Below are 72,089 nucleotides of genomic sequence, written 5' to 3' on the forward strand. Positions count from 1 at the left end.
ACGAGAACATTTGAGGGCACATGCAATGAATTGGGTTCAACGTAAATGGGTAGAATTTCACAACCGAAGAAAAGGAATAATAAATCAGCTTCAACAAGTGGGCATACGCAAACATGCAGAGAATTCACATAATTGTCACATTCTAACATATAAATATTACTTTAAAAAAGAATTGTATACAATCTCATTTTATAGTGCACTTCTGTGTCGGCTTGACACTTTTCAGTATTTACAAAATGTACAAAGTAATAAATAAGAAGCCTTACATATTCCAGATATAGCCAGGTAAAGGGGTCATGTCATATTGTAATCAAATACATCCACGACCAGTCATTTCTTCCAAGCAGAATGTAATATGCCGTGATTAGGGCCTTTGCTACTGCAAATATTACCCTAACAAATACGATTCAAATAGCCATAAACTCTTGGGACATACAATGCAGTCGAAGAAGTCGGTTTCCGTTCTTAAGTACTCGTATGGTTTTCTTTTTTTGAATTCCTTGTGCCTCATATGTGGTCAGATAGAGTCTGTGTCTTATTAGTGGTTGGTTAATAAAAGTAGACAATATTGCAGTCTTGCTCAGATTGTTCACGGCCTGCTTCCTTGCTCTATCTGTTGATGTTGACTCCTGACGGCAAACCTGTTGACGTGCACCGGGATCGGGACAACTATTTTGGGATTCCTTACTGGTTCTCCCGATCTGTTGTTGACGTTTCCGGCCTTAATCCGTTTCCATTTGGCCCTGCGATTCTGGAACCAGATCTTGACCTGGACCTCGCTCAGTTTCAGTGCGTGAGCTATCTGAGAGCGCTCCGTGAGAGAGAGGTACTTTTTGCAGTGGAACTCTTTCTCAAGTTCAAGAAGCTGTTCGCTGGTGAATGCAGTTCGTCTCCTCCTGCTCTTCCCCGCCGCACTCCCCGGTGGTAGAGGTTCCTGAGACCCGGGTTTGAGTTTCTTTTGGGATAATGAGCCACAGTTGTTGCCGTCCGAGAAACTCTCGTTCTCGCTGTCCGCGGAGCTGTCTTCCTCTCTGTCGCTGCACGCTGCCTCCGCTGATTTGAGGTCCAGTTTCTCCTCATCTGAGCTGTAAAGTTTGGTCTCCCCTGAACAAATAAAATGGGAAAACAATTAAGTTAATTGTCATTTTAAACGCATTGCTGTATTGTGTTATTTCGTTTTGTTCGGTCTGTATTTGTACTCTCAATGACATGACAAGTCTTTGAATCAAAATAATGCCACAAGTTACGCACTCTTTATGGTGATTGGCGTTCTGGCAAAAAACCTGAGGGATTTCACTGGACATAAACATAATCTTAAAAGACTATTAGGTGCTTCCGTCAACCCGGTTTGATGGTCAAAGAGGCAAAATTTAAATATTATATTAAAATCTAAGGCCTGTAGGCTTTGCGATTGAATTGCCTTGTCCCTTTTGTATAGAAACCTGTTACAACAGGCGCACTCGAGTAATTTTAAAACCATATGGAAACATCACACTGACGTCAGCGAACGTTGTATACAATTCGGTATGACAATGTATTCATCTCTCGTAGAAATTCAAGTCCTTGTAGAATTAATGTAATCATTAACCTAATACAATGTGTTAATGTTTTGAATTCAACGTAATGTTATTTTGATTAAAATGTTACATAAAATAGACTCAAAAAAGAATTTTTATTGTGTCTTGTTTCAACATATACAAACCGTCTTTATTATCTGATAACGTTCGAGAGAAACTTATTATTTCTCGTAGCAGTAGATCTATTGGTGTTTTGATTTTTCACCACACTGTTCCATTTTCCTCCACAACAGTGTTTGTAATTAATGCGTCTCTGTATTAAAGGAGTTGTGATCATTGTTTTTGGCTATTAAGGAGTGTGATATTGTGTGAAAACATTCAATTACTGAAACAAAAGTTGCCGAAACAAAGCGGATATTCTTGGAATTTCAAAACATCGTAACGCCACGTGCACGTGCCAAAACCGCTCCAGTGGCTTTACACAGGCCAAGCAATTTAAGTGATTAAAACAGAATCAAATAATTATCAATTGGCAAAACAAAGTCAAAACGGAAGCGCAACGTAGTTATACACATTGAAATATGATTCCAGTGTACAAAAGCGTACACATTTTACAATTAGAAAGAAGATGTCACTTGAATTTCAACATTTTATTTCAATGCAAGACAATTTTAGTCGTGCCGTAGATCAGAGATTTAACCTTTCTTTAATATTACGCGTGCCTGTATCTCCATAAAGGTGGGATGGCGAGTCAACAGGTTTCCGTATTCACTACGAAAACTGAAATACAGAGGGGAAAAAGAAAAGGCCTATCGGAAATAGTTACTGTTCCTGTAACAGAACTCACCTGTGATAGTTTGAAAAGTTTCCGAGAAGTTCAGCAGCTCCGTGCTCTTGTCCCTTACAGGCAAATCCTCAGAATGGGGGCTCTCTTGCCTCCTAATCCCAGGATCGGCGCTTAATCGGGGTCCCGGGATCTCTTGCGGCGGGTAGAAACTATCCGGCGGATCCGAGAAACTGGGCAGTGTTGTCGTGAGGGCCACCATGGAGGGCATGCCCTGGCCCAGGCTGGCACAGAACGTGTTGGTGAGACGGCCGGCGAAGGATGCCAAGGGGGCCAACGGAGGAATGCCAGACTGTAAAGGCGAATGAGACAAGGCTTGTGGGATGACCAAGGGTCGGTACGGCATAAACATGGGATAGCCGGTGTAAAGCAGGTGCCCGGGTCGGGGCTGCGGAGTCCCAATCAAGGAGTCAATTGAAAACGCCGTCCCTTGGCCGCTTGGTCGCTGCATGCTGGTGGTAAGCCAAATATTGTTTTGTTCTACGGAATGTAAGTACTCCTCGCTTAGAATGTGGAAATCCCTGTTTCCCTTTACAGCTAAGCTTTTTTTGTCCTTAGCTGTCTGTGCTATCCTCCAGTTAATCTTCGACGTTAATATTGAGCAGCTCCTCTCCGTCCCGTCCTCATAAGCCAATGCGCTGAGTGAGACCTGACGCCTTTTCGCTTCCCTCTCACTCTCTTTCCCTCTCTGTCACACACAGTCGCACACACATACGCACACGCACGCACGCACACACACACACATTCACCAAGCTCATCATCTGCAATAGAAAAGGGACGGGAGGGGGTGTTGCCCTCTGGACTCATCCATCTTCCTCAAATTACGCTTCATTTCCTTATTCAGCTCTTGACTTTTTGGCTGCCACAAGAGGCGGTTGTTTCCCAGTGGATACCAATAGATAGAGGGGCCGGCCAGCCCCCCCCCCCCCCCCCTTCTTAGCCCCGTCCACAGTCACTGGAAGCGGCGTGAGAGACGGCTTACAACCTTCCCTTGCCTAATCTTTGACCACACCAGCCCAATCAACTATTATTAATTTTGATTGATGATTAGTAATTACTCTGGATTCAGGGGGGCGACATGAAACAAGGGTGCCATTGTTGAAATTTAGGGACGGATGGCACCGCAGTCGGGAAAGAGGAGAGGCAGATGTTTTTCCCCCCACTTGTCTAAGAAAACCTTTCTTTTCATCGAGATGAAAACGATGTATTTGGCCTCGGAGAAGTGCAAAGATAATTATCCCCTGGAGAGAAATATTCCGTGCGAAATTAGATTCGAATAAAAGACAAGAAGGAGAGGGTCAACGAGAAATTTAAAGGGACTAAAACTACAGGTTTATTCTTTAAAACCTCAATCTGTGAACTTTGGCGTTTTACAAACAAGCATAAAAATGGTGTAATTGTGCGCAAAAAAGCTAATACGATTTTTATAAAACTCGTCCGGCTCATTGAATTACTTGTAAGACTTAACACTGGCTCTGTGAACTTACATGAATTCGGAAAGGGCAAATATGTTGTTACAGAGTAGTCTCATTTAATAAGTACAACCAAGCAGCTATAGCTTTTATATAACCAGTCCGTAGGTAGAAGAAATATATTTTCTAACTTAAATATACGCTACAGGGAACATTTTCCGTATTTAATCAGATTTAAAAAAAAAAAAAACGTAGGCCTATTTATTTTTCAAACCACCTATCTCTTTTCTGGGTCGTTTTTTTTCAGAGTGTTAATTTCATCTGAAATCATTTTACCGTTTAAATGCCAATTCGTACTGATGATGATTAGCCCCTATTGAGTCCTGGGGGGCGCGAGCACTCCAACTGCCCGTCTGATTGCACGAAGACATAAACATATCACCTCCGACTCTGATTAGCAATGGAGGACCGGGGATGCTAATTATTCTTATAATTGCAAATGACTCCATTCAGCATTACCTCTCTTTGATCTATTGAAACCAGACAGCTTCCTTCTCCCTCTTCCCCGCTCCCTTCAAGTGGACTTTAAGTATGGGCTACAATCAGAAGCCCCCCTACAGAACACGACGAATTTAAAAGAATTGATATCAAACTTTTCTTTGGTCCGAGGTCCGCCGTTTATGTTTTTTTTTTTCATTTTATTTCTGAACACTGCAGTTCGTGTAATTACATTGCCTGTACGACATAGCTTGCGTGTATCTATAAGATGAGAAAGGATGTTTCTTTAATAATAATAATAATAATAATAATAATAATAATAATACTTTCTATTAGACTATCAATTATTTTTGCTAGTATTTTTTAATTAATAAAGGCCTTTTGTAGCAAAGGAATAGCTGGTATGAAAAATGACAGTTTGCATTCGAATAGGAATTGTTATGAGGGTGTACCGCTGTCACATATAAATCGACGTTTAGAATTATTAAGCTTGAATACCTATCTATATTGCTCAAAAATGCAAGCTTTACCTTCATAATGCAGGGTCCCAGTATTTATTTATATATATATATATGTATGTATATGATGTATGTATATATGTATTGTGCGGATAATTACAATATCTTTGTCTCAAATTTTTTATTATTTAAAGCTCAGTATACGTTTGAGGAATGGCATACCCATGGACACCATTATTGATAATAGTTTTTATTATTGTTATTATTGTTTCTATGACTTACTTTCCAATGCCATATCAAATCTGACCCTGAAAAATTCAGTAATGGGATATGCTTACGAGAAAACTACGGATGTGCTTCGTTAGTGTCATTTCTTCCTTGGCTTTATTTTAGGGCTGCCTCTTCTACAAATTATAGTGGTGTTCATGTCACATCACCTTGCTCCGTATTTCAATCGCATGGCTAAACGGTGGCTTTCCCGTAGCTCTCCGCCCGGGCTTGCGCTGTAGTTTGAAGGGAAAGAGTTGTTGGCTAGCTCTGACAGGTTCATTACCCAAGCCAGCGCATTGTCCCGGTGTCACAGCACTCTGGTGACAGACCCACCAGCCTCTCCAGTCGTTTGGTCTGTCATGTTAATTATTCATAATCATGCGTCTTTCCGATTCAATGTGATCGTAATAAAAGACCGCCATGGTAGTGCCCCCCGACTCTCAACAAGAGACAGTATGCTGGTCAGCTGAGTTACACGGGAAAAGAAAAACGTATTTGCGAGAGAAAGCAAGTTGCAAATGGTTTAAAAGTGGCATATGTTCATTTTCAGTGTTGTTTTAGCGATAGCTGAAAAGTTATCAGCTGCTGCCAACTGATTCACAATATTTTCGTGAAGGTTGAAAGAGTATTATTGATCTTCTCTATGGTGACGATATTCTGTCAATAATGACGACAGATTCTAGGTCTGCTGTTGGTGTATTAATTTAAGGTATTGTGTCGCCTAATTTTTCATGTTTGTCGTGTCTTTTGTATACGACATTTTCAAGTTAGATGTTTATTTCTTTTTCGTTGTTATGGTACATCACGTTTACGTTTTACTTTAAATGTAATTTCTCGTTACTGTTGCTGGAGAATACGTGTACATATAAGTGAGAATTTTCTTATTTCTGTCGTCGATGTAGGTTAAAGTCAAAGAGAAAGCAATTCAATGCATTTCTCAGTAAAACAAAAATAATTATGAAACGTAATTAAAAGTACCTTATAATATGTTAAAATATCAGTTTCGTCAGTTACCCAAATCTCTCTTAAAATAAGTAGCAGTCATTTGTGTACTAATCACTGAACATGCACGAAAGCCTTTAATTACAATTATGTCTGGGCTTGTTTTTAACAAAATTGCAAAACAAAATCACTTCATAGTAGTAGTAGTACTAGTAGTAATAGTAGTAGTAGTAGTAGTAGTAGCAGTAATAATAATAATAATAATAATAACAACAAAAATAATAAAATGCTTTACTTTTGAGCTGATGTATTTAAAAGGTTATTCGTTTTAAGTAATTGACATTCAAAATATGTTTGGTCAAATCAGTAACTGCTAAATACAGTCACCTGTAGCAAATATTTATGACGATGCAGTTTCTTACTTTTTAAATAATATCGGTAAAAGGGAACTGTTGGACTTTGAGTCAACACCACGGTGCTAGAGCGTTCAAATGCAAATGTACAAATTATCTGGGAAGGATGTGTTAAGAAATTATAGCGTGATTGTCAAAAACACATATAAGATCAATTTTAGGGGAATAACTTATTTCCCTCAAGCTGTAAGCGACAATATATTTAACTAGAACTGTTAGGAAATATGTCATCAATGAATGTAAGTGAAATTTTATCATAATTTCTGCGAGAAAGCGCATATGTACGAAATATTCGACACATTGGGTTGGTTTGCAGTTAGCAGAGTGAACGTGTAACGTGACACTGACATCGTAACTGACGGAATATCAAGTAGGACGTTTTCAAAAATCTAGTAATATTACCTTGCGAATCACATGAATTTATGAGATATGTTATTTAGGATATACATCTATGAAGCATGGTCAACTTATGTGTACAGAAACACATATGTCTTACATTGCATAATTACACGAGTTAAACATTCCTGTTAATTAGCATAAATAGTTTTAGTAATCTTAACACATCCGTAAATAATAATTGCAGGTGTCTTGTCTTAATCAATGTCAAACTCTAAGTGATGGCAGTCTAAGGGAAGTTTACGTTGTATAAAATATTAAGTGATATATCAGTATAGTATAGATATACAGACAAGTATTTTTTTTTTTACTTTAATAATAAGTGACATGTAAAGTTTTCACTTCACCCATAAGGGTATATAAGTTCAGTGAAAGCGCAAGCCACTCATTTTAAGTTAAAGACTATGGCACCCCCTTGTGGTCAACATTGTCGCATGGCTTTGATAAACGCTTTTTAAGTAGCACACATTTGGGTATGAGAAGAAAAACATTAAAATTCACTCAACGCAAGTAATCTGGGCTTTATTATCGTTTTAGAATACATCTAATTTGCGGCACACATCAGTAAAAAAGTTTTTTTTTTTTTTTTTTAATTCTCTACATTTGTTTGGCCGTACACAGCAATGTCCACCTGTATGCTTTTTACAAAAATGTTAAAACATTCCAAACATGTACACAAGCATTTGGTACATAAATACCGTGAAAATCTGTTCAAATATCAGTTTTATTTACAGATTAAGTACTGACCACGCTAGGCATCCAGCCCAACACTTTTTGACACTAGTCATCAGTATTTGGATGAAATATGAAACAATTTGTTTCTACTAGGGTTTAGTCACCTGGTAATTGAAACTTTCTCCAGAAACTATGAGGAACACAGCCACATACAGTGTGAGCAGGGTATAATAGCCATGTTGCATGAGACTGAAAATGGTTTAAGTGCTAGAGATAGTTTTATAATGTTAACCTTGGACAGAACCATACACCAAGCATGTGTATATGCCCTTCACACAGTGCTACTCTCCTCCAATGGCCTTAGGGAAAACCACATGACCCATTTAGACCTATCATGGAGAAGTGCAGGTTGTGTTTCAGAGAGAAAAGCATCTGTCCACTGCCAGGATTGGGGCGTATTGAATGCAGCCAAATGCTTAGGGGGGTGGTGCAAAACCTGCAGACGCCATAGACTCCAGCACCAGGGAGAAGTGAACGGGACGTGAACTTGGGGTCTGAGCTACAGGTCTAGTGGCCCTTCTTGGACCAAATGGCTCCAGCATGGGTCTCCCAAAGAAAAGTTCTCCTCAGTGCACATAATCCCTGAACTCCAGCAACAGGTAGTTCTTCAGGAATGTCGGCAGTCCCAGTTTGGGGACCACCCTGTGCGTGTGTGCCCCGAGGTGAGCCCGGATCTTGCAGCGAGCCAGGTGCTGGAGCGAGCGAGGGGTCTGGGCCAGGGAGAACAGGGACTCATAGAATTCGCGGTGTTTCTGGGAACAGAACCACAGAGACCACAGAGACTCACATGAGGGATAGATAGCACTGTGTTCACACCTGACCCGGAGGTTCATTCAGTGAAGCCCTGCAAGGGTGCATGTGCTTACAATCCAAATCATATCGGAGAAATCATAAAAGCATTTGAGAACCAATGCTTTTGGGAAAAAATACCACTGTGATCTACTGTATTCCCAACGATTCACAAATATAAGCCCATATTGGTTTTATGCGAAAGGAAACCCAATGGGAAATGGGAAATGGGAAATGGGAAAAGCACTCATGAAGTGTATGCATGTATGCACACCTTTAACACGGTCAACATCAGACTCACCTGGAAGATCTCTGGTGGAACAGCTTCCACCCAGGCATCTGTGATTTTGAGGCGGTCATAGGCGTTCATGAGGACTTCAATAGAGCGCGGAGAGGTGCAGCAGTATTTCAGCACCTGAAAAGGACATTGTGTAGTATGTTTACTAATATTCAAAGGTTGCATGAGACCAGAACACTTCCGTTGCTGGTGGGATGGGTCATGGCATATACCCTTATACCTGTTCCTTAGCTATCCACACTACTCAAACATGGTGTAATTCTGACATGTGCCATTTTAATAAGTGACAGGGTCACAGAAAATGTATTTACCTATCAAGTGTGTCATGGGGTGGAAAGTTAGGGAACTCCAAACCAATGGATGTACTCCAAAGTAGGCTTCTTACTCTACCTTCTTTTATTAATTTTGGATACATTCTTATTTGCTCATATGCCCCCCTCTCTCAATGGCTTGTTATTCTTATTTGTATTGTAAAGCTTAAAGTACTGCACCAGACCACTCTTTAGAGCAGAGGTGACCAGTCCTGGTTCTGGAGTTCTGCGGTCCAGAAGCCTCTTTCTTCTCCAAGCGAGCACTTAAGCACTCGATTCAACTAATTACTGTCTAATTGAACCCATTTAAGCACTCCTCCCCAAGCAGAGTTCTGAAGTGAACTGGAAAACCTATTGGACTGGGCCATCCAGAACCGGGCTAGGGCACCTCACTCTGGAATCTGGGGGAGGGGGCGGGGTGTAGCTGCTACACACCAGCAACACGACTTGCCGCTTCGCCCTCCTCTTTATTTTGGAAGAGTAGCGGCGAAGGGAGGTGGGGGGTAGCCCTGGGAATGTGGGAAATAATTAAACACTTGGCAAGATGAGCAGATTGGGCCTCCCTCTGGGGGATTCATGGGAAAATCTGCAATTAGCACTAATTAATCTCTTATTAACACTGGCTAATTAGGAGTCAGGCAATTTGTTTGAAACAAGCGGGAGTGGAAACATGAGCGGTGCTGGGTTCTCAGATACAGCGTGTCACAGTGAGAGGCACAGAGCTCATACGGCAGAAGAAAATTATGAACGATCTCGGAGAGCAATAACTCATGGCCGACCTTGTCAGGAATTTCACTGGTTCTGCGCAGGGGGTATACCACTGTGATTGGCTGTTCGCCTTACACAGACCGCCCCTCCCACTTTAACTCTAAACTGATCCATAATTCTCTTATATCCCTTACTCCTACAAAAGGAAAAGTCACCAAGAATCTGTTTTTATTCTAACGACCATGGTTTTGTATTTGGCATGGGATGTTTGGCTGCTGTAAGAACATCTGTCTGTTCCTGAGTGTTTCTCAAAAATATATTGTGAGTTTAATTTAAATCTGACGTAGGAAAAAGGGAGAGTGTGTACATGCCTCGTCGCCACCTTGATCCACATCCATATCAAAACTGGATTATGTGGTACAGTACAGCTTTGTTAGTGTTACAAATTGACCACTAGATGGAGCGTGGTAACAAGTTCAGTCAATGGTACAAGAGCCATTAATCTTCAGCTGCACTCATTTACCCTTGTTATGTTTTGTCTTTGACCTACGAATCAAGTTCAAGGATCAAAAATGGAATCTGAAAAATACCAGTCAGGGTATCAGAAATACTCCTGATATCAGTAATCCAGTTAAACTTCCATTTTATAATATACAGGACGCAATATACATATTGCAATGGGAGGTTTCAGTTCTATGGCCAAAAGCAGTGTGCAGCTTTAAGGGGTATGAATCCACAGGGATGAAAAGATGGGTGTGTGGTTTATGCATTGAGGGCTTCAGTGTTGAAGTATCGGAACTTTCTCTTCTCTTCCTATATGGCCAATGAGTCCCCCCAGTGCTATCCTACCTTTGGCAGTGCCCCAGGCCAGACGCGGATGGAGCCGTAGTTGAGCAGCGCCTTGACGACGCGCTCGGGCTGGTGGGCGGCCTTGTAGCCCACCATCTTGAGGATGTTGTGCATGGGCGCGTCGCCGCTGTAGCACATGGTGTTGACACTGGCGCCGTGCTGCAGCAGCAGGTCCACCACGTCCGGGTTGACGTTCTTGCAGGCCATGTGCAGCGGCGTCTGGTTGTCCTGGTCGCCGGCGTGCACGCTGGCGCCCGCCGCCAGCAGGAGCCGGCACACGTGGTGGTAGCGGCCCAGCTCCTCGGCGGGCTGCGGGTGGGAGCAGGCGGTGTTCAGCGGCGTGTTGCCCTCGTCGTTCTGCCTCTCCAGGGCCGCCCCGTAGCGCAGGTACAGGTCGACGTGCTCCGGGAGCCCGTGGCGGGCCGCCACGTGCAAGGGGGTGTCGTCCTCGTCCAGGGTTCGCCCGTTCACCGTCGCCCCGAACTGCAGGAGGTGTTTGGCACAACTGGGCAAGAAACGGGAATATTTCAGGATTTTCTTTTGAATGCTTGGGTAACATTTTTCCATATTCTTTCTACAGAGATAAAATCCCTTAAGATCTCTTTGGAGCTACTGAAAGGGATAATGACAAAGACTCTTTGTGGCTGTTTTCACTGGTCCTCAGCTACTGGAGATGATTAAAATCTTTAAATTGCTGTGCAAACTGACATCAATCCCAACAAGACCCCAGAGAGTTCCATTTGGTTATAAATTTGCATCTTTTTGTCTCTGTAACTTTGGTTAATTTCATTGACTTGAGCTTCCATATAAGTTCCAATAAATTCTTAATATTTCAGTGGCAAATTTGGTGCCATTGTCCTGTGACACAATATGATAAAAATAGGATTTAAATGAAAACACTTAATATGCAATAGGACAGTATCACAACTAAAATGTACATAATTTCATCTTTTCCTAATGCATCTTTGACAGGTGGTTGTTGTCAGGTGAGTTAGGCTTAAGGTTGGGTTTAGACTTGGGGCTAGCACTATCTACAGCACTATGCTATCGACCCCATCTTAAGAAATCGAAATGACATCTTGTTGTGGCACGTTGCTCAGTTTTAATGATATCATTATTCAATGAATGGTTGGGAAAGCACAGCTAAAGCAATTTCACATTTAATTATCAGATGAAAAATCATCTGTTAAAGACGATCCATATGATATGGATTCTCTACCATTAATCAAACGAGGACTGATTTTCAGGCATATTCAGTGTTGTTGATACTAGACAAATTGGGTGAAATCAGGATGACGTTCTAGTCGAACAGTAAATCAGTTCCTCACAGCGCTAAACGCTAAACCCTAAACACTGCTAAAACAGATGGTAAATATATACAGAATAAGTAGCAGTGTGTGAGTATGATCCAGTGCATTACTTGATAACACACATTGACGATGGATAAGGGGAGTAATTTGATCACCGCTTCATAAAGACGCTATATATAAGCACGTTGTTACCATTGCTCAATCAGGCTGTAAGTGTGAATAAACACCTCCGTTTTGCCTTACATGTCCTTCTGGGCGGAATAACACCAGGTGTCCGGTGTAAGTCATTGTAATGGAAACGCTGCCTAGAGCCCCGTGGCCCTCCACCACCGGAGACACTCACTCGAGGGACTCCGGGCTGGTGCAGACGTGCAAGGGCATCAGCCCGTCCTCGCTCACGGCATTGGCGTTGGCCCCGTAGGAGAGCAGCAGCCTGGCGCACTCGCCCTGCCCACTTTCGCAGGCCTCGTGCAGGGCGGTGGTGCCCCCGGGGGACAGCTCCACGTCAGCGCCCCTCTGCAGCAGGTGCTTCAGGCACTCTGTGAAGCCCCGCCCCGCCGCGATGTGGAGGGGAGTGGTCAGCTCCTGCTCGTAGGTCAGTGACCATAGTCCTGGGGGAGGGGCATAGAAAGGGAGGTGATTATTATAATTATACCACATGCAGCAGATCCTGATTGGTTGTAAGGGTATGTGTTAACATCCAATAACAGCACAGCTGAAACACATAAATGAGTACAGTGTAGTTCCAGCATGAGATTGCCTAATTGCAGATTGAAACCAATACAGAAACTCTAATTCTAAACTCCATTCCTAACTGACATTCCTAACTTAATGAAACTTTAAAAGTTAGGTGTATGACCATGAGTAGTTGTACTGCAATTCATACAGTGTCAAATGTATTTTGCAATACACCCTCAACTTACAGAACATTATTGAAAGTAGCAATGTTAATAACAGCAGCAGTGGTAACAATCAAAATGCATGTGATTTTCATGTGGGTGTTTTTCATTTTATTCTTTGCTGTCCAAATGAACCAAGATTCAAAACCAGAGCGTTTCTTTTGCAGAGTGATCATATTTCAAACTCGTGAGCCAATGTCAGAAAATGATTTAACACTTGACAGTTGACTCAGCACGTACTAGCTATTACGCAGTGAGCAGACTGAAATCTAAAAAGAGAATGTCACTCCCCAAAGTACGCAATCCTACTTCAACACAACAACAAAACAAAAAATTCAATCATGAAGGCTTGTTCGTAAACCTCCTTATAAAATGTTTGATCATATGCTGTATCATATTTGTTGTACACAAGAAATTCTAATTCAAAAACTCAAAATGTCAATGTCAGTGCCACAGATTTTTTTCTCACACCCCTTTTGCGTAAGTTGTTATTTCTGATGCAAGCTACAGCTAATGCATGTTAAATGTTTTGGGAGCCACTTGGCCAAAGCCCCATTTTGGGTCTACAGCATGCAAATTGTTTTTACTGCAACCTATTTAAACACTTCAGAAGTAAAGCCAACTACTGTGACGGCGAAAACATTTCATAGCGGTCAAGGACTCAGTCACATACTCAGCGCCTTGTAGTTTAAACGGTGGTTCTTCCACTCCTCGATGTTGCTGGTGTCGTAGATGCCATTAACTATGTGGCAGTATTCAGGGTCATCGATAATACTGATGACGGTAAGGTGGTCCCCCACCATGAGGGCATTCCAGAAATAAAGGGTGTAGCCAGTGGCCTTTGCTGTAGCGATCACATCAGTTCTGATCTCCTTTTGCTTGCGCCACTTAATTTTCGAACCCATGGACTACAATGAACTGTGCACACTATGGTAAAAAAAAAAAAAAAACAGCTAATCCTTTGGGTGTATATTGCAAGGTCCAGCAGTGGCTCTCTCTCTGGAGAGTGTTTGTTCCCCATCTGAAGTCTGTTTATGCTGTGGGTGTCTATTTAAGGGAGGCTGCGCTATGTGATATTTTCCCTGGCTTGGTAGTGACCCAGAAATCCAAAGCAGTACGGCAGCAGGCCTAGATCGTTTTCAGTGCAAAAGGGTCAATGTAAATATTTTTTAAAGGTATTATTTACTATTGCCTTTTAAATATGTCTTAATTATTATTATTATTATTATTATTATTATTATTATGTCATTCAGCTCTTACCCAGGGCATGTTAAAGAGAATTACATAATTGCTATGTAATACCAAGCTGATAATGAAAACTTAAAATGAAAAATTTATTCAAACACATCACAGGCATACTATGTAGTCTGACAGAAATACAAATAAATATGCCACTGTTTAGTATCACTCAGGTTAGAAATATTGTTTCTCTTCGCTTTGGGAAAAAGAACGGTTTCTGAGCACAAACGTTGATGTGATAAATCGAAATCTCACAAAGCATGAGATGTGCGTAGTGGGTAGAGACAGGATGCATCATTAGATCTGGCTTTTAGTGCAGTCATGTAATTAAGCAGCATTAATATTTCAGCGTTGATGGATTATTTCAAACAGTGCCAGAGACAGCCAGTCGGCACGTTCAAAACTTTGCTTACATTTCTTTGATTCAGTTTGCTAACGTAGGACTGCTCTCTTCAGAAGCACGCCCACACGTGCCCTCTGTTAAACGCATCCGTCTCTGCAACTTCCTGCTTTGTGCGCTTTGCATTTATCATTTCCAGGTTTGCTAAAACATGGTATGATAGCACACACCAAAATCAGAAAGTGACTTCATTTGATGGTTGTCCATAATAGACACAGCAGCATGTTGAATGGTCCCTCGACAGAGGGAAATTTATTCAGCGAGTTCCTGTGTCTGCAGGCATGCTGTGATTAGGCTACAGGCTCAGCGAGTTACGCTGTTTTTCGCAGACGGTCTCTTGGGTAGGAAGCAACACAAGGGTGCTCAAAATGCATTTCTTCATTTTGACATTGTAAGGTACTTCTTTACGAGCAGTTTGGACCACTTGCAAATGGGCAAAGCTTTGTACAGGCTGCATGAGTTATGAGGATGCTGGGAAACACTACCATCACGACATCTGCAGTATATGAACAATCGTATGACGTTTGCAGTGCTAGAGTCAGACTGTTTTCCCCATCTATTCTTAACATCTGACTCCAGGACTGCTGAAACATTGATACAACCAGCAAAATGGTAGCAGCCTGAGCATGGTATTGCTAGAAACAGCATATCAACATAATCACACTGTCCTGACATATAATAAGGATATATTACTATGCTACTAAGATGATATAGAAGCTGAACGTTGTATATTATAATTTTTTTCTGGTCCATGGCTGACTTTTAAAAACTTTCAAGTACTTAAAAATATAAATAATGACTTTTGCAGTTACAGGCAAAGGGAAGACAAGGCAAGATATATACATATGTGTGTGTGTGTGTGTGCTTCCAATTTTATTTAAATATATTATTCCATATTTTCATATTGTGGATTCCATAAATTACCACATATTGTCCTTTTAAATGTATATGTCTTTTATCATCATCAAAAAGTAATTGACAAAAATATTCCTTGCTCATTCAACAGATGGAAATAGTCAATCAATACAATTGTAGGTATGTTAGTCGAAGCACTTTTTCCCCACACAGGAAGATAGAGATTGTGACTCTGTCTCGTATTGTTTGAAATGCACCGTAACTCCACGCAATAATGAAGTCTGCCGAGGCACAGAGCAACCGGCTGCCTGCAGTCCAAAAGACGGCGCCAAACTGAAAATAAAGTGGTCTATTTTTTGGTTCTCATCTGAGAATACTGCAACTGGGGACAGTGAATTGGCAAAATGTAACCAAAACAAGTACACAAACTGTCTTCAGCACTCAATGTGTTTACTTCTTAAAATACCGCCGAGCTTCGTTGCTCACTGTAGGCCTACTAATTGCTGAAACATCAGTAATGTGGCAACATACCAACAAGTTCGCAGCTGTAAGAAAGCAACTGCTCCTCATGTATTTACCAGACCCCAGAGTCACGGGGGCATCAGCGGCTTATGGAGAGATAATGAGGCACATGACTGGTGCGCTGGCAGGCCGCTCAAGCTTTTCCGGCATTTTGAATATGCTCTGCTATCTAAAAATAGTTATCTGACACCCCTTCACCCAATCGCTTCTACCTCAGGATTTAAAGTGATATCATAAAATAGCCATAAAAATGGTATGCTTACGGATTGTATACTACTGTTAAGGTCATTCAGACCTAATGGTGGCAGAGAACTCATGATGGCCATTTTGGTGGTGGGTGGGGGTGGGGGTGGGGGTGCCAAACATCATCTGCATTTATGTTCTCTAGTGTCACACTAGGTTGCCATGGCAACTTTGTACGAAATTACAAACTGAAGTCAGACACTCTTGCTTGCCTTGAATCCTTAAAAATAGCTTTTATATATTTATATATACATATATCTATATACACATATCTGCCACAGTTCAAAAATCTGCACACAACTCTATATAAGTACATGACCTTTTCAGTGATTCAAGAAGAAATAATCACCAGTAAAGGAACCCACTAACATTTTTATAAATTTGAACAGTAACTCTCAGGCTTTAGACTAGAAAATGTCCATTGTAAAACATGACATTGTTTTATTTCCTCTTATGCTATCCAAACAGCCAATTGCCCTTTTCAACCACCAAAGACAGTCAACTGGTAGGCACACGTCAACAGTACTGACTTATGTTGTCAACTAGTCTAAACAGATTCAGACTTGCTTTAAAAATTAGTAATGATTCTGATACCGAGAAAAGGCATATTATGTTAGGTTAGCTAACTGAGTAAGAAGCTCACTTGGGAATATTGACCATTATAAGTCATTTGCTGTCACTGGATAAGCCACGTATTGACACACTTCCCACAATACAACATATGCATGAAAGGTACACTGCTCATTCTGTTGATGGTGATCACCTACCATACGGTATGTAGACCATAAAGAAGCACAGAAATGTGAATAGGAAAATCTGTTCCTGCAAAGGCTCCTGGGATAAATGGATGACCCCCTTGGGCCCTGGGGTAGCATAACCCCCACTCACACTTATTCGGAGTGGTCACATGTTCATGTGACATCATCACAGAGTTCTAACATGAGGGTTCATTCATACAGAGAGTATTACCAATATAGTAGTCCAGGAGTTTTGGCAATGATCCCACAAGAAAGTAATAGGCTTGCATGAGATGAAAGTAGTGAACCTGGTTTCAGCTGTGGGAACTGGTCTCTCCCATTCTGTTGGGCAGGTCATGTCAGGTCAAAAGTAAACATCTATGACATGTGGCCAAACACAAACATGAATCTGATATGCTATTTATCAAATATAGTGCAGCTGCTTAATTCAGTCTGCTGTTACTCAATTCATTTGCCATTCGTCCAGCTCGTTTGCATTTAATGATAGGTGAATCTAGTGAAGCTGAAATAGTTTAGCAATTTCCCATTTGTTGACAAAAGTGCTTTATTTACATACATACTAGGCACTTTATTAGGACGTTGAATTGGACAATGGCATTCATATCTAACAGTTATTATGAATAGGGCTGGCTTATATATAGAGATAGCCAGCGTTTTGTGTACATATACCCTGTTGGCCAGAAGTATGTGTATTTTATATCATACATTTTATCCATTACATGGAATCTCTATTCAATTTGTTATTTTGTTTTTGGTTCCACCCTATATATGTCATTCCAATCTTTTTATGAGCTGCTTTATATTTTTCACATTTTATAATAATAATATCTCTCTAAAATTTGAACTGTACTTCTGAGTGCAGTTGTGAGTTCCTGTGATTTTGTGAACAATGCTACACTGTTTTTTTTTTTTTAGATTCTGGAAATACATGTTTTATCCATTTACGTCCTGGAAATATATTTGAGACAAATATACTTTCTATACTATACTTTCTATACTTTTCTATACTATACTTCTTTACTTTCTTCTACTAATCTTACCCTACTATTCTGAAGTTATATATATTTTTCTATCAGATTGAATTTGGCCACAAATCTGCCCAGCCATTTTTATTGTATGGAGGTGTTGATGATTTTATGCACTTCTTATGTTTGAGTTAAAATGTTTTTTCTTCTTTCTAGAAGAGTTAAAATGTGGTAAGCTCTAGGCTGTACCCAGGGCAATGATCTCAATGCCCAGGGCTATGTCTGTTTAAACACCAGGCTTAAATGTTAATCAGGAGTTATGACAAATGAAACAACTATTTTCATTACTCAGATATATATGAATGGATAGCATTTACATTTAATTGCAGTCCAGCTTGCTTTTGATGTTATTAGAAATGTATGCATCTGTGGTTCGAGCCACAGCTGAGTTCTAGTGCACTTGTTTTGCCCACTGACCCATGCCCAGCGTGGTTTTTAAGTGTGTCAGCTCATCCACATGAAGGTCCTGCAGTCGCTGCGTTTGAATGGCTGTGAATGCGGCCAGAGTGTGGGGGGGCGTGAGGCCAGTTTTGGCGCAGTTCTTTGCTCTTACCCACGTTCCTGCTGACCCAGCGCATGTCGCCGCCCCGCGACTCCACGATGAAGTTGACCGTGGACCCCTTGGGGAAGAGGCGCTGCACTGCTTCCAGGTTGCCCGTGAAGAGGGCGTTGTGGACCACCAGGTCGTGGCACACCTGTAGAGGCGGAGGTGGCGGCGGCGGGGCGACGGGGGCCGCTCTCTCCCGGGCCTCCTTCTTGAGCAGGTAGCTGCTCAGCTGCGGGGCCGCCAGCCGCTTGATGTAGCTCTGCCTCTCCAGGAGGTCCTCGTCCAGCCGCAAGGAGCGCAGGGTGGTGGGGGTGAAGGAGAAGCTGCTGCGGGACATGATGGGCCGGCCGGCGTCTCTCTCTCTCTTTCTTTCTCTCTCTCTTCTGAAACCGGTCTGGGATGAGGTGTCTGCTGAGGGCAGCCTGGGCTCTGCCTAACGGTTACTGAGCCCTCCGCGATTCTGAGGGGCTGTTTTGACATACAATATCAGACAGCTTCCCCCCGCCCACCACATGTGGAAAGGGGCTATTTTTACACCTCTCACATGGGCTTTTCATCCGCTTGCAGTGTTTTTGTCCGCATCATACTGGCAGGTCCGTCATCTATTTAATTTCACTGCTATAATATGATACACATCTGAATGAATCATAATACACACAGAATAATACACAATGTTAGTATAGAATGCACAAAGTTAATATAGACTGCACAATGTTAAGTTAATACAGAGTGCTCAATGTAGCACAATGATTGTACTGTGTATTCAGTATGTATGTAGGAAAATTTGTTTACATTAGGTGGTATCACAGACATAGAGGTCATGTCAAGTGTTGAGAGGTCATCTCTGAAAGACAACCATGAGTCCTACCAGGAGCTTATCGACCCTTAATCTATAGCACACTCTTAAACAACAACAACAGAAAAAAAGTTGTTACTGGAAACATGTAAACAGCAGCCCATGCCTTTCTTATTATGTACTGCTTTGTCAAATGAATAGCGCGAGCTGTCCAGCTGGGACCAAATGTTATTTCTGGACAATCTCGATAAGGCAGAACAGGTGGCCGGGCCTAAAAAGTAGAGCACAGACCACAGTGCCAGACACGACATGTGTAACTAAGTCAAGTGCAGTCTCTCTGGGACTCAGTGAGAAACTTCTCTTTGCTTAAGCCCATTCCTCTCTAATGCCCAACAAGAAAGGCCAGCTATCTGGTCAAAAGGTTGATATGTTCACCTTATGCACCCTACAAAGGATGTTGCATTAACTTTTTATTAAAGTTCCATCTTTTTTACACAATGACAATCTGCATACAGTGACATTTTATTTGTGAAAATTGCTGTAAATCTTTATTATGGTCTTTCCCATCTCTGTCTTTGTCTAATTGCAGCTTACTTCAGTCTATGGGTATATTTAGTCCCATGTAAATTTGAGTAAGACAGTTGATGAGGTGTTTACTTAATACATATAGTAAAAATAAAAACACAGTCAAGGTTAGGGGGTTGCATGTATACAGATTTGTCTTGTACATAACAATAACCTTAGCTGTGTCAATGTTCATGAAATGTCATAACTAAATAAAATACAATAAATACAGAAGAGAGCAGAAGAAATTTACCTTCAGTTTTGCACAAGATAGTGAAAACAAAATGGTGAGAAACAGCTTGTCAGCACAAAAGGACCAAGGCTCCTTTCTATTCGCCCAGAAACGAGGAAAGAGGAGCCCGTGAAGCCGGCACATCAAGTGTCATTATAGTGGGTCTCACGGCCTGGCGTTTTTTGGGCCACGGGAGAGCAGAAACGCCCTCCCTCCCCCTCCCCCTCCCCCTCCCCTCCCTCCGCTCCGATCGCCCCTCCGTCTCTCCGCACACCATCACGCAGCGCTCACCGCGCTCCCCCACATTAACGGACATTAAGGCTGGAGCGCGGAGCCACCGCTGTTTTCTCCGGGCCCCACGGCCAGCGTTCTGACGGCGGCGGGCGGGACAGCACGCAATTAAAGCTCTCACGCCTGCTCTCTGGGCATCCCGCAGACATGCTACATTTGACTGATGAGCAATTATTCGGCGAGGCCGGAGGAAAATGGACTCCGCGAAAAATGTTCCGCTGTACTTTATGAGCCTCGATATTGCTAAAAATAAGGGGCGATGCTTCTGCTAAATGGCACAGAGGCTCTCGGTAGTTGCCAGCCTGGTGCCCGCAGCGTGGGGATATGAAAGCTCTGCAGAGAAAACAGATTTTTTTTTTCAAAATTAAAATGAATGCAGTGCGATCTGGAACAAAGATTAAAGTATTTTATGTATGACAATATTAGCAATTATGCAGTGGAAAGCACGAAAAAGTGTATGGATTTGTCATCAAATCCAAAAATAAAGACACCTGATCGCTGGTGAGGGTAGTGTGTACGTAATTATGTACCCAAATACACCACGCCTATGTGTTCTCCTATGATGACTGATCAACATGGGTTCAAGATTGTTGTTTGTGATATACCTGTTCAGAGGACCATTGAATGAAGTCATATGTTTGCCAAGAATCATGATTACCAGTACCTCCTATATTCCATATCTAGCATATGTCTTGCACGTTAGTTTGTCAAATTCAACCTACAGCAGCAAGAGAACATGCCTGCTCATATTCTCTCCATCTCACTTATGATTTCTGTCTTTCGTTAGGAGCCAATGCCAAAACGATTCCGTATTTTCTGTGTCCCGCATCAAGAATTCATACATTTTTGTGGCTTTATTTTCTCGCCATCACAGGTTTGCCGCCCAGACCTTCTCGCATGATATACATTAGTAGTTCTAACCACATTCACACACATTAACCTCACAGAGACCAAGTCGTGGCCTAAATATCACTACCCTTTCCCTGTGCTTCAGAGCACGTGGTTACACAAACAGTGAAAAGCAAATGAGACCAAATGACACAGATGGAAACTGGTGCCCCATAAACCGACACAGATGGAGACCGGTGCGCAGTACACTGCCTCCACACTGGCTCATGGCTCTTAATTCAAACTCAATTGCCTATGTTTGTACCATATTTCATTATTCATTAGCATGAAAGCGGATGTGTATATCCAAAAAAATGTACTCTTATTCTGCAATGCTTATGTAGAAAATATGTTATTCAGGAATTTGTAGATAGCGGAGCAACAGAGTGTGTTCTCATAATATTACCACTTAGTAGCTGTAAGTAGGTAGCTGTAATGGTCAACTCCCATTTTTCTTGTCACAGTTCAAATCACTTTTAATGCCTTAAGTTGTCATCAGTTAGATTGGCTTGACTCTGAATTTATCTGTTTTTGTTCAGTCTTTTTTTGCATTCTTGTTACTGCAGCTGGAAATAGAAGCCCTCGGATTGAGTTCTAAACTCTTTTATGTTCATTCCCTTAATAATATTTGAACCTTTTATATGCTTTTGTAGTTGAATTTTTTTCAATGTACTTTTGGTACACATTTGTGTAAATACATGTGCCATTAAATACATTTGTGGCTTTACATATCAGTTTGCATATTAGTTTAGGCTAAATTCACCTCATTGAGGATTTGTTTTTTTTCAGAAGATCACACAATAAATCTTGCCTTAGGAAAAAGAGATCATGACAGCCCCATGGAAAGGGTCAATGACTTCTGCCTCGGAGGCTCACATGGATCCTGCCTGGATCACCAATCTTGGAGCAGGGAGATCTTGAACCAAGATTTTCAATGATGTGTTCCATGGGTTGCTCTGTGATTTGAGCTTTGAGCTCCCCCATCTTCCAGGTTGTGATTATGAAGATGGCATTCTGAAAGTCTTCAAGCTCCTCCCTCGATCATGCCACATTAGGCCAGGTGGTCCAGACAGCAGGGCAGAGCTGGGAATGGTACAGTATCTGAGGGAAACAGTGTGTTGTGTGTTGGGCCAGAATCATAGCCCATAGCAGTGGGCTCGACCCAGGCTACAGATGGGTTTTATTAATGCACCAAGTGCGCATCCCTTACATCACTTCATGTCCTTCTGTTAGTGTTTTATAATTTATAATTTTATCCACAACATGCTGGCATGGCAACAGTTGTTGCTATTGTCATCGTGTATATGTCTCCCCTCCCCCCTCAATCGTACAAAGGGCCACATAGGCACATCGACAATGACAAAGAAATAAGATAACGTGTCGAATGAGAATGATGACTTGTACCAATGCAGTACTAATCTGATGGGAGGAAGCTAATGAAAACTGCAGCTTACTTATTCCCTCTCTGTTGTCATCACACCGTGGTCCATTTCACTCAGAGAGTGTGGGCCTTGAAAAGCGGTGCCGGTCTCCCAAAGGTTGACCACCTACAATTGACAAGGTAAGACAACACCATCTAGAGTCCGCTCTCGGCTCCCAGCGTTATACCGCTCCAAGTACAGAAGAAGCTCTACTTAAGCCATTAAGCACAGTGATCACCCCCAAATGAGATCGAAGCCCCTCACAGAGTCCAACAGGAACCTCTGCTAGGAGCGGCATGCAGATGAGATGTATGACAGGGCTGTGGGGAAATAAAAAAGAAGGTACTAAGACTTGCTTTTCTCTCACAGTTAATTATGCACATTGATGGCGAACGTTAGCATATTTACGGGTGGCGTCTTTTATTTACTGTGTGTTTTGATTGCGTTAACCGTAAAAGTATCTTGGGGGGGAGCCGCCAACGGGGAACATCAAACTGCTGCGGCATTTCATTTAAATGATGCAGTTATTATAGAGTCACCAGGTGACGTCGCACCGCTGTTGTGGAAAAACATTCACCGTGGCATCCCTTTGCAGGTGGGCAGACCAAACGATGGGCATTAAAACTGATGAGGCATCGCTTAGGGCTATGACTACCGCCGTCGCTACAAATGTTATTCCACGCCACACGACTTTGGCGTTTTACACATAAACATTCAGTATTGTTCTTTTTCAGGTGAAACACTTTCGGCATATGAACTTAAAAATCAATGAAATATCCATTTGTGCTTAGTGATACGGGATAAAAACGAATTAATCATAAACGACGTAAGAGCAAAAAATAGTTGAATCCTTAGTGCGGCTCAGAAAATTGCAAAAACCTGTTGAATTTGGACAGCTAGACACTAACATAAGCAGATACTGCAGGCAGCAATACCTTCTTACAGTTACGCGAAAAGTGAGTGGTTTAGTCATGGAGAGTTTGGCTGTGTAGCCATTAGAGTCTTATGCCCACGAAAGGTATTTCTCAGATTCAGAAGATGCCATTATACTCCAGATGAACACTGCTGTCTCTGTGACCAGACTGCACTGTGATTTGTCCTTGACCAGTGGGTTTTCAATCAAGTGGCTTTCATGTCAGCCCCAATGGAAGTCACTTGATTGAGAAATGCAACATGCTTGTTGCATATTGTCTGTTGTCCAAAGAAAGGGAAAAGCATGTTGTGTTGAGATATAACTGAGCCTAATGTCATCCTGCTGAAAATACATGTGCATTTTCTGCAAAACGAGGAGGAAACGTGAAAAAGATAGATGGAAATGAAGTGCAACCAAAACCGCAAGAAAAGAACATACAATATGTAGCTTGTGTCATCAGGCACTCAAACAAGCTAATTTAACCGATATTTCCTGACTATTTTCGAAATAAAATCAGAGGGACCAAAAATAAATATATATAGGCCTAATACTGCGTAAAACAGGATTCCCCCCAAGAAACGGAATAGCATAGCTTTGAATTTATGCTTTGAAAGCATTCGTGACATTATTTCTTTAAAGATATCATGCTTTTTTGCTCATTTCCATCTGAAAACATTGGCTCATAATAGTGTCCCGTCCATACCTTAACGACCATGCTGGTATGGAAATCAATGCAATTTATTCGATTTTACAGTTCGATAATAGATGTCACATTAACTGAAGGCATCTAAGAGTTTCGACTTTGCAAACACACATTACCAGAGAGAGACGGGGAATATTGTATTTGCTGCTGAAGTGTATCCTTTTAAATGATATCCATAATGAGTTTATAATATGCATCTGGGCTACCTCCTCTCTACTTTGATGTCTTCCAAATGGCCCGGGTGTCATCAGCAAAACATGTAGGCACTTTCCCGCCTCATTGACTCCCAAATGTATTTTAAATATCATTCCTGGTAACGCAATTATTTAAAACGCTGAACTAAACACTTACTAATGGGGAAAAAAGACAGAGACTTCGATAAATTCATTTCTCAAATGGTGGGCATTCAATTTTCGGAGGAGCGGAGAGTTCCTCCACAACACAGGAAAAAAAAAACACCCTGCCAGCCGCAGCACCCTCCTGCCCGCACGACTCCCTCCAGACATCTAACGTCCTTTATTTCCTCTTCTAGCATAAGACCAGCTGTTTCAAAGGGGACACAAACTCTGCCATTTGCGGCGCAACCTAGACAACAGAGAAACAACGTTATCAACTGGACACTTAGAACGGCTAATGAGTCTGCCGTTACTTATCAGTGCAATTAGGCAATTAGTTCCTGCTGATTATGCTCCTCTTAATTCTGATTTCTGAGTTCGGTAGCAGGAGGCGGTAATCAGAGGGAAAATGAATGAAACCCACCTTCTTTGTGACTAGAGGCTAATTAAATAATACTGAAATAAGCTAACAACAATATTAACGCACCAACAGGGTCGTACATAGCAGCTAAATGAAAGCTGGAAGATGTTCAAATGTAACTGAAGTAATGACAGTCTTTTATAAGCATGTTAATATGGTAATTCTCAGACAGCTTTTTTTCCTAACATGAAGAATGAAATAGTGCAATATGGTGTGGCAAACTTTGCCTGTTGACTAAAATAAAAATTACAGGGTTTGAATGTTTGTGCATTTATGTCAAACACTAAAACAAACATCAGCAAATATTTGTGCACTATAGTGTTGGCCTGTGCATCCAGTACTATTTCAGTCATTTGTAATTATGTACCAGATTGCTTTACTTCTGTCCGACATAAACACTGATACAATTACAAAACAGACATGCACTTTTGTGTACAGTGGAATTGTTGTTAGTTTCAGAAAGAAGAAGAAATTACACTTGAGTTCCTCTTCCAGATCAGAAGTCAGTATAAACTGAACCAATTCTATTCTTTCAACTTAGATTCCAGTTCTATAGTTTTCAATTCTATGTATGTACTGGCGGTTTAAGTCACCAGATATGGGACAGTCAATAATATTTTGCAACTGTGAAATAAAATAGGTAGTAGCAAAATACAATACATGTGTTAACCTACTAAAGAAAATCCTGCTTTGTGGAAACCAGTTCAAACACAAATTGTATACAGAATTAAGTACTTTCAAACACAAATTCCATCCTGGTTCTTGAACAATTTTGGGTAGGTGGATTTTAATATTACATTATATTATTGGCATTTAGCAGACACACTTACCCAGAGCAACTTGCATCAGTTACATTGTTATCCATTTATTCAGCTGGATATTTACTGTGCTAGTTTGGGGTTAAGTGCCTTGCCCAAAGGTACAGTAGCAGTTCCCCTGTGGGGAATCAAACTGGCAACCTTTTGGGCACAAGTCCTGCTCCCTAACCACTATGCTACACTGCCACCCCAGTAATATCATGACTACACCCCAAGTTTCATAACATATACCAGCATACAGGCATGTCTGGTGTATCACAAATTTATGCTCATATTACTGAATCTTTTTACTAGATGTAGCTCTCACTATTTCTTAAATTTCTGATTTTGCCATCTTTATCCTGAAATTTTTATATTTCATGGTAATATTTCAATCCTTCAAAGTCAATCAGTTTCCAATGTTGGCAAATTTTACTCCCACCCCCAATTTACTATATAACTGCCATTGCCAATCAGAGTAGACCACCAGCCCTAGTGCAGAATGGTTGCCTAAGTAAGCTTTCTCTGATTCAGACGACATAGAAATCTTAATTTAAGGGACTGTTCAGAGGTAGAGCCTCTTATTCATCTTTATTTATAACGAAAGCTTCATAGGAAAGCAATGCAAGATCACAGCTGATGGTACTCCTGTACATCCTTATGTAAGCATCAATCATGTGACAACATCACATATGGGATGATATGCAACGTGGCTGGTCTAAGCGAATGAATAAATGTTTTAAAAGGCCTGCCGTACTGGCCTGAAAAAGCAGGGGCACTGGTAAACAAGGATGATGATGAAAGGATGCATTTGAAAGGCTTCTTCTCGGTGAGGTATGGACCAGGATCGTCTCCTCCATGCCACTGGCTGGCCTCATGCCACTCTGCACATGCAGGTAGGGCTCAAGGCCTTGTAATGGACCATCCTACACTATCCATGTGACACCTCCATTCCATCCACTGAAAGTTGGACGATACGGACAGTGCTCTGAGTGGTGATGTGCGATGTGTTGAAGAGGCTTTCAAACTAACTGTGATGCTGTGACACAGAGTTTCACAGGGCCGCTGCTCTTTTCTGAGTTTGAAATTAAGGAAAGTGCATTGTAGCTGACCAAAACTTGAAAAACGAACACCCTCTTCTCATCTACATATCTGTACAATCACTGCAATTTGATTTATATTTAGTGAGAAACGAAAGGAGAATTTTTACTGCCCCTCGTGTGTATTCCAGTGCTTTCGATCACAATTACAGTAACCTATTCTATTACAACATTTAAGCAGCAAATGGTGAGGAAATGCATTGAAAGAGGGACCTTGTGAAACATAAAGTGGCTGTTGCGCAGGGGCTGATTAGCCCAGATCAAGGAGTAAATCACATTGCTGGAAAAGGTCATTGACCAAATGCGCGATTTAGCCTTAGATCACAGCTAATCAGCGCCCATGAAATACCTCCATAATAGATTGTACCAGGCTCATTCACAGCATTTTTACCTTAATAGTGTGCCCCGATACAAAAGAAAGTTTAAACCAGTTACTTCGCTTGCCTGTGTAGCCAGACCCGGGGTTTGCCTCTGTGGCTCCTGGGTCCTGCTTTTTGTGTTGCTCTTCCCATCAAAGTCTTCAAAGAAGATCTGGTGCTGAGAGTCATGCATATCAATCCCTCCGCCCTCAACTCCTCACCCATGCAAAAATTCAGATGGGTGACAGAGGCGAGGAGATCCTGGACCCTGAACTGTGTGGTTAATGGAGGCCCTGTAACATTCTTTGCGGATATGATTACTTTTTTTTCCTACCTTAAAGCCCTAAACCCGCCGCCCGTAATGTATTGCGTCTGTCATTACGGATTCCAATTGTCTCCTAACGCACTGATCGCCGCGCAAATAGCCCCCCGCTTCATTATGACAATTGAGAGGTTCATATTTCAACCTAATAGCTTTCTATAACTTTAACTATCTATCACAACCTCATTTCATTGCGAGTGCCGTTAATACGCGCTTCCCCGCCAAGTGGAACATTCTCTAATGATGCACTCTCACACCAAAACAACGCGATCCCTGTCTCGGCATCAGTCACTAATGTATCCATCCATAATGTGTTTATAACACTCCTTCAAAAGGAGACAACGATGACTACCATCCGGGAGGGGAGATGGAGGAGCGCCACGGCAACGCAAAAAATGTCGGAGATAATTTTTAAAACACCACCATTAATGATTCTATCATACCCCTGGTAATATATCCGTAGACATTGCGTCATTAGCAAAATATCAGAAGATTTAAAGGAAATATCATTAACATGGTGGGGGGGGGGGTAGACTATGAGACACCACATTAACAAGGGATGTTTGACTTTCTGGTCTGATGACAAATAAAGGGATTCAAAGTAAATAAATAATAAAATATAATAAGGAGAAAAAAAAAAACATTACGCTAATTAGAAGATTTGCAATCAGTTCCTTTTGGTTATCTTTACTTGTGCTGCATTTATTGCCACTGCTCCTTAGTACGATTATTCAGTAATCAAAGACCATTCAAAGAAAGCACATTGTGTGATTAAATTAGCACAAAATCTATACAGAATTTAATCAAAAGATTATATCATGCGACACGAATCTTATTATTCAGACAGTTAAATACTAGAGGGTCATAACATTTTATTCCGGATCTTTCCAGGAGATAACAGGCATAGGTTGGTTTTGATCTCCTGTTATGGGCAAGCATATCATATATTCATATTAACAAGAACCAAGAACTATAAAATGACCATAGGTGGGAATGTAATTGACCATCAAATAAAAGAGACATTTTATCTGCTTATTCACTTTGTTGGTATTGTTGCATAGACGACTAGGATGGAAGGTCCTGCCTGAACACATTTTGTTTCAATGGCTGTGCTGACCACACAAAGCAGAGTGGATTATATAAATGTTGTCACTGTGCCATTCTTTGCTGGGCTGTCTGGACTGTCAGTGCAGCTGCTGGGATCCTTAGGGTTTGGCAGTGGTGACACAGCCAGGAATAAAACTCATGACCCTCCAGAGCATCGGCCTCAAGTCCACTCAGGTCTACTACAAACCAAGGATGCCTCAAACGTGGATACTAGCCAAGGAGCAAATGCCAACCACTGGGTGAATTGTTGCAAATCATCAGAGAGATGTAGGCCACACTCTGAATACTCTACACATGTCCACACATATATACTACTGCATACAGAAATATATACAATTTTGATAGCATTTCATTGTTATTCTATTGCTATGGTATTCTCCATTCATGTGGGAAATATATATATAAGCTTAGTTCAGTAAAAGTGTTTTTTTTTTTTTTTTTATCAAAAACAGGGTTTATCAAGCACATGCTCTTAAAGCATAAGCTCCATGGGCTGAGCTCTCCCTTCCTCTGACAAACCTCTTTGACATCACAATGCTACACTGAAAAATCAGGACTTTCATTTCAAGAATTATGAACCCTAAATGCACTGCTTTGATCCAGATGGCATTTAATCAAACTGCATGTCTGTTCTGAATGGATTAACCAAATAAATTTTAGATAATCCATAATGTTATACAAGTAAAAAAATCTTGATCAAATCCAGTTTTTTAAAGTTAAGGACAAAGTGTTTTGTGCTTAGTTTGACCTCTGCCCTAAAGAGAATTTTGCCATTTTGGAAAACCAGCATGTTTACCTTTGAACGTTTCCCCTAAAACACTAAATTCAGGTGCTGAAGCCAGGTGCTGCACTGACCTTGGTGGGATCTCTTAACCTTATAAATGCACCTGATCTAATGATCTAAAGTTTTTCTCTGTTCACTCAACATGAATGGTGGAAAATGTGGTTGTCCTGGGCCCTCCTCTACCTTGCCAACATCTCACTGGACCTCCCTCTCAAGACCTGAACCTGCACTAGGCCTTGTAGCTCCCTCTGGGACCATTTTAACTGTGTTTTTTCCTGCTAGCAGTGTTCCCTGGGAGTGGTATTATAGGGTATTTTGCAGGAGTTGCACCCTTACCAATTTGTCCAGTGACCATTATTTGAAAATGACACTTTTTTTCCTCTTTGACCACTCATGCAATTGACCACAGCTCAGGAGGGTGCCGATTTCCTTCAGAAGACCCCGGAAACAGCCACAGCCACAAGTACGGAGATGCTCCAGGAAGTGCAATCCCTCATAATCCTTTGCACTGACTGCAAGTATGAGTGAGATTGTTACAGGGACGCAGTCCATTTGAAGACTAAAAGCAGTGCACAGAAGTGTGGAAATAGCCTTGTTCATACACTGCAAATAGAATAGCCAGGCAGTTGAGGGTCGGTGCTTTGGTGTCCTTTGTGAAGGAATCTGAATGAGCACTTGCACCTTATTATTTCTAACTGATTGCTTTCCAACGTGAGGCAGCTGGACTGCAGCAGCTTGGTGGTTGGCTGAGATGTGTGTGAGTCATCTGTACAGAACCCTATGTCTACTGTGGCCCCTTAAACGATATTTCTAAAAGGATAGGGCACCAAGCCAGGCAACTGGATTCCAACAGGTCTTGCCTGCTTATTTTTTGGAATCCAATCCAGTCAAATTACTCATCACAGTAACTAGGTTCCTAATCTCTGTCACATAGTTTGCCTTTGGAGACACCCTAGCACTTTCCTAGGACATGTGTGGGAGTGATTTAGGACACTGCAAATGTGTGATGTTTATCAGTCCATAAATAGTTCATACTCATTTGAACTGCTGGGGATTTTATTGGAAACTTTAATATGATACAGAAGACAATTTTTGTCATGGTTCCTGGACTGATGTTTACTTCTGAGTCCAAACCCTGACTTTTAACAAGCCTATGCACCATATTGTCCTTCAATGCAGTTTCATCCAGTTTCAAAAGAGCAACTTCTGTGACAATTCTTTTTGCTGCTCATCAAATGAAATTACACTTTTATACTAGATTATGTAAGGTCAGTAATGTTTTATTTTGCAATCTATGTTATGAAAAAATACATACCCTGGAAATAACTTCCAGGAATACGTCTGTTACAAGAACTGGGTACATTCACAGTTTGGGAAAGAGCGTGAGGAGAGCATATGAAAGGCTTAAAGTCTTAAAGCTCAGTCTGCTGTTTACTCTGATTCTGCCCAGAGGCCTGATTCAGATACGGCAGAGGGAATGTCACCCTGGGAGAGGGGTGGATGCTGAATGCCTGCATCCCTGTTTCTCAAACATATGCTTGAATCTAAAACAGAAAGCAACTCCTCTTTTATCGGAGATCATATGTGAGAAAATTTCAAGATTATATATAAGAACTATATCACAGAGAACAGCACAGATTTAAATTTGTCTTCAAAAAGCATGTCTGGTATATATTGGTGAACAGGAAATTCAGTTTTCTGAGCCTGTCTTGACTGGCAGGTCACAGGAATATTTAGCCTCTCTCAACTAAATCTGGACATATCTTGATCAAAACGTGGTTAGGTTGTGCCTACTTTATTTTGATTTAGTACAAGATATAAAGCAAACAACATAATAGCATAGAATAGACTGTCCTGGAGGGAAATAAGTCACATAATAATGACTAAGGACAATTGAAAAATTAATATAAAAAAAATAATAAAAAATTTAAAAATAATAACAGGAAAAAAAAGATTCCCATGCATTTTTATATATTCAGTTTTGTCTCATTTATCAAAAAATACATAGCCATAATGACCAACTAAAACTGAAGATGTTATTTTCAAAACAGGTCATCTGAGGTCTCCACAGCCCATAGATGTTTAAGTGTCTGACCATCTGCCCTCTTAACATGCACTCATGTCAGGGTTGTTTACACGTTTTATTAATGTGCTTGGGAAGCACTAAACTGAACCAGAAGTTCCTATCTTTAAGTCCAGAGGTTTTGAGTAAAGTACAATCGCTACTGCAAAGGTATATATTTTTTTCTAATTGAATCAACTAAGCAAATAAATAATGGTGTGTATCTTTTTGGATGTTAACAAATGCAGGTATGTAGTTGTACACATAATTCATATAATGTTGATGCTTGCAGGTTGGTGGGCGTAAATCATTCATTGGTCAGGGTAGCAACTTGAAAAATCTAAATATAAATCAATAACCACAACATAAATTACATATTTTGACAATCATCTTGCCTTAAGGTCTGAAGATGAATACGCCTTGCTTAAGCAGTATATGTCCAGCTCTATCCTCCTAAATATAGCCATGTTAAATACTACCATTATCCAACTTTAGTTGTGTACGTAATATAAAAAGGAATAGCCACTGTCATGAAACAACTTGTACAAGGCTACCACCTAGTGGTATGTTTTCAACAGCACAGCTGAGACTACATTTCATAACCTTTAAATTCTTGGAACTGTTTTTGAAAACTGATTCTCCTTTCAATGTTTATTGCGCTGTCAGATACCAAGCTGCTGCCAGAGAATTTTGCCAGGCAGTATGTCAGGCATTCACAAAACATTCAGCTGTATGCGGAAACTGCCTGTAATACGTATAACATACAATGCCAATCGGAGGTTTGGACAGACCTGATTGATGCTATGGGAAACATGCATTCAAAGACAATCCGATTTAAGACTTATGCTTAAATGCTTGAAATTTGTTTCATAGACTGTAGCGAAGGGCTAGAGCAGTCACCCCACCTGGCCTCGAACCCAGGTTTGTAAGGTAGCCTGGCTCTTTGGCGTTGCAGTCAACGCTGCAGTTTGGTACCCCATAGATCCAGGTGTGAGGCTGGGTGGGGTGACTGCTCTTGCCCTTTGCTACATGGACAAATATGCTTATGTATGAATTTCTTTTTAAAAAAATCAATTTCAAAGAATATTTTTTGGCTATTTTGAAGAATCTAAAATAAACGATTTTACTAAGATAAGTTTTGATTTGTTTATAACACTTCTTTTGTCACTGCATAATTCTATTTGTGTTATTTCATAGTTTGATGTCTTTACTATTATTTTACAATGTGGAAAATAGTAAAAATAAAGAAAAGTGTGTACAAAATTTTGACTGGTACTGTATATCCTGTTGTCTGCGATGGTGGTATAGTGGTAAGCATAGCTGCCTTCCAAGCAGTTGACCCGGGTTCGATTCCCGGCCATCGCAAGAACATTTTGGGTGGCAGTATAGCATAGTGGTTAAGGACCAGGAGTTGTAACTGAAAGGTTGTTGGTTCAATTCCCCACAGGGGCACTGCTGCTGTACCCTTGGGCAAGGTACTTAACCTGCAATTGCCTCCAAATATCTAGCTGTATAAATGGATACCATTGTAAAAATCTGTAAATGATGTAAGCTGCTTTGCATCTGCTAAATGCTCATTTTTATCAACACTACCATCGTTAGGCTTCAGCGTTTTAAAATGCTGAGCCACAGTGAGAGATCTGAAAGGATTTCATGTGTTGAGCTGGAGAGGGAACTCTAGAGGGATTTAATGTGTTGAACTCTGGTAAGAGAGATCTAGAGAGATTTAATATGCTGGGTCTGAGAGAGTGAGATTGAGAGGGGTTTAATGTGTTGGGTGTGAGACAGAAACACAGATAGAGATAGGGATATTTATTGTGTTAAACTGTGGTGAGAGAGCTCTAGAAGGATTTATTGTTAAGCCCTGGTGAGAGATCAGGAGGGATCATCAGGAGGAGTCATAATACTGCTAGGATCCAATCTAACATCAGAGAGAAACAAAAACCATGCTCCCTTAAAGCGAAAGCTGCTGTTCTCCAGCTCTTTAAACCACAGACCCTCTCAGAAGCTGCAACCACAAAACTGACTGAACTCTTCCTGTAAACAGATAGCTCACCAGCTCTGATCACCTATTTAACTGTGTAGCATAATTAGTGAATGTACCAAATAACCACGGTGCTTTTAAGATGATGTAGTTTGAATAAAGTAACGCAATGCCCTGCAAGTCACCCTACACAAAGATTCTCCCTGTTATCAGTGATAAAGAGTATGGAAGATATGGATATGTTCTGTTGGTTCAAACATGATTTTAATTGGCTGGAATGGGTGATTAAGTGCTTAGGATGTTGAAAACCTGGTGCTGCAGCCTCTGAGGACCATTTTGAAGTATAGATACAACTTCCACACCATCCTCTGTGTCCGATCTCTCTTTTAGACTTTAAATGTCTGGCCATAATGAACCTCTAAGATAAGTAGAGATTGATGATCATCTTGGATGTGATGTACTATATCAAATGAGATTTCCACATACAGTATTTGAAGTGGAGGCTTGATCAGTGCCAGAGAGCTGCTGCAAGTTATGGTCACTGATTCTCAGTCTTGTCCTAGTGCAGTGTTGTCATAGAATGTTGTTTAGTTTAGTTTTTTGGCAAGCTTTACAGGTACGCTGCAGTGACATACTTTAATTTCTGTGACTGACCTCTAGTGGAAGCATCTGATACAGATATTTGCCAATGAGTGATTAAGACCTAGAGAGAATGACAACTGAACCCCCTTAACTTGTGCCAAAATATAGCTGTGGCCAATTACCATCAGCATACGCACTGAGGCATTGAAGATTGCCTTTGATAGAGCTGCCATTCTGCAAATTGTCATGCAAAATCCTGCCTGTCAGCTCGAGGCATCAAAGCATCTACTGGGGACAAAAAAGAAACTGAGCTGCTTATGCCCAGAGTCAAACGTGAACAAGCCAACTGACCAATGAATATGCAAAAGTTCAGTGCTCAGAACAGAGGTTATGCATGTGATGTCACAGTAGGCGGAGTCACTGCAAGTTACACCCACTGAGTGGCAGAAAGACTTACTGAGTGGCAGCATTAGTGTTCAGCTTGAATGCCGTGAAAACACAAAAAACACATCTAAACTGGGAAAGAGCTGTTGTGCAATTGACTTTACAAATAGATTCAATAAGAAATCGGAGCTATCTTTTTACAGACTTCCGAAAGCTAAAGAAAAGAGACGCAAAAGGATCGCTGCAATTCACAGAATGAGAATTTTGTGAGGCAAGGAATCAGTCACAAAAAAAAGATGGGTTGCTGGCACATGTTGGATTGAAATGGTCAGTCAGGCTCTATTCAGGGTGCGTGACATGAGACCACACTTACTCTGGGTACATTTGTGAGCCGATATTACAGCATCCACCAACTGGGAAAAGGAAGGAAGTTCCTCATTGAAAGACCTTTAAAACTGCTTTTTTACTGTGTATTTTTCTCCATGCTTTGATTTGGATCTACGCTTACATGCTATGCACTTATGTCAGCAAACTGCTGAATCACCATCTGTCACCCCAGCCAACGAAACATCGCTTATACACAGTCCTTTCTGTGCTCAGTCTGTGCTGCCCGTCCACAGAAAAAGGACAGACAGAATCTGCAGTTACCCTGGTTCACTTCAGCTGCCACACAGCCTGTATCTACTGCTCTGCTCTGGGCTTCTGTGAGAGAACAGTGAGTGTGTGATATCAGGTTTCAGCACAAAAGGACATCTGCAGCCGGCTACAGTCACTGTTCTATCAACATCTAACCATAGGATGTTAATTACAGCTGCACACTTTTCTAAGCTAGTATTTTGTTCAGCCTGGTGGAAGAAGACTGCAACATGGAGAGTACATGATACATGTTGGATGAAGTGCACTGTTGGAGCAGGGGCACTGGAAGTCAGGGGCAGGGGGAAAAAGGTCAACATAACTTACTTTGAGAGTGTAAAATGAAAATGCAATACATACTGAATTTAATGTCTCTAGCTGGATAGCACTGTGGGTATCTTTTTGGATGGCCTCCCATGTTAATGTATGGATCAATTACTGGTCCTCAGTTTCAAGCAACTGTATACATACACACACACAGTATGTGTGTGTTATTAGTATGGGAAGACATACTTGTAATGAGGTCCCATGTAATCCCAGGTAATGAGCATGTTTTCTGTTTAAATGAATCCAATCATGCAATCGTGTGCAGGTGTATTTATTGAACAAAATAAACATGGTCAACTTAAATACATCATACACATAAGTAAAGCAGCACACAGTGTCTGCACAGTTTAACTGATCTACTCGCTGTGGATAGTGGGCACACAATCCATGCGCGTATCGGAATCTGCGCATACTTTGTGCAGCCTGACGCCCCCAGAAGCGTGTAGTGTGCCCTGCAGACACTTTTTTGGTTCATTTTGAACTGGTGTACTTTGTGACGGCCTTGGTGCCCTCAGACACGGCGTGCTTTGCGAGCTCTCCCGGCAGTAGCAGACGGACGGCAGTCTGGACCTCACGGCTGGTGATAGTGGATCGCTTGTTGTACTGAGTCAAGCGAGAGGCCTCCGTTGCGATCCGCTCAAACACGTCGTTGACGAAGGAGTTCATAATACTCATTGCTCTGCTTGAGATACCGGTGTCAGGATGGACCTTTTAAAACATAGCATATAGTGAAAATATCGTTTACAAACAAACAATTTCATACAAAAAAAAAATAAAAAATATCTCACAAGTGTCAAAGTCAGCCTGACCCAGAAAGCGTATAGAGACATGACACAGGGATACCTGCTTTAGAACTTTGTAGATGTACACCGCGTAAGTCTCCCTTCTTTTACTTCTTCTTTTCGACGACTTTCTCTCACCGGGTGCTTTTCCTTTCTTTTTTGCAATGTCATTACTCATTTTAGAAGCTGCCAAATGGAGAGAGAGAAAAAACAACAACCGTGCATTGTTATCATAAACGATTATATTGCAGCTGACAGCATTTGAGCCATCTCGTGCGTCATACTCACCGCTTGTAATATTTTCCAGACGATAACAAGTTTGTTTTTAATATTTACGACCGCCATTTCGACATGGCATGGTCCACTTTTCTATTGTTCTTAATTGATTAATTGGGAACACACGTACCATCACTTCATTAGGTAGCAAGTTTGTAGAGCAGGCTTTTCTCTTATTTCGGTAATAAGACAAGCTGGTATCATATTCAGAGATTTCATTCCAATGCTTGGCAGCAGGTGACAGAACTTAAAAGTCAAACTTTCTCAGCATAAGAACATCTGTTTGTTTGTTATCGTTGTTTAGAGGTTTTAGATTTCTAGTTAGTAACCCCCAAATCTTTCCATTCTTCCTTTATTTTCTGTCAGATATGTAGCCTGCATTGGAATTGGTAAACCTCATGGTTGTCTTGTGGTGATGGTATGGTTTACGGCAAATTTCCATTTTAAAAATTAAAATTGCGAAATTATTTATTTATTCCAAACTCATCCCCAAATTCACACGATAATGCTGTGTGTACTGCTTATAGAAAAGTCGGGGCAGCTTATATTAGGAAAACGTAATAACGATTCAAACGTAACACCCACCAGTGTATAAATATAAATTATGTGCATGCGCATAAGATGCATTTACGATATCGTGTTGACTCTGTGTCTGTTGTTTTAGCAGTTGAAAATAACCTGTTAGAAAATTTCCGTACAGCATTTTAACCATCAGCAGACGTTAACCTTTGAAAATGCAACTTTTCTGTTTGTATGTTGACAGCTTTGATCGCCTACGACAGTTTTATTTATAATATGGCTTCTTCGTCTACCGAAATGCGTGCAACGATTGTGTCAGCCGCTGGGTGTCGCTCTTGTATTTGTATACATCCAGGTGAGTCGATTTTAATTATCAATATATGATTGTAATTCTGTGAATGGCCTCCAGTGGTCTTATATAATTCACTCTGTGGTATTAATGCACAAATTAATGCCTCTGGAAGGTTTCTGAATGTCTATTCTTTAACAACATTTTTGAACGTCATTATATTCAGATAAATTTGCAAATCATATCCTCACACAATACAACCTGATCTACAAAGTATATGCAGTATGTTCCGTGAACGCACGTTTATTAATAAAATGCAGTCATGCATATAATAAAAAAGGGTAGACAAGCATTTTGTTTTTTTTGTGTTGGTCTCACTGAATAATGAAATCCAGAATACCTGGAACAGAGGGTCACCTTCATTCATTTAGCCTTATAATTGAACCAATTTTGTAATTATGTGTTTGGATCAAGCAAAAAACAAGCATTCAGGGCTGTCCAGGTCCAGTGTTCTCTAACTGTATGAAATTATAGGAGATTACAGACAGTTGATGCATTTGGTGGATACACATGATTCCGTCCTTACACCTCAGCCCTGTTTAAAATGCCACATTAAATGGAAGGCATAAAATGCTGATGACAAAAATGGAAGGTAGCTCAGCATTTGTCTGAAGAGCTGATTTGTGGAGATGGGTGTTTGGGCACATAGTGTGAGTTTATCTGTAACCTGGGGATTGAAATGTTGGTGACTTTCCAATCTGCTTCCAGTAAAACCTGGAGCAGCTCGAAGTGCTGTGCTTTAGGATTTTTATTTCTGTCCTTGTCTTAACTTTGTCAGATTGTTAGCTGTTTGCTTCCATTAAGACATGCTGAGATTGGGATGCTGTTGGAACATTATGCATAGAATGTGGGAATTATGCTTACAAAAACAACAAAAGAAAATGTAAAACCATTGCACCAGAGTTTTTATATAAATAAGCTGAGCATTACTGAAGATCAAACCTATTTCTCAAGGTCGGACTGCTTGTATATAGTTGCATAGGTCGCTTAATGCACATCATGCTAGCTCTCCCTTATTCTGACAACTTGGGAATAATGGAGTGTGGCTCCGAGCTAAAAAGATACACATTCACCTGGGCTGCGCTCCAACCTCCAACCTCACCCACTATTCCAGCCAGCAAGGGACGGTTTTGCATGAATTTGCTGAACGACTGCTTCAGAGCTAGACAGAGAGGGTGGAGGCGGGTAGCCAAACCAGTTGTCCCCCTGAAAGAACGTCAACAAATTTGGTTACGGATTCAGTTTGGAATGAGAGCTGCAGGATGTGACTTTGAGCATCAAGGCCAGAACATAGGCTGCACTGTGGATCCAATCCTGAACTGGAGTAATAAGGACAGCTTGTCTGCACTGCCACACACTTCCACACTGTTAACCAAAGGACCAGTGCATTCCCCCATGTAGGCTTTCATTAAAAAATTGATGAAATTGAGTTTTAAAACAAACAAACAAAACATTTTTAATGATATGAAACCTTTATATTGGAGAATAAATTTGTCTGTCAAAATATGGGCATCCCCAGATTTGAACATCCAGCCTAGACCCATATCCAGAACTCAGTCTGATAAATTCTGGTGTTTTGACATGCCTCTTGTTTAGACTCCATAGCGGGTTGGTTGGTATTGAGGTTTGATCTGTGTTTGGAGGGAGGCGGCAGCGCTCTGATTGTTGTCCCTTTGAACACCCTTTGCTTCTCCTTGTAAGCTTACTGCTAGCTCTTGGTGGGAGTCGAGAATTAGACGACGATTCAAGTGTTTGTCATTATGTGCTTGCAGGAACAGAAATGCCTCATCCACCCCAGTGCCAGCTCTGGCAATTCCTTCAAAATGACAAGTTTCTGGGCACTTAACACAGAGATTCACTCAAAGCCTACCAGCTGTTTCCTTTGGTAAGTGGAAATACAAGTGCCAGTTCCAAATTTGTGGCTGTCATACCTGCAGGAGTTCAGCCATTTCAAACTTGAAATGATTTCTTGCACTTTTGCCGTTTTGATGTTTCATATATGCTTTACACATAGTCTTCCTTCTGCTAGAAAGAGGTTGTACTGCAGGATGTACTGAACTTAATGACATGCTGTGGGGGTTGAATAGCTAAGCCTTAACTGGAGAAACCTTTCTAATGTCAAATTTATGATGGTCGCGGATAGAGCGTGCATATATATGTTTGTGTATATATGATAATAATAATGAAACTGGTGATAAGGGGAGATCTCTACGCTGTGTTACAATCTCACCTGTGATTTACCCAAATAGGTATTTATTTGAAAAATCAGTCTTGCCTGGGATAGTTTGCAAGTAAAAAAAGAGACTGCTTGAATATGATGAATTAGTATGGGGATCACAGTGTGACTCTGCAATCTCTGGACAGTGAAGTTCAGCGAGAGGGTGCTGCATCACATCAGTGTTCTCCCAGCAGCCACTGGGGTTCTGCCAAGAGCAGCTTCATCAGGCGAAAATCCTGCCCCTAAATTAGAAATGAGCTCATTATTCAAAACCATGAGCAAGCTGCTTTTATTTCTTCTGCATACTTTGGAGCGCAAGTGATTAAATGCCTTTTGATCAATGGAGCATTCCAGCCACAATTAGAATCTCTTATTATGGGCCCCGCATCCCAGTGCTGCCAGGGCTTAAGCCTCAGGCTGCTCCTGGACCAAGTTTTTCCTGCTAATTATCAGGGTCTTTCTCTCTCCCCTCCCGGCACAACGCACCTTCAGGTTGCGGCATTCGGGGGCAATTTAAAACTGACCTCTGACCCTCCCCTGCTCTCAGGTCACTCCTAATGATCACGTACTCTTCCTCAGGCCCGCGAATGCAGCCCCTCCGCCAGAGCGTGCCTTTACGGTCTGTGCTATCAGCCAGATGGTGGAACGTGTGCCCGGTCTGGTCGGGCAATTAAAAAAGGGTCCCGAGTTAAGGGGTCGGTCATCTAGAAAATTATATTTCAGAGCTTGCTGACCGGGCTAGGTTTAGCTGCACGCTCGAGATCAATCTGAAAAAAAAAAAAACAACACAGACCTGCAGTATAGGCGCATATGAATCACATATGGAGTTCCTCAGTGCTGAAAGGGAAGCATCAGCATTCGAACGCAGGGACACGTTTCTGTGCATGCCTTAGGGATTTTGGCGAGCTCCTCACTGCATATAGCCTTGCTCAGCGGGACCCTATCGCCCGTAGGTAACTGGTGGGAGTGGATTAGTTCACTCCGGTAAATGGGGTGCCACGTGCGGCCCGTGGAGAGCGGAGCCTCTTTTTTTAGCTCGGGTTTTGCCAGTGGCGTGAATAATGCTGATGAATGGTGATGACAGTAATGAGGGTGAATTCACTGACAGTGCAGGGCTGCGCAAGTTTCCGAGGACCATTGCTCAGTCTGCATCACACCTCGAGTGCTAAGCATGGAGTCCGGTGCACCCTGGTGTGTCGTGTACATTTACATTACGGTTATTCGTTTTGCAGGTGCTTCTATCCAAAGCAACTTACAAGTGAGCAGGCCTGCCACCATGAAAAAATACAGAGGGGTGCAACTGTAATCCACTGGGGGGCACAAAAAGTCATAAATACTATGTAGACAATGAGATATAATGTGACAACTGGGGGTGCACTGAAGTCTGTCTGGGGGTGCAGTGCACCCCTAAGCACCCCCATAGCATACACATAGAATACAACACAAGCAAAAAGCCATGTAAGAAGTCAACAATATTGGAAGCATTGCATGACCAAGTTTCAGTAGTTGGCCAGACAAGCTAGCTGGTAGAGATACAAGCGCATTAAGCCACCAGGTGTTAAGCTACATTTTCATTACATTGCATCTGCTTATCTGCTGCTCATATCCGGAGCGTATTGCATGCCTAACAATTTTTACATCATATCCATTTCCACAGCTGGATATTTACTGCTCAGATGTTCAGTGCAGGCAAAACAAAAACACTCGGGCCAAATCGCAGTAAGCATAAACAAGTTTAGTCCCCTGAATTCTATTAGAGCTGGAACAGCTGTTTCCATTGTTTTATATTACAATATACTTATATTCCTCAGAGAACATCTGCAGATAAATGGCAAGCAAGCAGTGGAAGTGAAAATTTGTAACAGGAACACAGTAGAATTCTGGTCCGTGTGTCATAGCAAGCAGGCTGAATGGACAAATGTGAATTTGTTTGCGAATGGGATTCATGTTTGATTGCATTTTTCAGGTCTGGAATGAAGCTTACCAACATTTTAAAAAAAGGTTCATTTAGAGTGGGCCACTGAGTTGGTTGTCAGGGTTTTCAACAAAACAGTTTGTTGCTTTTCAACAAAATGGTTGATATGACTCTTAACTGGTATGAGTAGAAAATCTGGAATAGAATTACAGACACATAATAGAAGATTTATGTCCTCAAATACATATTTTGTCATGGGGTAGTCCATCATAATGTATGACAAGAATAACCATCATTATGACACTATACAATAGACAACCTGCAATACACAATTGCAGACACAATGTCTAAAAACAGTATTTACCTATTTGCTGACAGAATGATAGCAGCTTGTGCTGTGTAGGAAACTCACCTACCAGTTGGTAAAAGAGAGAAAGCAAAACATGATTATTTTTTGTTAACCTATAAAACAAGAGCTACATGCTAGGAATGCTGTATAATATTTAAATGCATCACAAAGTGGCGGAATGCATAGTGCAATGCTTCCTTCCTCTAACTGCAGGGAAATGCTGACTAAATGTTCTGCTCAGGCTGAGCCATGTATATTTTATGCTTCCGAGTACTGAATTAGTTTTAGCGCTTCTGGTGGGAAAACTGAAAATGTTATATATTCTGTTTATGGTTAGATGCATATGCAGTACGTATGCAAAGGCGACTTCAAAAAAAAGGAAAGCCATTGTGGTTTTGGAAATGTTTTTGATCTGTAGCTCCAAGTAGGTTCCACTTCAAAAAACTCTTTGAATGAGATCTAAATGTCACCATCATCTGGGAATCCTTTCTTTAAATGCAGTGTAATTTTTCCAATTGGCTTTTATTAGACGTTAAAGAAAATCAGGTGTCCCTGAACCGAGCTTTCAAGTTTTCAAGGGGTGGGACCAGAGAACTCGTGAAGTTGGTGACGAGGTGTGTTGTTAACTTACCTGCTGTAAGGTAAAAATCCTATGAGGTCCTGAAGATGGAGATATAGAGTATTTCACACTTTCCATCTGAGGCCTCTTTTATTCCCTCCACAATACAGCCAAATGAAAATGGTTCAAAGTAACTGTGCTGAAAAACAATTCAGCCAGTTGTTAAAGTGAGAAAAGGTTTTGCAAACATTCACAACAACTTTTGCAGCACAAGGAGAAGATGAACTAACAAGAAATATGCACTTGTGTGACATTCAATAGTTAACCATAACCCTAAGTAACTATTCCAGGCATGTTTGTCACTAGTTAAATTTGAACAACTGGCAGTTTTGACATGTTAGGTTCGTGATACCTGTAGGTCTTACTTATCAGTGACAGAATAGTGCTGGTGAGCTTGTGGGTATTAAGAGCTTTGGAATGAATAAATATAACTTATTTTTAGTGTTGCTAGGATGTGGCATATGGTTATGTACACAAAGGATTTCCTAATTCTCATTACAGGCTTGTCTTGGATACAGTTAATTTCTAACTGATATAGTTAGTTTGCAAGGTGAAGTTGGTTTCATTTGACTGATGCAGGTTAGCTGCTTTCTTTGTTTTGGCGGTTGCTCATCCTTTCTTAATCTGAATTCAGGTCCATTTCACTGTTAAGCGTGGCCCTAAAATGTAACCATTAAAATGTAACCATTGTTATGCAATTTTAAGAAATGAGGACCCTGGAGATTTATTGATGATAAAGTGCATGTAAGTGTTGCTGAGTTTGTTGCTAAGCATTGTGTTTCACAGATTATTTTTCCAACACATGAAAGAATTACATTCTGCCTCACTTGTAAGTTGCTTTTGATAAAAACATTTATTCATTTGACACATGCAAGTTGCATTCATCATATATGCGAAAACATCCTTATTTGTTGTGTATTGTTGTGTGCTACTGTGAATCACAATGAAACAAAAGAAATGAATTTCCCTCAATCTGAAATGAAAATAGTTCTCTTAAAGAGTAAGTTAAAAATGTTTTGCTCTTGGCAGTGGTGCGACAAGTAAGATTAAAACTACTGCTTGGCAGAAAATTACACATGCTTTGGCGTCATCGGAGTGCTGCTCTCGGAAATGAAGAGAAATAGTTTGAGATTAGATGCGGGAGGATTGATATCACACTCCAGTTTGGTGCTGCGCAAAGGGACACATTAATGATGCTTGTAAGTGGGCTTCTGCTTAAAATCATGTCACGCCTGTTTTTTTCCCTTGGGGAGACAGGAGTGGGTTGGTGAAAGATATTACTACCCCGCATTGAGTATTAAGACTTATGCTTGGCAATCCTTAGCAGGTGCTCCCAGACTTTTTGTTTTTCCTTTAATCGACAGTATTAGGTGTGCGGTATCACAAAGTTGGCAGCTGCCAAATGTGCTTGTGACTTACCCTTGTGTAGACTGTACTAGAACATGCTTGCCACAAATTTTGTGTTGTCGCTCAATACTGTGGTGAATCTTAATGAATCAATTTTCATGAGCCCCAAGCTGAAGGTTCTCAGTGTTCTTTGTATTTATGAAATACTACAAATGACTAAACGTCACGAATAGACATATATAGATACTTAAAACAGCATCCTTTTCTGGTAAATATGACATGAAAGTTGTGCTCCAGATCAGCCAAATTAAAATGTGTGTGTGTATATTGGAAAATGCAGTTTTCTTTTGACAGGTCTATTTGCATGGACTGGAATGTTAATTTATGGACATTCCCATGCAGGTTTTTGTTTTGATGAATCACACACTCTGCGTGACATTCTCCATTTAGACTTTCATTAATACATGTACACGGATCAAGGAGGCCTTGCTGTTACAGCTGCTCTCCATGGGGTGTCTCTGTAGCAGATTAATTTTGAATGAGGATATTACTGCAGCATCACCAAAGACCAATTATGAAAAGGGATGGACATTTTTCTGTGAAACACACAACCATGAAAAAAACTGATTTGAGTGAACACATGCAATCTGTCTTTTGCTTAATGCTGCTTTTTTACTGGGTAAAAAGACGCACAATTTATCTGTTAAGTTAAGGCAGACAATAAAAGGTTGGAATTTTGAAGTCCCACTGAGTAAGAGACAGTTATTTTAAACAACAACAAGTTTAAAATGTCAATACATATTCATAAATTAACTGCCTTAAAGGGAATAAACTAATTACATGTATTAATTCATCACGCCAATGAGCATTTAAAAAGTGAGTATTATGTTTCACTGTATTATTGTAATCAAACTAAGTGCAATTTAAATATGAAATTAATTAACAGCAATTTGTACAATGGAAGCAATTAAAGCCTTTTGATTACCAAATGACTTATTATGAAGGCTGAGCATGGGATGACATGCAGGTGAAAATAAAACCCTTTGCGTAACACTCGGGCCAACTCTATTTCTGAATTTTCTCTCAGCTATTGTGATGCAGCTCTTGGCTTTTATGTTGAGTAGTTTGTGGAACACTTGATTGGACAGGCTGGCCGTGACTGACAGCATATCCGGTGAATAGTAGTGCAGAGAGGCTGTGAAAAGCACGAAGCTTACAATGTCAGTCCAGTGATTGGTGTTTATCGATGCTATCAAAATAACATCAATGATGAATGCAGTATTTACAAGGGAAGTGATCTCAGCAAATGCCTTGCATAATTTGCATAAATAACTTGTCCTAGGAGGCGAAACATGTATTTCATATAAACCCACACACGTTCTGTGAAGTGATGATTACGATATTTCATTGCAGTTTTGAAATAAATTTCTCACTCAACAAAAAAGAATGGATACATTCGGTCCTGTGATCAATGTTGCATGAAGTTGTGTTAATAGTGTTGTAATTACTTTCATAGGTCACCCTTTATTCAGGGAACAAGCTTTTGTGGACCACTACAATGGCAGTTAAACGTTACTCGCACACAAACTGCAGGTACATTTGTTCCTCTGAAAAAAAAAAACAGCGGCATGGGAGGAAACATTTCCTTATTTGATCTAACAACGGCTGCATGTTGTAAATTATCACACATGAAAAGTAGTCACCAAAACTGTGTTTTAAGAGGGATGGGTCCTCATGTTTTCTGTGGTCCTTCATTGATTTTGTCCCTCCAAATTTGATAGTTGCTGTTGAGCCAGGAAAATAGAAAAGTGAGCCAAAGTTGCAAATTATAAGCAGCAGTACAGTCACCAGCACTGATTCTCAATCCTGCTCCTGGGGCCCCCCTGCTCTGCATGTTTTCCATCTTTCCCTGCTCTACCTACCTGACTGAACTCATCAGTGGCACTTTTGACTAGCTGAGCACACCTGATTTAATCACTAATTTCAATCAGATGTGTTTGGAGTAAGGATAGATAGAAGATATGTAGGACAGGGGGGCTCCAGGAGTAGGATTGAGTAACACTGGTCTACAGCCTTTGAATAGGTTTCTTTTTAATGTCATTTTGCAGCAGAACACTGTTGTAAAACACAAATATTTCTTCAGATGCTGTGATTCTGTGCACTGCTTTCAGTTTGACGCTCCACCCTCGTTAAGCCCTTCTTCGCATGCAGACCCTGGAGATCAAGAATTAACTGCATAGGCTGGTAGTTTTTTTTAAGCCATTCAACACTTTTCCTTTGAATTCACAACTCCCTCAATGCTAATGTAGCCTTATCAGGATCAGTCAAGATAAATACACGACAGGAAAGCAAATACAGTCTATCATCAGTCTATGATATTAAACCCCTTGGAAAGGGCTTTCCACCTTGAGGATTACAGTTTGATCTCTTTTTTTTTTTCACTGACCAAAATGAGGGTAGCCATAACCAGGATCATGTGTGTTCCCACGCGTGTTTGGAAAATGAAACACTGAGATGCTGTTTGTAGGATTTTCATCTAGAGGTGTTCAGCGGGCATTTAATCTTTAATACTTGTATACACAAAATAGTTTGGCCAGTTTACATTCTGACCATGGTAGTGTCATGATAAAGGCCTGTCTGTAGGAGTATGCCTAACAGTAAAGGGACCTTGCTTCCACTGGACCAGCTACTCAGTAGCTCACTTAGCCAAATATAATCCAATTCTGCAGTAGCTTTTATGGTGGACGGATGCTTATTTCATCTGGACATTCTCAAACTATAACTGTAAGTATACTGTTTCTTACCTATTAAATATACGTGATTGTCTTGGTACTCTTGTCAGGCAAAGCAGTCTGTTTTGATTCACTGGGAGAGATGAACAATTGTGTGGGAGAACACTGAAAAAGACGCATCCCTTCAGTCGCTTACCTGTCAAAGTGCTGTGATGAAGCAAGTTGAAAATAATCGCATACGCATTCTCTTCCGTTTTTCAAAGACCTGCAATTTTTTTTTGTCTCCTGCGGGCAAATGAATCCATGCGCGGTCAGACAGCTGACCTCTGGTTCCTGGAACATCTCCAGAGGCCACTCAGTGGTTTATAATAAGACAATGGAATGGGAACTGAACACACTGAAGCACTCTTTGCTCGCCATGTATATTTCAGATACAGCCAAGCGAGGCCACCCAGTAGCATTATTAATAGGAATAGCTGCTCAGTCAGTAGAGAAATTGAAGGACCTGTACAGACGGCTGATTTCGTGTGTAACCATAGGAATTCAGTCAAGCAATTCCTCTGGGCCACAGAGGTCTTGTTTCATCCCTGGGGGACATTTTTTATTCCAAAGAAATATTTGAAAATTGGCAGCTTTTCTTTGGCTTCACTTGCTCTAAAAGCTATTTTTTTCTCAGATTTTTTTTTCTCAATTTTGTGTCATAAATTAATCAGAAAGATGAAAATAAATGAATAATAATGTTTACATATATTTGCAAACACTGTGCTGCTGATAAGAAATATTTTTTATCCAAATTGTGCAATGTTCCCTTTCAAAATGCAAACAAATGGATGATATTCATGAGTTTATGTTTGAATTAGCTGGTAAGTATTGACTAACAATAGTTAATTTACAGAGTGCCTACCCTGTAGGAAATGAAACCTTCATCCATTGCTGAATTAAAACATTAAACATTAAAACATTTAAATGTTTTCATTCTACTGAAGGCATTGGAACTTGATTGTGAATTTAGGCCAGTATTTATACAGCAAGTAAAATGTATTAAAATGTTGCTGTAGCTTCATAGGCTGAGCTATAACTATATATTTCCCCTAAATTTAATCATATTTTAAATTGCACCAACGACATGCTAAACTTGGACCTGACCACATTCTGTCAGTGTGACAAAGTTACAATTTAGCAAACTTTGCCACCAGATCTACCAGCATTTAGATGGACTAAGTGTTATGTACAGTATATATTCTTAGTTAGTACTGTTTCTTTACCAGGTTATCACATGAAACAAACATACCGTTTGTGTTCTACATGAAACACAGGTGACATGCTAAAAAGGCACATTATTGTCTTGAGGACAAACCACAGCTGCTAGCACTGTTCACATTCAGACTGGAGGATAATGGAGGAGATTCATGAGTTTATGCTGGAATCAGATAAGTGTTCACTAACAACAGCTAATTTACTGAACTTCTGTCCAGAGACTACTGGGAAGCAGTGACCGGTGTCTCTGAAATTCCATGTGCCAATCTGCCCATATTAATTATTACATACAGTATATAGCTTGCTTGATCAGGAAAACCTGTTCTTTTTTTGAAGTTCTGGAATTTTCCTAAGCCTAATCACATGCGCCCTGGAATATGTCTCTTCAGATCCTTGCCCTTTCAGATTGTTTATTTATGTTTCAGATGGGCCTCTATCACACTTGTTTGCTTTCCAAGTATTAAAGGCGAAGAACTGAATCTTAATCTGAATCGGGACTTTGAAGGTGCTCGGCACAGAGCACATCTAATAAATTGCAAAGATCAAGAAAAAAAAAAGTTTGTTCTGCATTAGGAGTCTCTGCTTCAGCTGTTTTCTCCATTAAAATTCTCCACATTACCCCTTTTGCACCGTCCACTTGAAAGCCAATTACCTCTGAAAAGTCCACACTTTTTTCCCCTGTAAGATGCAAAGAGCGCACCAGCAAATATTGCACCAGTTATGCATTTGCATAATCTGATTTCAGATACATCCTCGCTGCAAGTAGAATGCAAAGTAAGATCTGAGAGATGTCCAATCTTTGTTTTTAGTGCTGTGGTTTCAGTCTTATTTTTGTAATTGCTGAAGATTTGCAGATGGCTTCAATTTAATAACTTATTTTCTAAAGTAAAATACAGCATGAATGACATGTTTAACAATAAACAATAAATCCATATTTGTCCGTATAATAATAATTCACTTCTCTGTTCAGGTATATGGTTAACATTTCCTATGAGGGAGTGGGTCCAATGCAATATCATGGTTTTGATAAAGAAGAGATACCGAGAATGAACAGGAGAAAATAAATAGAAAGCGCTACAAATTATATAGGGGGCAAGACTCACAGCAGACCTTGCTCGAGAAGCAAGAGTTTTATTTTGCTGCAAGGCATTTTCCACAGGTCAGTGTACCAGTTCTAAGTCTGATGAACAGGATTTTTTTTTCTCAGTGTTGTAAATATTCATCATCATCATCATCATCATCATAACCTGTCATTTCATCCAACTAAAGATAGGATTCTTATTGCGCAGCCACAGAACACCAGTTGCACAACAAAAAGCTGGGTGCCACGTTCACTATGCACATATCTGTCAGATACTGTGCATCTAAGTACTTAAATAGCATGGATACATATTTCGTCAGTGTTTCTGTGCTCTTGTGATTCTTATTTGCAATGTAAATAGTCCTTATCCTGGAGATGTACCTCACTTTTCCACTTGTGTGTTCCTTTAGATGAAGGATGCTCCATGCATAGGAGACAACAAGGAAGGCATTGTGTTAGAGTCAATTGCATCCCGCCTATTTTTAGTATGCCTAATAATAATAATAATTATAATGATAATGATTCACCAGCACCTGATATAAATAATTCACCTACCCCATCGCAACTGCTGTCTTGCATGTCTGGCTTTGTCGCTGATTTGTTTGACCTTCACAAATATATGAACTCTCATGATGTTATGAAGCATGCAACACTAAGTAACAAGAAATGTGGAAGGATATCATTATTAAAATTATAATACATTTATAAATAGGACAAACTCCTTGAGATGAGACATCTCATTTTCAAGGGAGTCCTGTAAAACCAGTGGAAACATAGACTTTTTCTCCCTGTATTTTAACTATCAGTACATCACCATTGACAAATCACTGAGCAAAACCTTAGTGGGATACAAGACTTGGGACAAAGGAAGCTTGGAGCCTATGGTTGTATAAACAGACTAATTGGCCTTTGTTTATACACAAAATTAGGTGGAAATTCATTCCATAATATCAGTTTCCACAAGATCCACTGCAGTGACATACGGTCTATATCTAACATTAATATTGCAGTATCTAAGACTATATCAGCGCAGACTATATGTGGTTCCATCTCAAGCCGAGCCAAATCAAAACCTTGATTCTGAAAGCAGCAGGCTTCAAAGACTCCGCATCTACCTCCGGTTCCTGTTTTCAGAGATCTGAATATGAGCATAACAAGAACAAAACATCTAATGATGCAATCTCTCATGAGCCCATAAAAATGACAAGCAGAAGCCTTAATCAAAAGCCCAGTACAAGACACGCATACCGTATTCCTGGGCTGTCTTTTGATGATTTATTTAACCTTTATTTAACCAGGAAGGTCAACACAGAACTCTGTTTCATTTACAACGATAACCTGGAAAAATGAGGAATGCATAGGGATATGCAGCCAATCAAATGCGCATCTTTAATGGCCAAAGTCAGTCAGGATGTTGGTTTAAAGGACAGAACCTCCTGCAGCACAATGCCATTACATTTTGCATGGTCTGGAGGGAAGAGTGCCTAGCTCCAGTTTGCCTCAGCTGTTAGGAGCAAGAAAGCTGTATAACGGAAGGTTGCCACAACCAAAAGGCCTCAGAACAACATCTTCCTGTCAAAAGTTTGAGGGATACATAAAAGAACATTAGAGATTTTTTTTTTCACGCAGAGAAAATGAAGAGCAGAATTCATTTGTCAGAAAACGCACACCTGCACTTCATTCACCTGGTTGATCTGAAACATTGGGTTTGGCTATCAGAAGCTGTTTTTCCAGCCAAATAATTTAATCCGGCACTGCAAAGTCTGGTACAGGTTTGCTCTGTGCTGGGGGACTGGGCGGTGGAAAGGGCAGCTGTGGAAATTTGCAGCCATCTTGCAGTGTCTGGCAGACCCGCACACCCTGCCATTTGTCCCTGCATCCACAAAAACACAATTACAATTTTCACCCACAGAAAGCAGAGTGTGAGTGCTCATAATTGCAGCAGTAAGATCATCAATGTTGTGCAATTGAAACGCCATGTTTCCCCATACAGTGCAATGAACCATCCAGGATGATGCCAGAGCTTGTCAGATTGTATGGAAATGGCTCAGTATGTTGCACCATCGTGCCTCTCTCTCTCTCAGTGCGGCGTTTGCCTTGCTTGTGTCCCGGCATGTGTTGGATACTGCTCATGCGAGAGCTGTAGGGGAAGAATGAGGTTTCCTGTTGGTTAAGAAAAATGAACAGAATGGTATGGCTGATTCTGTCATTGCTGCATTTTCCTTTTTTGTGTCTGTCACAGCGCCCAGTACCTCCAGCAGGTATTCTTGTTCTGAAGAGAGACGTGATCTTTCATTAGAAAATGTAATTTCCCAGACAAAGAAAATGTTTTAAGAGACCAAAGTTGAAAAAGGCGAGAAAGTTGAAACATTGAAGAAAGAGTGTCATGCCATTCTTACTTCCTACATGGCTACATGAGCTATATATGAGAATACACCCTGGTAAACAATACATTGTTTGTAAAGCAATATTGATGTTATGACCGATCAAGTTACAGGCGTAGTTGAAAGGCTGTAGATCCTCTTATTTCTTTTTGAATTGCATGTAACCTTGAAGTTTTATAGAGGGCTATTGGACAAAAGAACTGTGTGCCATGATTCTGTTGCCATGGTGTGACAATGTTATGATTTTTTTTTTAACTCACAAAACTCATGGGTTAGTCCAAAAATTTTGCAACTGCACATAATTGAAAACAAGGGTAGCTTTCATTTGCCAGGGCATTGAGGTGGTAAGACACTACACCCCAGGTTTAATCTTGGCTGCATCTTTTGCCAATAATGCCTGGCAGCCAGATACACAGGGGTATCCTCATCACACCGACCTTGGCACCCTGAGACTCATATGAGCACCTGTAAGTTACTCAGAGAGCATCAGGGTGATGCACCTATTGTGCTGTAGGCCTCTGCCTCCTGGTGCATTGTAGAACTTGTAGTGTGTAAAATAGTCATGGTAGGCATACATATGTATTTGCCTTGCCCCAAGCTCTGGCTGATGGTGACTTTGAGTGAGTGGAAAAGGGGGAATATGCAAAAATATAAAATAAAAAGCAAATTGTGCCAATATTTAACAGGTCAGAAGTAACTGCACTTTGTTTTATTAAGCCATTGTAGATTGTTTTATACTTTCTCTTACTTTATTTGTGACTGGTCAGTTTGGTTGTTGGCCGTGATTTGTTCGCAGTAATACCTGGACTTCAGTTCCTCAACACAAACTGGTTCTGGATGAATATCCAGTGTACTCCGTTTGGTTATGCAGTTGATTGAACACGGTCTTTACATGAACAAGGTCAGCAGGTCAAACCCATCATCATGGAATTTGCCATGTTTTCAGGTGTGGCACAAAGACAAAAAATGTAATATATGTTTAATACTTAAAGAAACGTGTCCACAATGTTTTTGTCGAAACATTTCTGCATGGACTTCCCTATAATTTCTGCTCACAGCTATAAGACTGACAGACTTTGATATTTATTTTCATCACCAACATTAGACTTTAAGATCACTTTTTAGTCATGGATGATATTGTTCAGTCCTGTTGCCTGTTCAGTTATTGTCAAGTTGAGTGCATCTGTGACCCTCCAACTAATTTATGAAGTGTTCTGCATTGCTGGACCTCATAATTATTTTAGGGAATATGTCAGCGGTGCACAGCTACAGATAAGGCTTCTTTAGACTACCCTCAATTGGGCTGATATGGGGACGTGGGGCGCTGTCAGAAGAGTCTGCACGCAAATACAAAATTGAAAGCAATCTTGACAGCTAATGCAATCTATGAGATCCAATTTAATTCATGTTCAGAATTCAAATTAGTCCAGATGGGTTTTGCCCTACCACAGTAGGACAATCCTACAGTAAAATGTAGTGCAGTTCCTTTCAATGAGCTACTTAGTGGTTTGAATAATCGTTCTGAATTCTGACATTATTTGACTTGACTTACTGTTAAGTTAGGAACATCATATGATCAAAAATAGTCTTTGAATCCTGGCAAGTGTAATTATTTACATTAGAATGACTTATGAGTGAGTTGCATAGTCATGAAAGAGATGCATAATCATGACAGCAATAAAATCATTTGGAAGGGGGGAAAATGTACTATATAGATTTACCTATATAAATTTAGACACAGCTTCCATTTTTTTCAGTCCCTGACTAAGGAGTGTGTGGCATTGAAATGACCATCCTATGGTTGGCTGGGAGGTGGGTGCTGTGCAACTTAAATGTTCATCATTTTAAAATACAATTGTAAACAAAAAGTAAAAAAATGCTATTTATTAGAAGAGGACACAGTTTCACTTTAGTATGTATTATAAATTGTATGTATTAATCTCATATGGTGGGATTGTTATTCAGGATATGTGTTTCTTAGACACTCCTTCATATTTCATTGTTTATCAGACTAGATTACTTAGAAAGCAACCCAGTTATATACTATGTAAATACTAATAAACTAGTGTTAAGAGTTTGGGTCCTAGTGTCTTTATCAGCAACATATAATTATGTGGATAGAATGCATGTATTGAATGTATTATGTGAGGAATGCATGTAAAATTGCATAGGGTTTTGTTTATGTATATTATGGATTTATTGTTACACATGAAAATAATTTGTTTACGGTTAGTTAATTATGTAACCGAGAAGTTATGGTTACATTGTAGCTATTGTTAATATTACTATTAGTGCTTGTCTTGCTAAACAAATTAAAGTGCATATTCTTTCACATTGATTTTCCAACATGAGTCATTTGTCTAATAATATACAGATATATAATACATATAAATGAGCTTTATATCCTTGTTTGGAGCTCCAAGGACTCCCAGATGTTGAGTAAGCAAAGCCATGATGTGTCATTCCCATGGTGGCCTTTGCAACACTTTTCCAAAGACCCCACAGCAATGCTTACCTATTCTATTCTATTACAGTACTGTCAAATTTCCAGTAGTGGCCCCGGTGTTTATTTTGCTTTAACAGCTGAGTGCATTTTTTGGAGACTGGTGTTTATTTACTAGAATATGAAATGCGCCCAACTTTTAGAATACAATGGTTATTATCTGAGACTTGGTGTTCATTGAAAGTTTTACAGTATGAGGGAGATTTCAGCAGTCTCCCCTAACAGCGCCCTCTGTAGGTCTGACAGGGCATTACAACTCATTTTATAAAGAAGCAGTCCTCATGTGGCAATGCTGCACTTCCTACTTTTATGTGTGTGCGTTGGTTTGCGTTGTTTATGTAGTCATCAGGGTCTTGTTTGGAGGGTGGTTAGTGTGGTGGGCGGGTTGGCAGTATATATGCTCTCACTCTTTCTTCTACATTCTGTATTTTAAAGATCTGCTTTAACATTGCATTACAGTCATTTACCAGATGCTTTTATCCAGACTGCCTTATATACAGGTTACAATTTTATCTTTTTATACTGCTATATATTTACTGAGGCAATTCAATGAGTACCTGGCCAAGGAGACGGCAGCAGTTCCCTTGCAGGGAATAGAACCAGCAACCTTTTGGTTATCAGCCCTGCTCCACACCACTACACCATACTGCTGCTCTGATTGATTTTAACAAATCAATCACCACATTGTGAGCAATATGAAATGTATAAGACAAGCTTTCGAGGCAGATTTATTGCTTACCCATATTTCACTCTCTGCTTCTGATCCCTGGAGCCTGACACACAGCACAGTTTTGCAGTGCCAATTATGATTATGATTTTAAAAAGTTATACTGTATGAAATGAGTTATTGATTAGTCTGTCTCATAGTGTCATCTTGCGTTGCACATGCCTGAATACAAGGAGGAAGATGGGTAAGTAATGGGTCATTAAGGAGAGATCATATTTTTTGCCTACTGGGTCTACATTTATGTGGTGATGATATAAGGATGGAGGATACAGTATTTGTGTAAAGAGGTGGCAGGCATTTATTCTTTCATGCCAAAATAGGGGTTTTGTTCTTGGAGATTTTAGGTCAGGTATCTAATGTGGAGCAGGTGTCAGTTCTAACAAGAAAATTACATTGGGAAACATTGTGATGTGGAGGGGGTTTATACCCCAACATTTGGCTGCTGTTGTACCCTCGGGAAGGCACTTTACCTGAATTATCTCAGTAAATATCCAGCTGTATAACATGTAGAGGGACTTACACTTATTTTATAGGTTCTCTTAGTTCTCATGGAAACTCTGGTTTATTATTATTTAGCTACCTTCAGAATCACTTGCACCTATCCCAAAATTGGGTCTGTTTTTGATGCATAACATTGATGTTTTGCTGATGTGGAGCAGCAGAAACCAAAAGCTTTTCAGTGTCCATAGTTAGCCCAATAGCTAGAACACAAAGTGTCAAGTTTGTGATGAATTGGAGTCTTGAAAATGTGTCATTGTAAGATGTGATGTTACACAAACCAGTTGATTTTGTCATCCACCACCACACTTTTCAGAAAAAGTAAAAAAAAAAAAAATAACAGCCCGTGGTATAGCATCATAAACCAAGCTCATGAACCAAGCACTGTTATAATGGAAAATGATAGAGCCCAATGTGCAGATAGATAGTCTTCTGGAGACTAACAACAGTAATGTAAGCAGATGTGACCATTTGCTCTGCATCTTTAAATACCCGCTGTTGGCCGATAAGATTCACGCGAGTCATTCTAAAACACCGCTGTATTTTACAACTACAGAATTTTACAACTTCTGTAGGCTCCTAATCACATTACATTGGATAAAAACATCAGGGCACCAGCAGTGCATGTACTTTGCATGCTGACCATAGTAAAGGAAAATCTAATCCCTCCAAAACACTAACAGAGATTATTAAATTTAGTCTGATTTACCACAATTGCCTAAGATGAATTCTTTGAAATTCATTTTGAAACAAACACGTTGTGTATTTGTATTTGATGAATGACTTTCAGCAGTAGCAGTATCACTTGCTGAGTAAGAAAATGTGATCAATTACATGTGAAGCTATGCTAATTTATTTGTCTGTCATTTGGGACAGTGCTCAAATGCTAAAAAGGCTGTGTATAACCTGTTAGTAGCAAACAAATCTACATCTGGTGTTCCTCTCCAAACAGGGAAAGTAAACATATGGGTCAACCCTAGAACAAATGTGAGCAGCTTTTACTACTTTTGGGGAGACAAATTACTTTTGACAAGCACTGCTTAACAAACATCCACTGAAATGTGCCCTGGATACACACAGACCTGATCTGCGGCTAATACTTCACCACTCACACTTTCCATGCATGGGGATTTTCGATTCAGATAACAGAAGCTTTTCAAGCTCCTCAGTGTTCACCTGATGAACTCTGACTTTGAGGAATGTGTTTTCAGTTTCACTAAAAGAGAGAGAAATTGCTTCCTCTGTGCATATGCATAATGTCCCTCAAGATTTCCCCTAGCTTTTTTTTTTGCTATTTGTAGAAGCTTTATTTATCTGATTTTGATAGTATGTGTTATAAAATAGCTGAGAGGCAATTGGGGGGGGGGGCTGATGCGAATAAAAGTTTGGTGATGCCGTGATGGTGTTTTATGCACCCAAACCCATGACAGGTTAAAGTAACAAAAATAATAATACTAAACATGATCCTGCTGAAAGAGGCCATGCCATCAGGGAATACCATTGCCATGAAGGGGTGTACCTGGTCTGCAACGATGTTTAGATAGATGGCACGTGTCAAATTGACGTCCACATGAATGGCCGGACCCAGGGTTTCCCAGCAGAACATTGCCCAGAGCATCACACTCTCTCCACCAGCTTGTTGTCTTCCTACAGTGCATCCTAGTGCCATCAGTTCCCCAGGTAAACGGCGCACACATACACAGACTCATCGGACCAGGCGACCTTCTTCCACTGCTCCAAGGTGCAGTTCCGACGTTTGCGTGCCCGTTGTAGGTGCTTTCGAAGGTGGACAGGGGTCATCATGGGCACTCTGACTGGTCTGCGGCTACGCAGGCCCATACGCAGCAGGGTGTGAGGCACTGTGTGTTGTGACACATTCCTCCCGTAACCGTCATTACAATTTTCTGTGACTTGTGCCACAGTAGACCTTCTGTTCGGTTCAGAACAGACGGGATGGTCTTCGCTGCCCTTGCGCATCGATGATCCTTGGACGCCCAACATCCCTGCCACCGGTTTGTGGTTTGTCCCTCCTCGGACCACTGTCGGTAGTACTAACCACTGCTGAATAGGAGTACCCAACAAGCCTTGCTGTTTCAGAGATGCTCTGACCCAGTCATCTAGCCATAACAATTTTGCCCTTGTCAAAATTGCTCAGGTCTTTTCTCCTGCCCATTTTACTGCATCCAACACATTGACTATGAGAACTGATTGTTCGCTTACCATCTAATCTACCCAGACCTTGACATGTGCCCTTGTTCGGAGATGATCAGCGTTATTTGGTTCACCTGTGAGTGTTCATAATGTTTTGGCACATCAGTGTACATTTGTTAGTGACTGACAGAGCCTTGCACCTGAGTGACAAGACACTGATTTACCAGTCGATATTTTGCTTAGTGCAGTTGTATTATGCACTGCACTATATACAGGAAAAAAATTGTCATTTTTTGTGTCATATCATGGTTGTGTTGCGTTGCAATCCTATATTATGAATACCTTTATAGTGAACTGCATATACCAAACAAATTTGTACTGAGAAGCTGAAATGTTAAGCTTGCAGTTGTTTAATGTCATTATCTTCTTTTCACTTAGGGTCTGCATTCCTTAGGTGCTAACTATTGGTTTATCTTGATTGTATACTAATTTTTGTAGCTTAATTTTGTACGGATCTTTTTTAGCATAATTATTTTCACTTGAAGGGCACTAAGGTTATGCAGGTAATGCAGGATAATACAGTCTCACCTCATTAGGTACTCTTAAGTAAAGAAATAGTTCAGCTGTTGATTGGTGAATCAGTTAAATTGGTACACTTGTTTATCATGGAAAATGATAGAAAATGAGGTTAACATTGTCAGCAGCTCAAAAATATTGTTTTTGATCTTTAATTTTAACCTCATAAAGCAGGCACCCAAGGCATTTAATTACAAAGAGTCATGGGCATATTATACTACAGTCAGTCTATTTTGTTTCAAGTTCATTTACATTACTGCAAGAGGGCTTTGACAAAAATTATGCTTTTATTTTTTGGACACCATAAAAAATTAACCCTTCACAGTTTTAGTAGACAATAATTGATTTTTATGCCAAATTGCTATATGTAGTCAGGTTTACCAAGAGTTTTTTAGATGTTGAATAACAAAGTCCAACATAGACATTTAACAGTAATCAAACTGATCCATCAAAGGTTGTCTGATAATCCATTGCCTCTGCCAAATAAGTAGGTTGATGGTCATATACATCAGTGGTTTTCAAAGTCGGGGCCACCAGGGGATACTAGAAGGGCTGTGGAAAGTTGTTGCCATAGTTATTTTCTTTAAATTTATGTATTCAGTTCCTCTCTTGTAACTTCTGAAATATATGGAAATATGTCTTCTGGAAGTCTCATCCTACTGACACTCAACTTTTATATAAAACTTATCATATATTGAAAGAGACTCACCATGTGGCATTGTAATGCTAGATCTTCAGAAGGCTTTTGACACTGTAAAAAAAGCTTTACTCTTGACCAAGCTAAGAGCCATGTGTTTTTAGCAATGTTGCTGTTAGTGGGGTTAGTTCTTACTTGACAGGTGACCAGCAGATGGTGGATATTGGGGGACATTATCATAACTTAAAGTTATGAACTGTGGGGTCCCTCATGGAAGTGTGCTTGGACCACTCTTGTTGTATATTAATAATATAAAGTCAGTCTGTACATGTGATCTGTTTCTTTACACAAATGACTCTGCGCTGCTGATGCCACACAAGGAAAGGAGGTAGCAGAAAAACACTCTTGCTGAACTTCTAAATGTTAGCATATAGGTGTGACTGAAGCCATACTGTTTGGGATAAAAGCAAAACTGAGAATATCCCTTGACTTCAAGGTTGAGGTGGGTGACACAGTGGTCATGGTCAAGGTGACAGTTATATATCTGGGATGATTATTCATGGCAAGACATGGCTCAACAAGTTCTGACTAAGGTGAACCAGAGAATCTGATTCCTTGCTAGAATCTCTAGACTCCTCAACAGGAAGGCATTAGGAGGCACTCTTATTCAGTGTTATTTTGATTGTCTTGTCCTCATGGTATAGTGGTATGCCCAAGACAATAAAAAAATAAGTTGCAAACTTCTCAGAATAAGTTGGCTACAATAGTGCTTACACTTCCTGTTCGCACTCACCTTTGAGCCCTCTCATGAGTGTTACGTGGCTCACAGTCGATGATGGTGTCTGAGATCAAATTGTGTCTTATCTACAGAATAGTGTATGGAGATACACTAAAATACCTCTAACTAGTTGCTTAAAGACCATCATCACTATTCCACCAGAGGGAGCACAACTGATTTTATGCTCTGTAGATTCAAGAGCACTAAGGGAAAGGAGACTTTTTCACACAACTGTTATGAAATACTTCTCCAAAGAATTTAAAATTAGTAACTAGCAGGTGAAGTTTAGTCACCTTAAAAGTGCCTTCATAGTGTAGGGACTAGGTAACTTAGGGTTAACTAGGGGTTACCTAGGGTTTCCTGCTCCATGGGAATCACTGATTATGGTTTGTTTTCCCCTATGCTGTCATTTGTTGGGTTGGGGGGGATGGAAATGGTGTATGAAATTGATATGAATAGGGCAGATATATTTCATTGCTGTGTTGGATGCCAGAATATGCCTTCTGGCATCTCTGTCACTGTCTTGCATGTCTCTTGCCTTTTGCTTTTTTTCCCCTCAACATCAAGGACTACAATGGAAAAAGTCTTATGGCTTTATTGTGTTATCCTTGATGATTTTCAATATATGTTTGTTTGTATACTTATCATATCTACTTCTAATGTCTACTTCTAAAATCATCACATTAAGCTAAACTCAGATTTAACAGAACTAAACGTGTTGTATACATCTGATGTATGCTATATATTTTGTATTTATATATTTTGTTGTAGTGCTACATCAAAATACTTTAATGGAATCAGAGCCTGGAAGCACCTCTGGGAATGGGCAGAAAAAATACACAGCATAACTACATACAGTAACTGTACTTTACAGGACACAATATGAAAGCCTGCAGGTATCAAAGCTGTTCATGCTGTAATCTTATCTAAATTTGCATCGACTGAAACCAGGTTTTGAATATATTTTAGTTGCAATGAAGCAACTCAGTGTGGATGATTTGTGGGTTACCTGTATCAATTAATTATCCTTAGAATTCCTACTTGCAAACTACTGTTACTACTTCTAAAATTTGATTTCATTAAGCTGTTTGCCGTTGTAGGTAGAGGTGCTAACACTGAATGTAGTACTGAATTTAATTTTATCAATTTTATCAATTAAGACTATTTTAAACTCAATGTTTATTCATTCCTCTTAATTCAAAAACATGCTGATACACTGTATTAAGACAGAAATTCCCAACAGGAGGTTCAAACTCATATTGATCACTTTCCTACCTCCAAGGTGACCTCTTTTCCAATGCAGCCACTTATTCTACCCTAACTAACCTATCAGTGATGTCTTTGATGGTGCTCTTCTCTTAATAACAATACTTGAAAGACTTTATTAACTTGTGGTTGGAAATAAGACGATTTTGGGGAAATTTCAAGAAGAAAAAGAAAAAAAGAAAGAAAATGTTGCATGGTAACAACGTCGGGCTGCTCGGTAATTGGTTCGTTTACTCCGTTGCAATTTTGCATATGGAAAAACTTAAGGCTCATTTGGCATGCCCTGGATTTACACATATAATGTATATTCATGTACTTCATTGTATGCAAATGGGGAAAGTGGGTAGCAGTGTAGATGAGTTCTGTTCAGATATGTGTGAGTAATTTAAAGTAGCAAAGCAATTGGTCATTTCATTGGCATCATTTAGCCAGATGACACTTGGAAATCCCTAGCGATATGGGAAACTGGCATATGGGAATACATTACTGAAAACATAATAATGTAAAGAACATGCTTTGTTTGAGTGCTTGAACCTTTCCTTCATAGCATTCTTGCTTTGAAAGGCCCAACACTGATTTGAGCCTTGAGGTCAACTCTGTCGTCCCAAGCACACACCAGTCCATGGCAGAAAACATATGATGAAAACCAAAGACACAGATCAGTGAGGACAAGCAGATATGTAGGTCATGTTTAGACTTGCTGCAGAAGGGTTTTGGATTTAGACCAGAGGAACTGAATGTAGATGACTGGAACAAGACAGGAATCTCAGCTAACGAGCTTTGCCTGGAGTAAAGTTGAAGAGTAAGAATAACACTTTTTTGTTTGTTTACTTCTGGTAAGCTGGGGATCTGGCTGACTTTAGTGAAGGAATGTGAAAGGTTCAGGTATGCCTCAGTGGGCCTGGGTTTTCAAGCATAGCTGGTGCAACCTTTTGTAAATAATTTATGCTATTCTCTGTAAAAAAAAATAAATAAATAAATAAATAAATAGTATGTACCAACTTAATACTGAAGTTATGCATTCCAACAGGTCGGCGTTGTTTGTTTGAGGGCCTGCATTCCAAGCAATTCCTGAATTAATTTCTGAACTTAAAGTTGACTGCACTCAATTTCTTTTGTGCTATTATCAACTGCAGTGGACTGTGAGTGGGGAAGAGAATCATGTGCTTTGTTATACACATGATCAAAAGTTTTCAGTCAGCCATGTTTTATGAGACTAATGCTTTTGAACAGACTTCTTAGCAGGGTATGTTTACAGTGTCCGTTGTTAAACACATTTTCATGAAATAATTCACTAACTAATTTTGTCAGTAATGCTTTCTGCAATACCAAGTGGTCCTAGAGTTACTCACACAATCCTAAAAGTTGAGTAGCCTCTGTTTTCAACTAAAATCAACCATGTTTTAGTCATGGCAATTTAATTTAGTCAATTTGTGGAGCAATTCTGCAATTCATTAAAATGTAAATTATGCACACAAAGGAAATGAAGATCTGGATTAATCGGAATTGCATCAGTTTTAATTTGAAGGCATTTTAATTCACAAAGTCAGTCTGCAATTTCTGCAAGATTTCATTGTGGCTAGGCATTTACTCACCATAGTCAACCAATTACCATGTTAATTGAACCAACCAGCCCTGGAACCCACAGCCTTTTCCCAACTAGTTTTAGTTTTTTACTGATTGCTCGTGATAAACTGACTCAGTGCCAAGTGTTATAGATCAGTTGAATTGGAAGACCCTTAGCTACAGTGCCTAAGAGTTACAGATAACTCATAGATGCTAATCATCATCAACAACAACACCTTGTTATGTTAAAAAAAGGACACCCAGAATATTACAGGTGAAGACTTAACATACAATGTAAGTTTGTCAGGGTTATGTATAAGTTGACCTTGCACTGGGAGTTTATTGTGACTGTGCCACTTTAACTGGGGATAAACAATGCTACGGATGGCATCTTCCTGGAACAAAACGTGGAGTGTGAAATCAATCAACAGCATTTACAAGGACATTGTCTTATCCCTGTACTGCACATTTAGATAACGCTCACCAAAACTCTTATATAATGTGTGTATACAATGAATGTTGGTATAGCTAGATAAATGGGGTGTTCGCCCAAGCATGTTCTCAGCATGATAGCTATAATTGCGAGATATGGATTACATATGTAGTATAGTTTATTATGCCCATGTGTACTCCTTGTTGGTACTGCCACACTTGCTGCTCTGAATGGAAATGGCCCTCACACTGTATGTTTGAGTGGAGGAGAAAATGTATCATTTTCAGCTGCTTGCTGTAGTAATGTCTCCTGATCTTGTACTCCTTTGTAACGGCAGCAGGTTTCTGATACATCGCACTGCCTTCTCCTTCCAACCGTGGAAATGCTGTAAAACCAACCAACAAAGTGTTGCCACTTCTCAACTCCTATTTATCTCTTTCTGGTCTTCTACTATCTTTAAAAACTTGCAGCCGCATCAGTGAGCATGTATTACTCCTGAATGCGTCCTCACCCCCCAGAGCTGAGTTTTTTCCATTTGCCCAGCCTGGATGACAATGTCATCAGCTGATATTATGCAGTGTGTGCCAAGAATAGGTGTCTCGTTCCTGGGTCTTGGCTCTGGCTTCTTGCATTCCACTGCAAGCATCATTTGAGACCCAGATTCTGCATATTCAGACCCAGCTCTCCTCTACTTAAAAAGGAACATGTTTTATACGGGGGTGATATGCCCTGTGCTTCCTGCCATCAGTAGTGCCAAACTTGAGACCCATGTTATTGTAGTTGCCCAGAGGAAAGACAGAATTACTCACCCCTTGAGATGGTCTCTAGGCCTGAGCAGTGCTGGAACAGGGCCCTCATCATCAATTCCTATTGCAGGTGTAACCACTGAGATTGAAGGGAAGAACACTGGCAGTTTGACATTGCAGGCTAATTGGTGCTCTCTGTGTGGTCAGCCATTTCATTGCTTATCCCTCCTGACGAATGATCGAGAATTCTTAACAGCAGTGAAACAATTTGTGATTTATTAAAAAGCACCATTACAGTCACTCGTGACAATACAATTGACACATTCAGTAAACTCGCATGAGTGAGTCCCACTCCAGATACATTTGGAACTCATGTTTCCATAATTGTTGTGATTTAGGAAAACTTGACACTTATTCAGTATACAGTTAAAGCCTGTAATGCATGCACTGGTTTTCATTTTCTTCTCTTGTTTTACACCTGAGGCACTGATGATGGCATGGTAGCCGAAATACACTAGCATCCTTCTGTGAACTTGCAGTTAAAAAAAAAAAAAAAAAAAAAATTAACATGATGTAGTTGTGGGTGAGTGTGTGACTGGGGCTTCTTTCTTTTTTGTGAACATGTTGCTACAGTAGTATTTTTTTTTAGGCATTAATTTCTCTAGCTACAGTAGGCATACAGTCAGAGTGTATTTCTATACCTCTGGATAAGCAAGGTCCTTGTATTACTAATGAAATAATGGCTAACCATTTCCACATTTACCTGAAAATTGCATTCAGCATAGTCGTTATGCATAAAACAGTAAATTGGATCTCTAGAGACAGTAGCTGGTTCCAAATGAAAGCAGAGGCCTGAAATGTTTTTTGCCAGAATACCAGATCAGAAGATAAAATGGGAGCCGTCTCGCTAAATGTGTCTCCATGTGTTAGACACTCAGGCATAGATACGCGCAAATATTTTTTCTCAGCAAAACACACCAACACAGCCAGATGCTCCATTTGAAGTGCCTCGTGTTAGGAGCACTCTCGTGGCTGAGTCATTAGCTCAGCACTGAGAGTGCATCAAGATTAATCAAACCTCGGCGATTCCTCCCATTTCATAATTTACTTCTGGAAGTGTTCTGGTCCATTTCCACCTAATTGTGAAATGCATTTTGAAAATGAGAACATTTCTGCGCTGCCGTGGAGGTGGTACACGTTTCTGTTTACCTTTTATGCGCATACAGACATAGGAGGTGGTACACGTTTCTGTTTACCTTTTATGCGCATACAGACATAGGAGGTGGTACACGTTTCTGTTTACCTTTTATGCGCATACAGACATAGGAGGTGGTACACGTTTCTGTTTACCTTTTATGCGCATACAGACATAGGAGGTGGTACACGTTTCTGTTTACCTTTTATGCGCATACAGACATGCACACGTGCTCACAAAACACACAGAGACACTCTCACACCTGAGATGCTGAAACAGTGCCATTCTGAACTGCTGAAATACTCTCAGAAAGTAAATAATGATGTCTTCCCACAGGCAAGGAGGTGATACAGAATGTGAGTGCGAGGATTCGTTGAGCTGAATGTCTGAAGAGCCTGTCATTCCTGAGGTAGGAGGTCATGGGTCTGAGTAGAATGTTGAGGTGTATGTAACAGTGCGCTACATATGAAACCTACTACATCTTAGGAATGATACACAAATCTTCAAATCAGTATTTATTGTACGAAAATATCACCTCAAAGAACTGTATATATCTAACAAAATGGTATCTATTCCTTTGTTTGGATACATTCCCCCAAAACCATAACTGACCCACTGAGACTGTTGACTCGTCCCTCCAGTCTGTAATTATGTAGTGCATGTAAGTTGGGGTGGGTTTGTGTGTTGCTTTGCAAGGCTGCTGATGGGCTCCTGCCTCGGTGGCATACAAATCGGCATGTGACGGGACAGAAACCGTCTCAGCGAAGGGAAAAAGTCAGGTGGTGACGGCAGGGGTGCTGTGGAAGATGGCATTGATTGTAATGGAACACGACAAGTTTTTTTTTTTCCTCCCCGAAACCCAGTGAAAATCAGGCATTGGTGTGGAAGGCATGTTAAGCAGATTTCCCATGAGCATCTTAATGAAGAAGTATGAAGGTTATTCAATATACCTCTCAATGACAGTCATATTTTACCTGTATAGGAACACAGATACCTTAGATTAAGACAACAGATAAAGGTCTTCTTAGAAAATACAAATTCTGAAGCCAAGTTTTTTTTTTTTTTTTTTTTGTTTTTGTTTTAGACAATGAAAAATATTGATCACTGTGCTCTAGATCATGACTTAGTATGTTGCTGTGCAGTAGATTTATTACCAGCTCTGTGATCACTACTGGTTTTTCATTTATTTTGTTGATTTTTATGGTAAGCGTATGTCCTCTGATCTTCCTGCTTTTAATACTTGACATTTTCAAATCTGTTGCAAGTGTAGTAATCATGGTTCTTCCAACTTCAGACATACAAATGTGTCAACAGGATACTGAAATGTGTGCTGTAGGGAATTTGTTGTGCATTTCTAGAAAGCACTATAAGATGAATTTTTGCTAACAGGTGGGGTAGATTACTCAACTCAGAGTGATAAACATACGGTTTCTTTTCGGAAACAGCTTATTTCAATGGGGGTTTGAGCAGCAAAGCTCTCGTGAAGTCACCACTGATTTTGCCGTGTCATCTGTGTGATTGCAGGTTAAATTTTTTCAATGTGTTGTGTACCTCAGAATTATTATTTATCATTTACCAGGTGCTGTTATGTACTCAGAATATTTGTGTGGTCTTATAGTATCTGTATGGTTTCAATTCAGTGGGAGTTTAAGCAGCAAAGCTATCGTGAAGTCACCACTGATTTTGCCGTTTCATCTGTGTGATTGCAGGTTAAATTTTTTCAATGTGTTGTGTACCTCAGAATTATTATTTATCATTTAGCAGGCGCTGTTATGTACTCAGAATATTTGTGTGGTCTTATAGTATCTGTATGGTTAATGAGAATGTTGAAATTATCCAAGTTTTTATCATTATAAGTTCTTTCAGAGCCTTCCACAAAATGGAGCTTTCAGTTTAGTGGAGTCCTGTTCGGTAAATAGTCTCCATTCAAAACTCAAACAAATACTTAAAAAAAAAAAAAAACTGAAGGAAATAGTTGATAATGGTCAAGATTGTTCAAGATAAGCTGCTGCCCTGAGCCAGAAGTCATTTAAGCGATTAAAATGCTGGTGATGGAGCATTAGAGTGGAGCAAACTTGTGTGTGAGGATGAGGGGAGGGAACTTTTTTGCATGCATATCGTGTAGTTTTGGGCCATCAGAGGAAATCGATCTGTTTGAAATGCACTCGCCATTTCCATAATGGCACACACGGGGAAAAGCGCCGCCAGTCAAACATCCGCAAATACTGTGAGGACCCTTTCAAAAATCTGATCTTTACCGGAAGCTTTCCCGGAGACACAAGCATGGAGTTGTGGTTTTACTGATTGGATCCGGACAACAAACATCCCTAAAAGTTATCACCAACGTGACACAAAACTAATACTTGTTTGAAGGAAATAACAATAACATTTCAACAAATGGAAAAAAAGACTTAAATTCGAGCCCATCTATTAAAGTACCTCAGAGGAAAAACTTCCACTTGCTCCAATGGTATAAATGCAAACAATTGACATAATTGATATGTTATCTACATGATTCATATGATGAATGATTGTAATATGATAACGACCCATTAAGTAAGTATGGTTTACTTCTTGGAGAAACACTAACTCGATGTATGATCTGTGCAAATTGTGTAGGAGAGAGAAGTTGACTCCTGGGACTTGGGATAGTGATAGCATGCCCAAAGTCTAATCAATGAAATAAATGTATCCACAGGTTGGTCTTGTTACCAAGCACATTAGAGGTAATTCAAGAAAGACTTTATTGGCACTGTGCAAAATAAAATCCTTTCATACATATTTTGGAGCAACCAAATTCTGGTCTATGATAACATGTATGTCCTGCAGTGTTGCAGGGGGAGGAACCATGTTTCAAGTTGTCTAGAGGATTGGACATAGTATAATGTCATGAAGGGATGTATATGTACAAAACCTGGTGATCGGCCTTATTGGAAAGGTGTAGAGCACACCAAAGGAGATTATGGTTCCACTCCTATCTGGATATGTTGCTATAAGATAAATTTTATGGAGCCACACATACAGGAACATGAAACTTGGTTACCAATATGTCATATATATGGAAATATTTACATTTATACTAAAATGGAATTAAGAATGGATGTATATCCATCTTGTCTGGCATATGTATGTTCACATTTTATCTATGCCTCTTATGCCTTTTAATTGTCTTTGGTCCATATAAAATCTGGTATTGTGTAAACCTGACCTGATCAAAAGGAGGGAGAGACAAGAAATTCGATCGACACAGCCATGCTGCAAGGTGTTGAACATCTGGAAAGAAAGATGTTCAAAGAATTAACATCTGGTATGTGGACATGGCTAAGCCTATATGAGGATTTGTTGCTGTACTATAGGTTCTGCCTTAGATGGATGAAAATAATTGAGAGTTTGCATCTCTTACTCCTGAGAGGGGCCGCAAATGCATGTTCTGCCTTGTCTCAGGGTGACCTTCTGAGAGAAGAAGAATGACTATTGCTCAGGCTTCAGTTGCGGTCTCAGGAACGCATACGTTGATGTAGAAAGGGCTTTCAAGTGACTCTGGGGGAATTGGAGCTGTTTGTGCTTACTGTAATTCCATTAGCTGCACCGTCCTCTCAGCTTGTTGTGCTTATTAATACACATGTACTTTAATGCTTGTGCTGCATATATTGACAAATACCAATAACATATTTTTCATGTTTTTGAGCCTTTCAATCGATTATATAACATGATTTATGTTTTGTTCAAAATACCTATTTTGTATTGGTTATTAATGTTGTAAATATTTGTGAGCATACATAGGTTTAAATGTAAATCATGTTTTAAATGGTATACTTAAATGTTACTGAATACTAATATAACAGTATTGATACATTTTTAGTGTTTCCTCATTCATAAATATAGGTCACACCTTGTAGTAATGATTGAATTAATAAGAGAATATAAACGGCATGAACACATCTGCTAACACGATGTCTGCACTGTGGTCAATCAAAGTCAGCACCCGTAGCACGTAGTTGTTGTCGCAGTTCTTCAAACTTTTTTATGTACAGGGGAGCCCAAACTCACAAAGTTAATTATGGTTTAAAAAGTACCCACATGTTTCTTAGAAGCTGTTTCAACTCAGCTACTAAAAGAACTTTCTGTTTAATACAAGCCCTTCTTTAAGATTAGCAGTGATTAAGTCTGTACCAAAGGAGACCTAGTTTGGATCAAGATAACTCAAAAAATAAGCTGTCTTCAGTCTTCCTCTTCTTGTCAAAGACCTTATCTGTTGACAAACTTAAATGGTGAAAACATTTTTCAAAGCATTTCAAGTGGAAATGACATGTGTTTCTCCTCTGACCTTTTTATACTTGGTTGGCACAAGAGCAAAGAGAAGGATGCTAATGTTTGTACTGTAATATTGCTGATGTGGTCTTTATGCAGATCAAAGCTAGTAATGGTGTTGGGGGAAACTTGGCTTTGCTCTGACTTCAAGTGTATGCAAGTAACTTGCCTCTTTTTGTGCTTCTGGTTTGTGCATATGTGCATGTGTTGTGTATCATTGTACAACCAGTGCTGGGCTGCATCCATGGACTGGTATAGTAGGACGATTGGAAGCAATGGATTCTGCTTCCTCACAAGGAAATTATTGACATGACCAAAGGTTTTTGGAAAATGTCATTCACAGCTGCAAAATTATCACTGATTTAGAAAACGGAGTGGAAGTGTAGAATAGTGGTAAGGAGCAGGATTCGTAACAGAAAGGTTGCCGGTTCGATTCTCCACAGGGGCACTGCTGCTGTACCCCCGGGCAAGGTACTTAACCCACAATTGTCTCAGTAAATATCCAGCTGGATAAAGGATAATATTGTTGAAACCTGTAATTGATGTTAGTCACTATGGATAAGAGCATCTGCTAAATGCCAATAATGTAATGTTAAACAGTGTGTGGTGTGTGACCCATATAAAGATATATTGAAAACTCATTTGATGTTTGTTAAATGTTCAGGTGTTCTCTTGGACAGCTCATATTTACTTCCTTGTGCAGTTTTATAAAACTGGAGGAGGCAAAACCACATATGAAGAGAACATGACAATTGTATCTGTCTTTATGAAAACCATGCTAAGGGTGCATATTTCCAGTGGGATCAAACACAATTGCAGGCTAACAAGAAAAATGGTAACAATTGCTTAGAGTCTCACAAAGCCTCCCCTTACATCCCCATCATTTGCAATTTTTTTATTTTTGCTTTGACTTTGAACAGGCTGTCAGAGACAGTGGTGACAAAGGGACTGTCTTTCTAACAATGACTGTGCTTTCAAGCATGTCACTTTTGTTTGGTCAAGCTTCTCCTGTTGCTAAAATAAGATGATGATCATCCTGCTAGTTCTCAGTGCAGAGTTCATCGAATGCATTTTTTTTTTTGCTAAACTTGCATTTATTTGAGTTATGTTTTAAATAATTCCTTATTGATGCCTTACCAAACATACCCCTGGATTCAATCAGCACATGTTCATAAATATTACTTACACATACAATTTTTAAAAACCTCTGCTGTTCCTTTCTTGGGTTACTAACATCCACTCAATTCATAACGTTGTCTCTTTGCCCAATAAAGGTATGTAGGAGCAAAGCAATGTGTAACCCTGTCTTTGTGTTACCATGGTAATTCCCTGCTCATTCAGTACTCATGTTTTATTTATTCATTTATTTTTACATAAATTGTAAAATCTGAAATCCATCTATATACAATAGAATGTATTCTCACTAATCCTTCTCCCTGATGGTTATCAAAACTATGTACATGTGTAAACACACACACACACACACACACACACACAAAGCGTAAAAGCATGAATGATAGGCATGGGGGCATGTATGGACAACTTTTTTGATAATGTAAAGACAAGTAAAAAACAGTGATGCTAGGATAGAGAATTTAAGGCAGGGTTTTTTTTTTTTTTTTTTTTACCTTCTTCTTGTTGTTTTGTGAGACCTGCTATCTAGGTTTATTTCAGTGTGTTTTAGAGAATGAAAAATCCTCACCCTGAATTGTACCTGGGGAATTGCACAGGATGTCAGCAACTTTTGGGCATTCTCAGAACATACTGTGTGTATCATGATATTTGACTGCATATTTGTACATAAAGAAGATGCCATAATTTTCATGGGGTGGGATCTTTGTGGGCTTGGATAGAATCTATTGAAGGAGTAAAAATAACTCTTGGTTGTTGGGATTATGGGAGGCAGAAGCCATTTTTTTTCCATACCGCTCAGGGGGGAATGTCCCATTGACAATATTTAAATCAATATTCCATAGATTTTGTGAAAGTGTTTTGTAAGAGGCTTTTAGGATAAAAAATATAAGTAGATGAAACAATCCCTTTCGTCTTGCCGGTCGTATCTAATGTATTGTGTGGTGGGTGTGTTGTCAGTCCAGATCCCCAGGGTATCTCATAAGCTTGTAATGTGGCGCAGAATTGCAAATAGACAAAATAGAGGAGCCTGCTAAGTTATAATGAGCTTTTAGGTTCAGGAGAGTGCAAGGACCATACTGATCACTAATGTGTTCTGAACTGTAGTTTCTTTTCATGTGACATTGTGCAAATAAGTAGGGGGAAGTGTGTCAACACAGAAAATACACAGATGACACTGACATTTTGTTTTAGAATTTTTTTTTTTCAACTCTATGTCAACATGAAATTAAAGCTTAAGTCATTGGTCTAAAGTGGATCCTGCATTTGTTCATAGTGATACATGAACATAGCAGATCCTTCAATATGGATTGCCCAGCAGTGGATGTCAAGAGAACCAGAATCCTAAGACAAGAGGGAAAATGAATAAAACCAAGCCATAAGTTTAGTTAAGCCAACAGGTTGTTCTGTTCGAGAGAAATATTTTAGAAGTGGGTACTTATCAAAATTAAGAGATGTGTGATAAATCTGAGATTCCTGCTTCATGAGGAGAAGGAAGCCGAGCACAATTAGGCCAAGGATGTATATTCAATTTTATTCTGGAAATATGAGTTTGGATAGAACTAGGAGAGCAAACCCATCTATTAACATCTGAATCTATAAATCTAATCTTAGTAAAGTAATTACTTATGGTGGAATTTATAGACGAGTGCACTTCGGTACCTGTGCACTTATAACGTTTTAATAATGGCGGAATAATTAAAATAGATCTCTCCATCACAGAATTGAGGAGTATTAAATTAGTTTCACTCCAGTTCATTTGATATCCTGACTGAGCAGTACCTTTTTCAAATGGGGTGACAGCTGAGGGTCACTTTGTTTAATAGTATATAATCAGCACATTGAGATATGCTTGGTGTTGATACACTTTAAATTATTTTTTGTATTATTTGGAATGCCCAATGCTTTTTCTGTATTTTCTCCCGGTTTGGAATGCCCAGCTGTGTCTTAGACAGGCCACACTCATCGCTGCAACCCCTACCATCCGTCCTGGAGGGCTAGGCAAACTCATGTTCTCCTCCAAAACATGTTGCCACAGTTTCTTTACATGCCGCAGTCCCCATGTCAAGCTTGTGTAGACATGACTCTGAGGAAGACACTTCATGTGTGGCTTTATACAAGCAGGTACCCAGTTGACCAGCAGAGGTCACTGATGAGTAACAGAGCAGATGAGCCCCTGGCTAACCTAGCCACCCCTATCTCATTTGTCCATCAGAATGAAACCACCTTATTCAGTTTATTCCACCACTGTGGGTTTCCAGTCATTGTCAGCCTGTGGGTGAAATATGCATGCTTACCAACTGAGCCACTCAGGAGCCCCCTAAACAGAAATGATTTTTGAGCATGGTGCATTGCCAAATAGCTTGAGCTAACGGTTCAAGAGATATTGCAATGAACTGACATGAACAGAACTATCCAGTTCCTTAGATATTGCACATTGAGGAAGACAACTGGTTAACAATGAGCACAGTTGCTTATGGATCGGAGTGCTGGATTTTAA

The 72,089-nt window shown here is 40.1% G+C and overlaps 3 protein-coding genes and 1 non-coding gene across 5 annotated transcripts; 1 reads left to right on the forward strand and 3 right to left on the reverse strand.

The window, feature by feature from the left end:
• Positions 1-285: 285 nt before the first annotated feature.
• Positions 286-2,974, reverse strand: gbx1 (gastrulation brain homeobox 1). Its single transcript, XM_036519352.1, has 2 exons — positions 2,365-2,974; positions 286-1,104 (listed from the first exon to the last, which is right to left on the reverse strand). The coding sequence occupies exons 1-2, from the start codon at positions 2,810-2,812 to the stop codon at positions 590-592; spliced, it is 963 nt and encodes a 320-aa protein (XP_036375245.1). The 5' UTR covers positions 2,813-2,974; the 3' UTR covers positions 286-589.
• A 4,296-nt stretch (positions 2,975-7,270) lies between these two features.
• Positions 7,271-18,681, reverse strand: asb10 (ankyrin repeat and SOCS box containing 10). 2 transcript variants are annotated; one of them, XM_036519256.1, is made up of 5 exons: positions 18,245-18,681; positions 12,094-12,361; positions 10,441-10,945; positions 8,576-8,689; positions 7,271-8,237 (listed from the first exon to the last, which is right to left on the reverse strand). In XM_036519256.1, exons 1-5 carry the CDS (start codon positions 18,573-18,575, stop codon positions 8,052-8,054), a joined length of 1,404 nt encoding a protein of 467 aa, XP_036375149.1. In that variant the 5' UTR covers positions 18,576-18,681; the 3' UTR covers positions 7,271-8,051. The 2 variants fall into 2 exon arrangements, with proteins under 2 accessions (XP_036375149.1, XP_036375150.1); XM_036519257.1 differs by lacking the exon at positions 18,245-18,681 and adding an exon at positions 13,323-13,656.
• A 13,945-nt stretch (positions 18,682-32,626) lies between these two features.
• trnag-ucc lies at positions 32,627-32,698 on the forward strand. Its single transcript has one exon. It is a non-coding gene; the product is annotated as a tRNA-Gly (tRNA).
• Positions 32,699-35,714: 3,016 nt separating this feature from the next.
• Positions 35,715-36,203, reverse strand: zgc:92591 (uncharacterized protein LOC436997 homolog). The gene is made up of 2 exons (XM_036518760.1): positions 36,087-36,203; positions 35,715-35,951 (listed from the first exon to the last, which is right to left on the reverse strand). The coding sequence occupies exons 1-2, from the start codon at positions 36,201-36,203 to the stop codon at positions 35,715-35,717; spliced, it is 354 nt and encodes a 117-aa protein (XP_036374653.1).
• Between the last annotated feature and the right edge of the window lie 35,886 nt (positions 36,204-72,089).

This window comes from Megalops cyprinoides, chromosome 24, assembly GCF_013368585.1.
Source record: "Megalops cyprinoides isolate fMegCyp1 chromosome 24, fMegCyp1.pri, whole genome shotgun sequence".
Lineage (NCBI taxonomy): Eukaryota > Metazoa > Chordata > Actinopteri > Elopiformes > Megalopidae > Megalops > Megalops cyprinoides.

Excerpts from the sequence above, each read along its gene's own strand:
- gbx1 (XM_036519352.1), bottom strand. The coding sequence starts at position 2,812 with ATGCAGCGACCAAGCGGCCAAGGGACGGCGTTTTCAATTGACTCCTTG. Across the intron at positions 1,105-2,364 it reads AACTTTTCAAACTATCACAG|GGGAGACCAAACTTTACAGC; the intron begins GTGAGTTCTGTT and ends TTATTTGTTCAG.
- asb10 (XM_036519256.1), bottom strand. The coding sequence starts at position 18,575 with ATGTCCCGCAGCAGCTTCTCCTTCACCCCCACCACCCTGCGCTCCTTG. Across the intron at positions 10,946-12,093 it reads ACCAGCCCGGAGTCCCTCGA|TTGTGCCAAACACCTCCTGC; the intron begins GTGAGTGTCTCC and ends TTTCTTGCCCAG. Across the intron at positions 8,690-10,440 it reads GGCCTGGGGCACTGCCAAAG|GTGCTGAAATACTGCTGCAC; the intron begins GTAGGATAGCAC and ends TGTCCTTTTCAG.
- zgc:92591 (XM_036518760.1), bottom strand. The coding sequence starts at position 36,203 with ATGAGTAATGACATTGCAAAAAAGAAAGGAAAAGCACCCGGTGAGAGA. Across the intron at positions 35,952-36,086 it reads TCTACAAAGTTCTAAAGCAG|GTCCATCCTGACACCGGTAT; the intron begins GTATCCCTGTGT and ends ATGTTTTAAAAG.